Source organism: Oncorhynchus nerka, linkage group LG15, assembly GCF_034236695.1.
Source record: "Oncorhynchus nerka isolate Pitt River linkage group LG15, Oner_Uvic_2.0, whole genome shotgun sequence".
Classification (NCBI taxonomy): Eukaryota; Metazoa; Chordata; class Actinopteri; order Salmoniformes; family Salmonidae; genus Oncorhynchus; species Oncorhynchus nerka.
The window spans coordinates 73,522,456-73,594,544 of record NC_088410.1 but is presented as its reverse complement, the minus strand read 5'-3'; the positions used below and the strand labels follow the sequence as shown (position 1 = coordinate 73,594,544).

Here is a 72,089-nt window from a genome sequence, read left to right as displayed (position 1 = left end):
TGTTTGATGAATGTTCTACCAAATGTAAAGAGGAATGTAAATCAACTGCTAAATAAGTGAGGAGCCACTGTCTGGGCCTGGAGCCACTGGGGTGACTGGCTATCCTCTCACCTGAATAATATTATGGTTGGAGCACTTGGAGTCTGTACTGACAAACACAGTGAAGAAGGGGGAGCAATGGTAGTTGGCTGACACTGTGCGTAGAACCTCCTGGAAATTGTTCTTGTCCCAGGAGCCAGTTAGGGCCCATCCTCCTGTCTGTAAAATAAAATGTATGATCTCCTTCAGAGATCGGCTCACTTAAAACCCGAGAGTTCCTTAATATCAGGGCAATGGATACATTAAGGATCAATTTAAAAATAAAATTTAAAAAACACAATTTTCATTATATTTCATTATAGCTACATTGGGCCATGTCAGACGACTGGATGAGGATGCCTCGAGGAGTGAACTCACCTGATTGATAAGCTCCTGTAGAGGCTGAGCTCCTAATTCCTCGATCTTAGTCTCATTCATACATGCCTTGTAATACATCTGGGCATTCTCCTCAGCCTTGCTCAGCCCCTTCATGGTGGCATTCTCCTCAGCCTTGCTCAGCCCCTTCATGGTGGTGTTCTCTGCCATATACAACATTTTACAGTTAGGTTTTATCCAAACTTATCTTACAATGAAAGGATAACTGTTAAAGGCTTTCGTTTTTCCATTTATGTTTTGAGGTTGGACTTTCGACCGTAGAGCTCGTTATCACGTAGGGCACACCGATTGGCGTCACCTTGTTATAGTCAGTACAGTGCCTTGCGAAAGTATTTGGCCCCCTTGAACTTTGCGACCTTTTGCCACATTTCAGGCTTCAAACATAAAGATATAAAACTGTATTTGTTTGTGAAGAATCAACAACAAGTGGGACACAATCATGAAGTGGAACGACATTTATTGGATATTTCAAACTTTTTTAACAAATCAAAAACTGAAAAATTGGGCGTGCAAAATTATTCAGCCCCCTTAAGTTAATACTTTGTAGCGCCACCTTTTGCTGCGATTGCAGCTGTAAGTCGCTTGGGGTATGTCTCTATCAGTTTTGCACATCGAGAGACTGAATTTTTTTCCCATTCCTCCTTGCAAAACAGCTCGAGCTCAGTGAGGTTGGATGGAGAGCATTTGTGAACAGCAGTTTTCAGTTCTTTCCACAGATTCTCGATTGGATTCAGGTCTGGACTTTGACTTGGCCATTCTAACACCTCGATATGTTTATTTTTGAACCATTCCATTGTAGATTTTGCTTTATGTTTTGGATCATTGTCTTGTTGGAAGACAAATCTCCGTCCCAGTCTCAGGTCTTTTGCAGACTCCATCAGGTTTTCTTCCAGAATGGTCCTGTATTTGGCTCCATCCATCTTCCCATCAATTTTAACCATCTTCCCTGTCCCTGCTGAAGAAAAGCAGGCCCAAACCATGATGCTGCCACCACCATGTTTGACAGTGGGGATGCTGTGTTCAGGGTGATGAGCTGTGTTGCTTTTACGCCAAACATAACGTTTTGCATTGTTGCCAAAAAGTTCAATTTTGGTTTCATCTGACCAGAGCACCTTCTTCCACATGTTTGGTGTGTCTCCCAGGTGGCTTGTGGCAAACTTTATACGACACTTTTTATGGATATCTTTAAGAAATGGCTTTCTTCTTGCCACTCTTCCATAAAGGCCAGATTTGTGCAATATTGTTGACTGATTGTTGTCCTATGGACAGAGTCTCCCACCTCAGCTGTAGATCTCTGCAGTTCATCCAGACTGATCATGGGCTTCTTGGCTGCATCTCTGATCAGTCTTCTCCTGGTATGAGCTGAAAGTTTAGAGGGACGGCCAGGTCTTGGTAGATTTGCAGTGGTCTGATACTCCTTCCATTTCAATATTATCGCTTGCACAGTGCTCCTTGGGATGTTTAAAGCTTGGGAAATCTTTTTGTATCCAAATCCGGCTTTAAACTTCTTCACAACAGTATCTCGGACCTGCCTGGTGTGTTCCTTGTTCTTCATGATGCTCTCTGCGCTTTTAACGGACCTCTGAGACTATCACAGTGCAGGTGCATTTATACGGAGACTTGATTACACACAGGTGGATTGTATTTATCATCATTAGTCATTTAGGTCAACATTGGATCATTCAGAGATCCTCACTGAACATCTGGATAGATTTTGCTGCACTGAAAGTAAAGGGGCTGAATATGTTGCACGCCCAATTTTTCAGTTTTTGATTTGTTAAAAAAGTTTGAAATATCCAATAAATGTCGTTCCACTTCATGATTGTGTCCCACTTGTTGTTGATTCTTCACAAAAAAATACAGTTTTATATCTTTATGTTTGAAGCCTGAAATGTGGCAAAAGGTCGCAAAGTTCAAGGGGGCCGAATACTTTCGCAAGGCACTGTATATGTTACATCTGTGCTGGTTGCCATCTCGTTAGTGGTAAGGTGTTTCACCTGTGCAGGCCCAGGTGCTATTTCAGAGTGGCTGGCCCAGTGCTCCATTTGTCTAGAGAGATGTGGATGGTTAACAGCTTAAGTTGGAGCGCCCTATTTTGATTTCTAACCAATCCTTTATCGGATCTTCCCAGTTCGTTTTGCGCCACTGTTTGCTTTCGGTCTTTAAGTTTAGTATGTTTGTTAGCCTCTTCTTGGGCAAATGTAGTGGGCACTCATGGTGAGTGAATTTGAGGTTCCAGCTGTTGTTACTAGTCAACTTTCAGTAGACACCCCTGTAAGTGTCTTTCAGAACCCCACCGGTTTTGTTTTGGTTGTTGGTTAATGACTCTTTGTTAGTTCACCCTTCTGTTTGAGCAAAATGTTTGGTTTTCTTGCTGGGGAACGTAACTATAACACACATGTAGAAAGAACATTGAGGCAATAAGGACTAAACTCACCAGAAGCGGGTGAGTGGCGCAAGCAGAGCGAGGCAAGTGGAAAGGATGGGACAGGCAGAACAGTGACCATACTAGCAGGATAGTTCATATCTCCAGTCATCTTTGCTTGTAGTGAAGTTGTTTCCATAAGTGGATAAATTGGTGTAATTTAGCATGTATGGTAAAACCTTAAGCAATCTTGTCCCGTTCAAATTAGCTAGAAAAAGGTGAATGACAATTTGTTTTGTGTGACTACAGTGCCAACAGAAAAACCGAAGCGTTCTAATTGAGATCGATGTCAAAGTGGACAATCCGTCCACCTGGCTTCGGTTGGGTAATTATAATTCAAAACAATGCATTCTAAAATAAATCACACGCCTCGCATGGTGAGTTTAGGCCATAACTGTTTGAATGTATTTCTCTAGGTTGGTGAGGGGGTGGGACTCCCCATCCCCTAAGGAGGAATCTTACCTAGCAGGTGCTTCATGATGGCCATGTTGCGCTCCCATAGGTTGCTGAAGGGACCCCATCGGGACTTTCCCTCAGGGAGGGGGTTGTTCCGTACCCATCCCCCACAGGCAAAGCTGTAGAAGTCGTGGCAGGGGTCCACAGAACGGTCCAGGGCTCCAATCACAGCACTGGCCACAATAATGCATGGTTCTGTCCGACACACACCTGGGTGAGCTGCCAACGGAGTGGGACAAGCAGCTAAACATACTGTATCAAATATATTTGACAGACACTGCTACTTTAGCCTCAACAGTTAGACATCACTATCGCTTTGATTAAACAACTAGTAAACTCAGCAAAAAAAGAAACGTCCCTTTTTCAGGACCCGTTCTTTCAAAGATCATTTGTAAAAATCCACCAATCTTAATTGTAAACGGTTTAAACACTGTTTCCCATGCTTGTTCAATGAACCATAAACAATTAATGAACATGCAGCTGTGGAACGGTCATTAAGACACCAATGGCTTATAAAAAGTAGGCAATTAAGGTCACAGTTATGAAAACTTAGGACACTAAAGGAGGCCTTTCTACTGACTCTGAAAAACACAAAAAGAAAGATGCCCAGGGTCCCTGCTCATCTGCGTGAACGTGCCTTAGGCATGCTGCAAGGAGGCATGACGACTGCAGATGTGGCCAGGGCAATACATTGCAATTTCCGTACTGTGAGACGCCTAAGACAGAGCTACAGGGAGACGGGATGGACAGCTGATCGTCCTCATAGTGGCAGACCACGTGTAACAACACCTGCACAGGATAGGTACATCACACCTGCAGGACAGGTACAGGATGGCAACAACAATTGCCCGAGTTACACCAGGAACGCACAATCTCTCCATCAGTGCTCAGACTGTCCCCAATAGGCTGAGAGAGGCTGGACTGAGGGCTTAAAGGTCTGTTGTAACGCAGGTTCACACCAGACATCACCAGCAACAACTCGCCTATGGGCACAAACCCACCGTCGCTGGACCAGAAAGTACTGGCAAAAAGTGCTCTAAATTGACGAGTTGCGGTTTTGTCTTACCAGGGGGGATGGTTGGATTTGCTTTTATCGTCGAAGGAATGAGCGATACACCGAGGCCTGTACTCTGGAGTGGGATTGATTTGGAGGACAGGAATGCAAGACAGGAATGTCAGTGTTGTGCCATGGCCAGTGAAGAGCCAGGATCTCAATCCCATTTAGCACGTCTGGGACCTGTTGGATTGGAGGGTGAGGGCTAGGGCCATTCCCCCCAGAAATGTCTGGGAACTTGCATGTGCCTTGAGTTTGGTAACATCTCACAGCAAGAACTAGCAAATCTGGTGCAGTCCATGAGGAGGAGATGCACTGCAGTACTTAATGCAGCTGGTGGCCACACCAGATACTGACTGTTACTTTTGATTTTGACCCCCTTCCTTTGTTCAGGGACACATTATTCAATTTCTGTTTGTCACATGTCTGTGGAATCTTGTCACATGTCAGTTGTTGAATCTTGTTTATTTTCATACAAATATTTACACATGTTAAGTTTGCTGAAAATAAATGCAGTTGACGGTGAGAGGACGTTTCTTTTTTTGCTGAGTTTATATTTAAGGGCCCTTAAATAAATCCTCTAAAATATGAGATCAAAAAACGCACATGGGTGTTTTCAGACCATCTGGAAACCATTGTTTTCTACAGGTAACTGCCAAAACATATAATCTCAGAAAAAAATTACTTCTCTAAGCTCTAGAAATTAACAGTGAAAAATAGATAGATGGAGCTTCTATAGAGGAGAGAAGGGCTGCTCCTCGAGAGGTAGTGTCACAGACAAGGTCAGTCAGTCATTGTCCCAATTTATACAACGGGTAGGTCTAATGCTGATTGGTTAAAACCGAATTCCAGCCTGTATCTATTCCACTAATTACCACCTAAATCTATGACATAGAAATTCCCAGGGGCGCAACTTTGGCTTTAGAAGTGGGGGGACATACTGTGTATATACAGTTGAAGTCAGAAGTTTACATACACTTAGGTTGGAGTCATTAAAACTTGTTTTGCAAGCAATGTCTTGTTAACAAACTACAGTTTTGGCAAGTCGGTTAGGACATCTACTTTGGGCATGACACAAGTCATTTTTATAACAATTGTTTACAGACAGATTATTTCACTTATAATTCACTGTATCACAATTCCAGTGGGTCAGAAGTTTACATGCACTAAGTTGACTGTGCCTTTAAACAGCTTGGAACATTCCAGAAAATGATGTCATGGCTTTAGAAGCTTCTGTTAGGCAAATTCATATCATTTTAGTCAATTGGAGGTGTACCTGTGGATGTATTTCAAGGCCTACCTTCAAACTCAGTGCCTCTTTGCCTGACATCATGGGAAAATCAAAAGTATTTGCAATCTGAGCTGCAGTTAAATGCAAATTAATTACTTAAAAATCATACAATGTGATTTTCTGGATTTTTGTTTTAGATTCCGTCTCTCACAGTTGAAGTATACCTATGATAAAAATGACAGACCTCTACATGCTTTGTTAGTAGGAAAACCTGCAAAATCGGCAGTGTATCAAATACTTGTTCTCCCCACTGTATGTATGTGTATATATATATATATACACATACACCAGATAAGTTCATTAGAGTAAACTGCAGCTCAGATTGCAGCCCAAATAAATGCTTCACACAGTGCAAGTAACAGACACATCTCAACATCAACTGTTCAGCGGAGACTTCGTGAATCAGGCCTTCATGGTCGAATTGCTGCAAAGAAGCCACTACTAAAGGACACCAATAATAAGAAGAGACTTGCTTGTGCCAAGAAACATGAGCAATGGACATTAGACTGGTGGAAATCTGTCCTTTGGTCTGATGAGTCCAAATTAGAGATTTTTGGTTCTAACCGCTGTGTGAGATGCAGACTAGATGAACGGATGATCTCTGCATGTGTGGTTCCCACCGTGAAGCATGGAGGTGTGATGGTGTGGGGGTGCTTTGCTGTTGAAACTGTCTGATTTATTTAGAATTCAAGGCAAACTTAAACAGCATGGCTACCACAGCATTCTGCAGCGACACGCCATCCCATCTGATTTGCGCATAGTTGGACTATCATTTGTTTTTCAACAGGACAATGACCCAACACACCTCCAGGCTGTGTAAGGGCTATTTGACCAGGAAGGAGAGTGATGGAGTGCTGCATCAGATGACCTGGCCTCCACAAATCACCCAACCTCCACCCAATTGAGATGGTTTGGGATGAGTTGGACTGCAGAGTGAAGGAAAAGAAGCCAACATGTGCTCAGCATATGTGGGAACTCCTTCAAGACTGTTGGAAAAGAATTCCAGGTGAAGCTGGTTGAGAGAATGCCAAGAGTGTGCAAAGCTGTCATCAAGGCGAAGGGTGGCTACTTTGAAGACTCTCAAATATATTTTGATTTGTTTAACACTTTTTTGGTTACTACATGTGTGTTATTTTGTAGTTTTGATTTCGTCACTACTATTCTACAATGTAGAAAATAGTACAAATAAAGAGAAACACTTGAATGAGTAGGTCTGTCCAAACTTTTGACTTGTACTGTATACAAACAACTATCAATAGAAAACAGGTTAAATGAAACGAAGTGCAGCTAGTTTGCTGTCTTTCCAGCTTCAGTTTGTAGTGATTGTGTTAGCTGTGTTGTTGTCTAGCTCCTCTGAACAACAGTGTCCTGCCGAGAGAGCACATTTTCTACGCCAGGCAAAATCACGCATCATTAGCTCATTGTTATGGATGTATCCAAATAAATGTCACTAGTAAACATCTTAAACAAACACAAATGCAGCTACATTGTTGTTATTCTGGCTGCAATGTTTGAAGTTAGATGTAGTTGGCAAGCTACTAAGCAAGGGACAAGAACATTGCCAGCCAGTATTGCAGTGGAACATTTAGAACGAACGACTGGGTTGCATCCATAGATACAGAACAAAAAGACTGAACGATTGGGTCGCATCTCTCTAGCAACTGAACCGATAGAATGAATGATCCGCCGGCTAGGGAAGCAACCCTAGATTTTTGTCGGGACTATATCTTGTGGAACGATTAAATAGTATGAAAACATTTATCAAAATAACATTAATGAAAATATGTAAATCATTATTTGAATATGTTGGTAACTAGTTGTATAAAAGTGATACTGTCCTCGAAGCCAGTGTTTGCAGGATAAATTGGCACGTTTTGCCGGCCCTCGACATTTTTATTGATTTATTTCACCTTTATTTAACCAGGTAGGCAAGTTGAGAACAAGTTCTCATTTACAATTGCGACCTGGCCAAGATAAAGCAAAGCAGTTCGACACATACAACGACACAGAGTTACACATGGAGTAAAACAAACATACAGTCAATAATACAGTATAAACAAGTCTATATACGATGTGAGCAAATGAGGTGAGATAAGGGAGGTAAAGGCAAAAAAAGGCCATGGTGGCAAAGTAAATACAATATAGCAAGTAAAACACTGGAATGGTAGATTTGCAGTGGAAGAATGTGCAAAGTAGAAATAAAAAATAATGGGGTGCAAAGGAGCAAAATAAATAAAATAAAATAAATACAGTAGGGAAAGAGGTACCGTAATTGCTGGACTATTAAGCGCACCTGAATATAAACCGCACCCACTGAATTATTAAAAAATATGTATTTTGTACATAAATAAGCCGCACATGTCTATAAGCCGCAGGTGCCTACCGGTACATTGAAACAAATGAACTTGGTCACTATCTTCCTCCTCCTGTGCACTGAAACCACCGAAGTCATCTCCTTCGGTGTCGGAGATGAATGACAAAGCAAAAACATATATGTATATTTTTTGCAAATGTATAAAATAAACATTTAAACAAATCACATTTACATAATTATTCAGACCCTTTACTCAGTACTTTGTTGAAGCACCTTTGGCAGCGATTACAGCCTCGAGTCTTCTTGGGTATGACACTACAAGCTTGGCATACCTGTATTTGGGGAGTTTCTCCCATTTGTCTCTGCAGATCCTCTCAAGCTCTGTCAGGTTGGATGAGGAGAGTGGCTGCACAGCTATTTTCAGGTCTCTCCAGAGATGTTAAATTGGGTTCAAGTCCGGGCTCTGGCTGGGCCACTCAAGGACATTCAGAGACTTGTCCTGAAGCCACACCGGCGTTGTCTTGGTTGTATGCTTATTTTGTTGTCCTGTTGGAAGGTGAACCTTCGCCTCAGTCTGAGGTCCTGAGCTCTCTGGAGCAGGTTTTCATCAAGTATCTCTCTGTACTTTGCTCCGTTCATCTTTCCCTCAATCCTGACTAGTCTCCCAGTCCCTGCCGCAGAAAAACATCCCCACAGCATGATGCTGCCACCACCATGCTTCACCATAGGGTTGGTGCCAGGTCTCCTCCGGATGTGACGCTTGGCATTCAGGCCAAAGAGTTCAATCTTGGTTTCGTCAGACCAGAGAATCTTGTTTCTCATGGTCAGAGTCCTTTAGGTGCCTTTTGGCAAACTCCAAGCAGACTGTCATGTGCCTTTTACTGAGGAGTGGCTTCCGTCTGGCCACTACCATAAAGGCCTGATTGGTAGAGTGCTTCAGAGATGGTTGTCCTTCTGGAACTTTCTCCCATCTCCACAGAGGAGCTCTGTCAGAGTGACCATCGGGTTCTAGGTCACCTCCCTGACCAAGGCCCTTCCAAACTTCTTCCATTTGAGAATGATGGAGGCCACTGTGTTTTTGGGGACCTTCAATGCTGCAGACATTTTTTGGTACCCTTCCCCAGATCTGTGCCTTGACACAATCCTGTCTCGGAGCTCTATGGCCAATTCCTTTGACCTCATGGCTTGGTTTTTGCTCTGACATGCACTGTCAACTGTGGGACCTTATGTAGGCAGGTGTGTGCCTTTCCAAATCATGTCAATCAATTTAATTTACCACAGGTGGATTCCAATCAAGTTGTAGAAGCATCAAGGATGATCAATGGAAACAGGGTGCACCTGAGCTCAATTTCGAGTCTCATAGCAAAGGGTCTGAATACTTATGTAAATAAGGTATCTGGTTTTATTTCTAATACATTTGCAAACATTTCTACAAACGTGTTTTCGCTTTGTCATCATGGGATTGATGAGATTGATGAGGATGTTTTAAATTTAATATATTTTAGAATAAGGCTGCAACGTGGATAACAGTATTTTGTTAGAAAGTGCTCTGGAATTTGGGACTAGTTGCAAAAGCTGAGGGACAGCCCACGGCATTTGGCAACTCCCTATGTGTTCTTCGGGAAAGGATGTGGAAAACATGTTTATAGGCATAATAATTCATAACCCAAAGTCCAATTCATCCATTCTGTCTCATGTCTATGTTTAAGGCTGTTTATTTCGGACAATAAGTTTTATGATTTTTAATCAACGATTCAAATTATAGCTGAATAAAAGGATTGGAAAGGTGAATGGTCTAGTAAAAGCACATTATTGTGCCGGTTCTTATAACAGATGATGGTAATTTGTGATGTGGGCTGATTGGTGGTTGAATATGAGCAAGTGGCATTTGGTTCCCTTTTCAAAATACAAGGAAATTAATACTGAGCTGAGAAAATACAGACGGTACAGTAAAAATGTGTACCTACGAAAATGTTGGCAGATTATATGAACACAAAAGAGCAATCATAGGTTGTTTGATCAACTCTTCTCAGGATTATTTACCTGAACCAGGCTTAATAATCTTAGCCACTCACTCTCTTTGTAGAAGATCCCAACAGTGATGAGAGAGAAGAACAAGGCAACAGACAATGCACACACTAGGACCAACAGCCTCCGTTCAGTGTATATCTTCTCAGCCCAACACCTGGGACCAGGACCATGTCGCAGTGTCACCTGTACACACACACACACACACACACACACACACACACACACAGACACACACAGACACCAGACACACACACACACACTGCAATGAGCACAGGGCACCACAGTGTCCATAGATACACATACACTGGTTATGTGTGTAAAGGTTACAAAGATTGGTACACAAGTCACCCTTAACCACAGTACTCAGGCAAACAAACCACTATGTTCTATGATCCGATGATGAATGGGATCCGCTATCTGGTCAGAGATGATACACTCAATACCACAGAGGCACTAGTACTGTGTGAATGTTCTGGTTATGGTTGAAAAGGTTTTATTAACAGCACGGTTTTATTAACAGATTATATACCATATCACCTTTCAACACCCCTCTATATTGTCACGTTCTGACCTTTATTTCCTTTGTTTTGTATTTATTTTAGTATGGTCAGGGCGTGAGTTGGGTGGGCAGTCTATGTTTGTTTTTCTATGTTTTGGGGTATTTCTATGTTTCGGCCTAGTATGGTTCTCAATCAGGCAGGTGTCATTAGTTGTCTCTGATTCTCAATCATACTTAGGTAGCCTGGGTTTCACTGTGTGTTTGTGGGTGATTGTTCCTGTCTCTGTGTTTGCACCAGATAGGACTGTTTTTGGTTTTCCACATTTATTGTTTTGTTAGTTGTTTCATGTCTAGTTCCTTTATTAAAGAACATGAATAACCGCCACGTTGCATTTTGGTCCGCTTCTCCTTCACCACAGGAAAACCCTTACATATATAAAGGTAATGTATTCATCTTTTGTCCATAATTTTCTAGTTCTTCAGAAGGTATCATTAAAATAAATTGTGCCACTGCCCCAGATAAGGGGAAGGCAGAGCACTTTCCAAAATGGATGAACTAGGACATTGTCATGTTTTTTTAACTGAAAGAGCCAGCAGTTGGAAAAATAAAAACACAGGCCCCACAGAAAACATGTCATTATTATCCAGGGGAAATTGTGAAAACGATTTTTGCCTCGATTTTCAGCTTGGTCATTAAGAAATGCAGCAGCCATGATTGAATCCAAACAAGAGTGGTCTGGGGGGGATGGTTTAATGTGTGTCGTGTGTTTATGTGTCAAGCGTTTGTACGTTCACTCTGCCTAAACAGTAGAGTTATTCACTCACCCTTCTAGATAACTTAAAACAGTCTAACCAGGCCTTGTGTCTTGAAGTCGCCTTTTAGCTTCAGCCAGCTGGTACGCAACTGTGGTAATGTTGGTTTGACATTCGATAGTGTAATTTATTGACCCCCCCCCTCCCAGAGATAAGCTGAGGGACAATATTTTCATGTTTCACATTATTGACATTTTAAAATATTGCCCTATGTACATTGTGTAATTTACTGATGGTCCCTAACTAGCCCCACAGGGATATCCAATGTCAAACCAAATTGACCATGGCCATTACGATAGGTCATGTGCAGCTCCTCTCCAAATTGATGATTACTTGGGTGCTGCCAGCTGTGGGCAGGATGGAAATAATCTCAACCCATGTAAAACTGCTATGGTACCCTTCATTCTGTGACATACCATTTTTTTCCTTTAACCTAGCAAATCTCCATTATGGATAAGACTGACTTCATGACCAACATTCTCCTATTTACACTTTGTAGTACATTTTTGCACTAGAATAAATGTATCTGCCTCATAGAGATACTACATAGGCGTTTTCAAAACAAGACGTTTTACACACCCTGTGAAAACCAATTATCCCAGACCTGTTAAAAAATGTGATTATGTCTCAATGTTTAATTTTTTTTTTTTTTTTTACCTTTATTTAACTAGGCAAGAACAAATTCTTATTTTCAATGACGGCCTAGGAACAGTGGGTTAGCTGCCTGTTCAGGGGCAGAACGACAGATTTGTACCTTGTCAGCTCGGGGGTTTGAACTTGCAACCTTCTGATTACTAGTCCAACGCTCTAACCACTAGGCTACCCTGCCGCCCCTCATTAGCTAAGGCAAGAGTTCAAATGTCACACTGAATGTGAGCAGCTCTGGTGCCAAAGCCACAACAGGCTTCGTAATCCTCCAGACTTTGATTTTTACATTTACATTTTAGTCATTCAGCAGACAGAAGCAATTAGGTTTAAGTACCTTGCTCAAGGGAATGACGACAGATTTTTTTCCCCTGGTCGGGGATTTGAACCGGCGACCTTTCGGTTACTGGCCCAACGCTCTTAACTGCTAGGCTACCTACCACCCCCACTTTCAGAGGTTTGGGTGTTTAAAAAAAACCTTTAATCTGTATTTCTGTGTGCATTTGAGAAGCTACTTCTGCCAAGTCAGTGTGGTTGAGGTCTGTGCTTTATCACAGATTCTCACAGTAAAAACCACTGCACAATGTGATGGTAGAAAAATGTTTTGGAAATTAAACGTTCTGAAACATACTTTATTTCTTCTCTTAGCCATGGGAAAATATGTTAGGAATGATCTGATTTCAGAGGAAGCTCAGATTCTCAGCAGAAGGAAAAGAGCTGGCTGAAGTAAAATGGAAATATTGAAACTATGAAAACAGAAATTATTTAGTGTAACAGACTTCTAGCCAGACATGTGTGAAGCTACTGACTCAGACAGCGCAGGTCCATTGTATAACCTGTTATGATTCTCAGTTACATAGTAGTTGTTGTTGCAGCCTCTAAAAAGTGTCTTCAAAAGACCTTTATCTAGTGATACCTTTGTCAACAGTCCACAGTAGGTGCAGCGTGTTCTGCTTTCTCCTACTTAATCAGTGTAGGAGTGGATCAGTGGATAGTGGTTAGTAATCAGAGGAGAGTGGATATACACTATATACATAAGTATGTGGACACCCCTTCAAATTAGTGGATTCGCTATTTCAGCCACACCCGTTGCTGACGGGTATATAAAATCGAGCACACAGCCATGCAATCTCCATAGGAAAACATTATCAGTAGAATGACCTTACTGAAGAGCTGCCACACAAAAGCCTACGATCACCATGCGCAATGCCAAGCGATGGCTGGAGTGGTGTAAAGTGTGCCGCCATTGGACTCTGGAGCAGTGGAAACGTGTTCTCTGGAGTGATGAATCAAGCTTCACCATCGATTAGTCCGACGGACGAATCTGGGTTTGGCGGATGCCAGGAGAACGCTACATGGCACTATGCATTCGGGCAACTGTAAAGTTTCGTTTTTCATTGTTCAGGCTCATTAGGTCCAGTGAATGGAAAACTTAACACTACAGCATGCAATGACATTCTAGACGATTTTGTGCTTCCAACTTTGTGCAACAGTTCGGGGGAAGGCTGTTTCCTGTTTCAGCATGACAATGCGCCCGTGCACAAAGCGAGATCCATACAGAGATGGTTTGTCGAAATCGGTATGGAAGAACTTTGAGCCTTGATCTCAACCCCATCAAAAACCACTGGGATGAATTGGAACGCCGACTGTGAGCCAGGCCTAATCGCCCAACATCAGTCTGACCTCACTAATGCTCTTGTGGCTGAATGGAAGCTAGTCCCCACAGCAATGTTCCAACATCTGGTGGAGGTTGTTATAGCCGCAAAGAGGGACCAACTCCATGTTAATGCCCATGATTTTGGAATGAGCTGTTCAACAAGCAAGTGTCCACATAATTTTGGTCATGTAGTGTATCTCTGTTAAACATTTGTGATTATTAGTGACTTTATTAGTGCAGGGGAGAAAGAAGAATCCTGCACAGTGATTCAGAGTTGTAAGCATAGAATTAGAAATTAAAAATACATGAATCTCTATGGTTAGACTGTTGTATCCGCAAGGTAGAAAGTAAGAATACAAATGGAATGTGTTCATATACTTACATCTGTGGGCTGAAAATCCTATCATAACAGTGCAGTTATCCACTTACCAGTGCAGGTACAGTGAGCACATTGGTTTTAAATATGATTAACTACAGTATTAATCTGACAGACTTTGTATCAACAGAAAACCTAGGATACCACAAGCAGTGAGCTCCTCCTTGCCTGTCAAATATTATAGAAAAACATGCACCTTGAGACATCTGTTCTGTAGGATGGGCTCTGCAACTGATTATCCAAGCTTTTTGAAGCACCCAGAAATGCAGATACTGTATGGGCCTCTATAAAGGGTAGTTTGTTTAGTCTGCGCATCAGGAGATAATAGTCTTTCTCCTCAAGTAGCTCTCTGTGTTGAATGTAGCACAAGGCTGACAGAGAATAGCAGGCTCTCAGGAAATACCATGACGCTCAAAGTCCTCACAAAGATAATAGAAGAACTGGAATTTGATTAGCTCAATGCTAATGCATTTATTTGGAATGGAATTTGTCATACAATGCAAGCAGATCATAACATAACAACAGAAGCAGCAGAATGAGTGCATCTAGACAGACTTGTCATGTGTCAGAGCTCATCCATTATTTTTATACAAAGGAATAGTTGTCCTACCTGCATGGCAGGGGGGTAGAACTCATCCCCGTTGGAATCTACCAGGTCATCTTCGTTCAGAGTGGCCCTCTTGTACGTGGACATCTGAAAGGTCAAATGCAGAAAAGACTCCCTCAGTGCTTCCATGCTCCTTAAGGCCCTTTCCTTTCCTACAGTCAGGATGTGTGTGATGTAGATCAGGGGAAGGAATATTAAATTCAGCGCCCCAGTATTTCCTACCCTCTTCTCACTACCCCCTACTCAACAACCCCCCCATTGCGTCATTCGGATACTCCTGGGGTCTAATCTCGTGGGCGCCGTCAAGACTCTCCACTTAAAGTCCTGTAAAGGTTTTCAAAGAAACAGCCCTTCCTCTCTAGCAACTATGTTCTGCTCAGCCCTCCTTCAGTACATGCTCTCCTGGAGCTCCAACTTAGCCCAACCTCGTCAAACAAGAAACAAAACAGAGAGGGAACTCGCGAAAAACAGGAAGGAGCATTGACTTAATCGACTTATGTGACTGAGAGGGAGTGTGTGCATTCCACAGAGTGGTTTCATATAGATTTAGGGAGGAAACTCTTGTACGTTAGTTCCCTCCCACTCTCCTATCCATAGGACTTTCAAGACCAGAGGGTGGAGTCTGGATGGAAATGCCCTCCCATGCATGCTTTCAGTTGTTGCCCGGGTTACCGTCATCCGATAGGCATGACAGTTGATTGTTTCAAACCTTACCCTCTCTAACCCTACACCCAGAAGGACATTGAGAAATCATAATTTCTTAAAATAATATGTTTTTACTGCTTGGGGGAAGGTTTGATATTGGAACTGACCTTTGTAATTAGGTAAATTGCTATAATTTAAAAGTGTAGTACTAGTTCTTCTCCTGTATTCAATCTAATCCATGACACTTCCCCTAAATCAAGCTTAGTTACCTACACCTATAACTCATGTCAACAGCTATGCATCTTCAGACGCCAAATAGGCAGCTGTAACTGCTACACCAGCCTACGGCAAAACTGCAGACTCCACTCCACTCCTACCAAACCAAACCCAGCTTTCTATTACACGGACAGGGCCAGTCAAATCTACCGGCAGTATCACAAGGCCTGAATAGCACAGAGGACAAACACTAGTGTTCTTTTAACTTCCACAAGGCCATTCATAAAACATGCCCACCAACGCCCACACTAATATACTTGGCTCTCCTTAACAAGGTCTTGCTCAGTCCTATCATCACCCTGTGGAGGGACCATTCTGATGAGAGAGAGAGATGGTGGGAGACACACAGAGAAAAAGACTGTGAGACGATTTCTGTGACAACCACTTATTTTTAGTGGTTTTCAAGTACATTTTCAGACTAAAGTGAGCTTCAGTTCTCAGCATCATAATGCCTACTAGTGTATGTGGAGGTAGATGGCGCTGCAGTGGATAACTGCCGTTTTACAGGCTCCTGACCAATTCTACGGGCTCCTATTTTGTGTGTTTTTACCCTGCTCTTAACTTTTTTATTTTTGTATATTTCCACCATTTCTTATGACCGAAAATAACTTTGGACATCAGAACAGCGATCACTAACCTCTATTTGGATTAAGATTTCTACTTCAACAAGTCGGCAATATACTGCTCATTCCGGACCAGGCCCCTAATCCCCAGGCCTTGAAAGAGGAAGAGACGGCGCAAGAGTTAAACAAGCGGGCTCCCCGAAAAACTGTAATATCCTATGTTTCTTGGAGTCTTGGCTGAACAAGGACATGGATAACATACATCCAGCTGTTTTTTTCTATGCATCGTCATGACCAAACAGCAGCTTCGGGTAAGGCTAAGGGGAGGTGTGTCTCTCTTTAACAACAGTTGGTGCTGATCTTTAATGTTAAGGAAGTCTCAAGGTTTTATTCGCCTGAGTTAGAATACCTCATGATAAGCTGCAGACCATACCATTTACCAAGAGTTTTCATCTATATTTTTTGTAGCTGTCTATTTACCACCACAAACCAATGCTGGTACTAAGACCGCACTTAACGAGCTGTATAGGGCCATAAGCAAACAAGAAAATGTACACCCAGTGGCGGTGCTCCTTGTGGCCTGTTTTACCTCATTTTTACTAGCATGTCACATGGGCAGCTAGAAGCGAAAATACTCTAGATCACCTTTACTCCACACACAGAAACAAAACGCAAATCTGATCACAACTCTATCCTCCTGATTTCTGCTTACAAGAAAAAAGCTCAAACAAGTGGTCTGATGACGCGGATGCTAAGCTACAGGACTGTTTCACAAGCACCGACCGGAATATGTTCCGGGATTCATCCGATAACATTAAGGAATGTACCACATCAGTCACCAGCTTCATTAATAAGTACATTGATGACGTCATCCCCACAGTGACCTTATGGACATATCCCAACCAGAAGCCATGGATTACAGGCAACATCCGCACTGAGCTAAAGCCTAGAGCTGCCGCTTTCAAGGAGCGGGACACTAATCCGGATGCTTATAAGAAATCGTGCTACAATCTCAGACGAGCCATCAAACTGTCAAAACAGGACTAAGATCGAATCCTACTATGCCTTTCGGATGTGGCAAGGCTTGCAAACTATCATGGATTACAAAGGGAAACCCAGCCGAGAACTGCCCAGTGACACGAGCCTACCAGATGAGCTCATTTCTTTCTATGCTCGCTTCGAGACAAGCAGCACTGAACCATGCATAAGAGCACCACCTGTTCCAGATGACTGTGTAATCTCGCTCTCTGTAGCCAATGTAAGACTTTTAAACAGGTTTTTATTCACAAGGCTGTGTGGCCAGACCGCTTACCAGAACACATACTAAGAGCATCTTCCCTGAAATGTTCAACCTCTCCCTGACCCAGTCTGTAATACCTACATGTTTCAAGCAGACCACCATAGTCCCTGTGCCCGAAAACGCCAAGGTACCCTGTCTAAATTACTATCACCCCGTAGCACTCACATCGGTAGCCATGACATTCTTTGAAAGGCTGGTCATGGCTCATATCAACACCATCCCAGACACCCTGGACCCACTCCAATTTGCATACTGCCCCAACAGATCGACAGATGACGCAATCTCTATTGCACTCCACACTGCCCTCTCCCACCTGGAAAAGAGGAACAACTACGTCAGAATGCTGCACCAAAGTGCCCTCCAAGCTCATTCCTAAGCTTAGGACCCTGGGACTGAATACCTCCTTCTGCAACTGGATCTTGGACTTCCTGTTGGGCCACCCCGAGGTGGTGAGGGTAGGCAACAACATATCCGCCATGCTGAACCTCAACACGGGGGCCCCTCAGGGGTGCGTGCTTAGTCCCCTCCTGTACTCCCTGTTCACCCACGACTGCATGGCCGCACACGACTCAAACACATTTTAAGTTTGCTGACAATACAAAGGTGGTTGACTTGATCACCGACAATGATGAGACAGCCTATAGGGAGGTCAGTGACCTGGCAGTGTGGTACCAGGACAACAACCTCTCTCAATGTCAGAAATACAAAGGAGCTACAGGAAACGGAGGGCAGAGCACGCCCCCATCCACATCAGCAGGGCTGTAGTAGAGCGGGTCGAGAGCTTCAAGTTCCTCGGTGTCCACATCACTAAGGAATTATCATGGTCCACACAACAACACAGTTGTGAAGAAGGCACAACACCTCTTCCCCCTCAGGAGGCTGAAAATATTTTGCATGGGCCCTCAGATCCTCAAAAAGTTCTACAGCTGCACCATTGAGACCGTCTTGACTGGCTGCATCACCGCTTGGTATGGCAACTGCTTGATATCCGACCGCAAGGCGCTACATAGGGGAGTGCATATGGCCCAGTACATCACTACCATCCAGGACCTCTATAACAGGCGGTGTCAGAAGAAAGCCCGAAAAAGTGTCAAAGACTCTAGGTCATAGACTGTTCTCTCTAGTACCGCACGGCAAGCGGTACCAATGCAGAAAGTCTGGGACCAACTGAACCCTGAACACCTTCTACCCCAAAGCCATAAGACTGCTAAATAGTTTGTTTGGGTAGCTATTGGTTACTTTTTAACTATCTGCAATGACCCTTTTTGCACTAACTCTTTTGATTCATCACATACGCTGCTGCTACTGTTCATTATCTATACTGTTGCCCAGTCACTTTATCCCTACCTATATTTACCTCAATGACCTCGTACACCCTGCACATCGACTCGGTACTGGTACCCCATGTATGTAGCCAACTGTGTATTTATTCTTATTTTTCAATAATTTCTCGTTCCTTCTCTCGGTTTTGTTAGGAAGGGCCAGTAAGTAATCATTTCAGTGTTAGTCTACACCTGTTTACGAAGCAGGTGACAAATACAATGGGATTTGATTTGCATAGCTGATGACTGAGATCCCAATGACAGACATTTTCTTATCCTTTTCGGTTTTATATATGGCTGTCCATAAGCCTCCTTGTATGGAGAGAATTTATTTTACACAAAAAAAACATCAGTCACAATCTACAATAAATACATGTTGTCAATGAGTTGAGGCATCACGTTACGGTACTAAGCCTAAATAAGTTGATGTTAACTGGCACAAACCCACCTAACGTACAGTCATTCCCAAGAGCACACACACATATTTAGACACTATCCTGACACTGTGTTTGCAGATGTGCCCGCATCCCCCCCCCCCATATTGCCTCAGTTAGCAACACTGCATCAAAGGACCAATGGTGATGGGGTCTTCCGTTTCCTGCTGTTGAGAGTTGAAGGAGTGACTAATGTAAGGCTAGTCAGGGTTAAGGGGTTATTTTGTGAATCACCAGAAGCACTGGTGATAGGAGATAGGAGTTCCATGCAATCATGGCTCTGTATAAAACTGTGCATTGCCATGAATTCATTTTGGACTTGGGGACTGTGAATGGGCCCCTGGTGGCATGTCTTGTGGGGTATGTATGGGTGTCTGAGCTGAATTTTATTTGATTGTGCAGACAATATGGAATTTTCATCACAGTAATATTTCTCATAAAAACTAGGAGAAGCAGGTAATCTCTCATCAAACCTCAACCAGGAAAGACTGGGATGCATGCTGTTGATGTTAGTTTTGTATGTGCAGTTAAGGGCAAGGCGTGCTGCTCTGTTTTGAGCCAGCTGCAGCTTTACTAGGTCTTTCTTTGTTGCACTTGATGTATTACTGAACAGTAAGACCAGAGACTGAACAACTAGCACAGTTGATTTGTGTCAAAGCAGAACATCTTTTTATAATAGACCACTCCCCATCTTCATAACAATTCTGTCAATATGACATGACCATGATAATTGACATTCCAATGTTATACCTAGGAGTTTAGCTTGCTCAATGGTCACACCATTTATGTACAACTCCAGTTGAGGTTTAGGTCTTAGAGAATGTTTTGAAACAAATACAATGCTTTTAGTTTTAGTTGTATTTAAGACTCATTTATTAATAATTGCCCATTCTGATACTGACTAACTCCTTATTTAGAATTTCAGAGAGCCCACTGGCTTTGGGTGCTGAAATTTAGAATCACCCACATACATAGTCATTCTAGCTTTGTGTAATACCAGTGGCAAATCTTTTGTAAAAATGGAGAATATTAACGGCCCCACTGCCCTGAGAAACACAACACTGTACATATCTGATGTTAGAGAAGTTTCCATTGAAGAACACTCTCTGGGTTCTATTGGATAAATAACTCCAACCATGTGATTGCAGGTGATGTAAAGCCATTGCAAGGGAGTTTTTTCAATAACAATGTATTATCAATAACGTCAAAGGATGCACTGAAATCTAACAATACAGCTCCAACTATCATCTTATTAACCATGGCCTATTATTTCTCATTGTCTCATTGACTAGGTCTGGGACATGACTTTACATATTGTCTTTGCTTGTGTTCCTCCACAGCATGTGTGGATGTGTCTCAGAGCAGCAGATGGCTATGAGAGGTCAATATTCCAGGATTCTTGGAACATAGTGAAGCCATGGCTTCTGAGCATGGCTGTAAACCACAAGCATGTGTCAGTAATTCAACACTGATCCTGCAAACCAGACAATTATGTGTGGCACAGGAGCATTCGCCAGGAATAACTACATTACAAATCAAATCTTATTTATCACATGCGCCAAATACAACAGGTGTGGTAGACCTTACCATGAAATGCTTAGTTCTAAGCCCTACAATGTAGTTCAATAATGTCATGATGTGGCCCTCTTTGGGTATAGCGAGTGCCTTCCCCCTCTCTCCCCTCCTACATCCAGGTTCTGTTATCTCAAGTCGTAAATTCCCGGAGGAGACTCTCTCCCCCTGCCCATGCAGAAAGAGACACGCAGAGAGAACAAATGAACTTATTCTACATCACAGAACTTGAGAACTGAACAATATCCATGTTTTGAAGAATGTGTAAACGGTCGGTGGAGAAGCCAGCTACGACCCGATCCGTTTGGTTTCATGTTTGTGACCTCATGAAAGACAATACAGCCACATTACCATAACTCTGTTTATACAGGAGCCTCCGTTGAGGTTTACATCTAATTATTGTATAAAATAAATTAGTAAAGATTCAACTATTTGTGAAATGATGTGATGCCATGTTAAACCGTTAATGTGAGAGAACTGTATTCCCTTTAAATTTTAACTAAGTCATTGTCCTTCCCCCAGGAGCACAGACATGATCTGGCTCATGGGACAGCCCCTTTCTACTGTTATGAATAAAACCCCCACCTGAAGAAATCCTCTTCAGACCAAGCGTACATCGGTCAGCTGAGGGGGCGACGGTTGAGTAGAGACTACAAAAACCTCGGTATAAGCTAAGGTTGTAATGGTTGCTGAATTCCTAACCATCCCACGTGGAGCGTTGGCTACACTGGTGGAAATTGTTCAACTCTGAGACTATCGATCCCGACAGAATAAGAGCAAATATTTGATACTAATTACTATTCTGCAGCTAGAAATTGTGAACATGAGATGTGAAGACCAACAACCGCCGAAACAGCTATTCTATAAGAACATTTCTGAATGGTACTCTGAAGTATTTATTCCAACCATGAAAGACTCCAGGGAAGCAGAGAGATGCTTGGTTGAACTTTGCATTTCAATTAATATAACTATCAACTGTGTAGTGTCTCTTTTGTCTTTCCCGCCCTTCTCAGTCCACACCCACTTCCCTTTGTCCCCCGAGCCGTCATATCGGCTTAACCCACTAGGGAACCTACCCTTTCATTTCCTTGTAACCATCTCTACTGTTTGTTTGTTTATGCGTTTCTGTGATTATTTAGTTAGTTAGTAAATAAATGATTAACACAATTGGTGTATGGATGATTCATAGTAAAGGCTGGGTTTGTGCAGATAACCAACAATTTATGACGTTTGGAATGAGACTGAGGTAAATAATAATTAATTAATTAGAAGACTAATTGATCAGATATTAAAATATCTGAAGAGTTATATTAGGAAAATTATAACTTTGTAATCTGAAGATTTTCCTTGGTGCCCCGACGTCCTTGTTAATTACATTTACATGATTAGTTTAATCACACAATAATAACTACAGAGAATTGATAACAGTCTTCAATTTAATGATGCCAAAGACATGACAATAAATAGAGTTAAGAAAATGTTTACTAAATAAACTAAAGTAAAAATTATTATAATAAATAAAAAAGTAACAAAAAATAACATTAACGAGGCTATATACAGGGGGTACCGGTACCAAGTCAATGTGCGGGGGCACATTTTAGTCAAGGTAATTTGTACATGTAGGTAGGGGTAACATGACTATGCATAGATAATAAACAGTGAGTAGCAGCAGTGTAAAAACAAAGGTGGCCATTTTGATTAAATGTTCAGCAGTCTTACGGCTTGGGGGTAGAAGCTGTTAAGGAGCCTTTTGGTCCTAGACTTGGCGCTCCGGTTCCACTTGCCATGCGGTAGCAGAGAGAACAGTCTTATGACTTGGGTGACTTGAGTCTGACAATTGTTTGGGCCTTCCTCTGACACCGCCTAGTCATATACAGTGGCAAGAAAAAGTATGTGAACCCGTTGGAATTATCTGTATTTCTGCATAAATTGGTCATCAAATTTGATCTGATCTTCATCTAGGTCACAACAACAGACAAACACGGTCTGCTTAAACTAATAACACACAAACAATTATACGTTTTCATGTCTTTATTGAACACACTGTGTTAACATTCACAGTGCAGGGTGGGAAAAGTATGTGAACCCTTGGATTTAATAACTGGTTGACCCTCCTTTGGCAGCAATAACCTCAACCAAACTTTTTCTTGCCACTGTAGGTCCTGGATGGAAGGAAGCTTGGTCCCACTGATGCCGAGCAGTTGCCATACCAGGCGGTGATGCAACTGGTCAGGATGCTCTCGATGGTACAGCTGTAGAACTGTTTGAGGATCTGGGAACCCATGCAAAATATTTTCAGTCTCCTGAGGGGGAAAAGGTGTTGTGCCCTTTTCACAGCTGTATTGGTGTGTTTGGACCATTATAGTTTGTTGGTGCTGTGGAGACCAAGGAACTTGAAACTCTCGACCTGCTCCGCGTCATATGACGACTTCCATATTTAGCGAGTCATTGCTACTTCCTGCTTTAATATTAGCTTGTAAGCAGGAATCATGTGTAAGGGGAGTGTGTGTTTGTGCATGTGTTTCTGGGATGTGGGCATGCATGGTTAGGACCACAATTTGCTAAGAATTTTCAGTTTCACAAGGCAAAATGTCTATGGATTATAACAGAGGATTATGCGGTTTTGTTCCCCGGCTGACATTGGCATCTTGTTCATTTGGCGTAAACATAGCTATCCCTGGATTGCAAGAAATGAAGATTATTCTCTCTATCTATTAAATTAATTTCATGACTGACAAGTGAGTAACAGATCTCCTTCAATCTCCTTAACCTTTTACACTCGTACCTGGGTTGGAAATGGCAAATTTGGGTACTGATAAGTGCCTTAATTGTATGGATTTTGACTGACAGTTGTTCTGAACTTGAGCACAGTACGCAACAAAAAGTTGCACCCATCCCTCCCACTAATTGAGCAACATTTGAAAATGCTTTGTTGTCTGGAGTGAAGGAAATGCTGTAAATTAAGAGGACTCTATGTATTTTGAAAGATGAGAAGTTGAGGATTATATTAAATACTACTTTGATGTCATACAAGCAAGCCAAATAAATGGCAAATCCAAATATGTGCTTCACATTTCCCAGTTAATCTGCTCACTCAAACCCGTGTCATTTTTCTGTCTTGTGTTGCACCTACCACACATTTTCCAGGAATATTCTTAAGCTACTGAATATATCCAGAGTACTTTCAGATTTCGTTATCAACAAATGCAGCGAAAGTACAGTAAATGTAAAATGCGCATACAATCTGCATGCGTGCGGATTTGGTTTCCATATGCACATTTTTGTGGAATAGTTTAATTTAATTTATTATCAAAATACTATTCAAATCTAAATAAAAATGATACAAACCTAAAACGTAACTTCTATTGCCATTGCCCACCCACTATGTAAAAATAACCTACATATAGTCAACAAATAAAAACATTGCAGTCTGCAAATAGAAAATATCCCGACAAAAATAAATATCCTATAAATCACATTGTCTACGCCTGGACTGTATGCTACAGTTTCCCATGCCAGTGAGCTCGGGACGGTAGGCTATTTTCGCAAGGGATAAGAAGCAGTGCTTGATTTGGGCAGGAGCTCACCAGAGCTGAGTAAAAGCACCTCAAATGTTCTACTGCTTGAGCTACTCCTTCATCTTCTAGAATATTAGCTCAAAAGTATTGTGACGCTCCTGCACCTAAATATAAACACTACCAGCACCCAAAATGAGTACCGGAACCTATTTCAGTCCAAGTCAAGCACTGATAAGTAATCAGTTAGGCCTATTTACCACTGGATCAGAGCATGACTTTTTTTTTAAATACATTGAGGAACTATTGTCATTCTCAATGGATATAAAACATTTTTTTGTTTGCTTGCTGTTTGGGGTGAAGAAAATATTACTTTGAAAAGCTCCAGAGCTCATTCTTGCTGGTGCCCTAATCCAATCAGAAAAACTATCAGATCTCCAAATGGGTACATTTATATGCCAACATTTGCGCGCAGGCCAGGTAACCTATAAACCTAATTCTACACTATGTGGGGCCACAGTGTCTCCTGACCCCTCCTGGCTCAGCCTCCAGTATTTATGCTGCAGTAGTTTGTGTCGGGAGGCTAGGGTCAGTTTGTTATATCTGGAGTACTTCTGTCCTATCCGGTGTCCTGTGTGAATTTAAGTATGCTCTCTCTAATTCTCTCTTTCTGTCTCTCGGAGGACCTGAGCCCTAGGACCATGATGCCTCAGGACTACCGGGCATGATGACTCCTTGCTGTCCCCAGTCCACCTGGCCGTGCTGCTGCTCCAGTTTCAACTGTTCTGCCTTTGATTATTATTATTTGACCATGCTTGTCATTTATGAACATTTGAACATCTTGGCCATGTTCTGTCATCTCCAACCAGCACAGCCAGAAGAGGACTGGTCACCCCACATAGCCTAGTTCCTCTCTAGGTTTCTTCCTAGGTTTTGGCCTTTCAAGGGAGTTTTTCCTAGCCACCGTGCTTCTACACCTGCATTGCTTGCTGTTTGGGGTTTTAGGCTGGGTTTCTGTACAGCACTTTGAGATCTCAGCTGATGTACGAAGGGCTATATAAATACATTTGATTTGATGTGTAATCAGGTGCGCGTCCTTACTCAAAATTGTCAGGAGCACTCCAAACAAAAGACAAAGACTAAATTTACAAAAAAAACTCCTAAAAGAATTAAAATAAAACAATACTTATTTCTCGCAAGTGTAGCATAGGTTATGCACTTTGCAAACATTGTGTCCACTCTGACAAGAATGGTAAAAGACTGGAATGGTAATATATTGAATGCATTACCAGAAATGACCGTAACCAATCGAACATTGTAGATTAGAAATTATAGTAATTAACGGTAAATGTACTACCGATCCACAACGACCAGGATCGTGGTGTTGCCCTGTGACGGAGGAAGATCAGTCAGGAAGTCCACCCGACAGGTGTGACCAAGGCCACTGTGGAACGGGAAGGGGTTGTTATTGCCCTCGGGGCAGGTGCCTAGGAGCCTTGCACTGAGCGCACACCGAGCAGGAGGAAACATAAACCCTCACGTCCTCAGCCAATGTGGACAACCAGTACTTCCCACTAAGACTTCGCACCGTCCTACCGATGCCCGGATGACCAGAGGAGGGTGACGTATGAGCCCACCAGATCAATCTGTCACAAACATCGAACGGAACGTACACCCGTCCAGCTGGACACTGAGGTGAAGTAGGCTCTGAACGTAACACCCGCTCGATGTCGTGTCCACCTCCCATACCACCGGTGGCACCAGACAAGAGGCCGGAAGTATGGGAGTGGGATCGATGGACCGCTCCTCTGTATCATAGAGTCGTGACAGTGCGTTCTCCTTAAGAGTTCTGAGAACCTGGTCTATATGATATCGTAAACCTAAACCGGGTGAAAAACACAGCCCACCTTGCCTGGCGAGGGTTCAGTCTCCTCGCCGCCCGGATGTACTCTAGATTACGGTGTTCAGTCCAGATGAGAAAAGGGTGTTTAGCCCCCTCAAGCCAATGTCTCCACATCTTCAGAGACCTGACGACAGCCAACAACTCCCGGTCCCCCACGTCATAGTTTCGCTCAGCCGGTGCAGAGCTTCGGTGGCATACCCGAGCGCTGTGAGAGCACTGCTCCAATCCCAGCCTCGGACGCGTCCACCTCCACTATGAATGCCAAAGAGGGATCCGGATGGTCCAGCACGGGAGCATAGGTAAACAGAGCCTTCAGGCGACCAAAAGCTCTGTCCGCCTTAGCCGACCACCGCAGACGCACCAGTCCCCCCTTCAGCAGTGAGGTAATGGGAGCAGCCACTTGCTCAAAACCCCGGATAAACCTTCAGTAGTAGTTGGCAAACCCTAAAAACCACTGCACTTCCTTTACCGTGTTGGGAGTAGGCCAAATACGCACGGCTGCAATGCAGTCACACTCCATCACCAACCCCAATGTGGAAATGCGATATCCTAGGAAGGAGACGGCCTGTTGGAAGAACAAGCATTTCTCAACCTTAACGTACAGGTCATGCTCCAACAGTCACCCAAGTACTCTGCGCTCCAGAGCCACATGCGCGGCACGGCACGTGTAGCGGAATATGTCAGAATGTCATCGATATAAACCACCACACCCTGCCTGTGCAGGTCCCTGAGAATCTCATCTACAAAGGATTGGAAGACTGCTGGAGCATTCTTCAACCCGTACGGCATGACGAGGTACTCATAATGGCCTGATGTGGTACTAAACGCTGTCTTCCACTCATTTCCCTCCTGGATACGCACCAAGTTATACGCGCTCCTGAGATCCAGTTCTGTGAAGAAGCGTGCCCCGTGAAATGACTCAATCGCCATGGCGATGAGGGGTAGCGGGTAACTGTACCCCACTGTAATGGAATTTAGACCTCGATAGTCAATGCATGGACGCAGACCTCCCTCCTTCACAAAAAATAAACTTGAGGCAGGTGACGTGGAGGGTCAAATGTACCCCTGCCCCAGAGATATGTCTCCATAGCCACCGTCTCCTCCTGTGACTCCTGGGAAGTGCGGCATCTACCAGGAGATTTATCGCACAATCCCCTCATTGATGAGGTGGTAATTGAGTAGCCTTCTTTTTATAGAAGGCTATACTCAAATCTGCATATTCTGAGGGAATGTGCATGGTGGAGACTTGGTCTGGACTCTCCACCGTTGTTGCACCGATGGAAACTCCTACACACCTGCCTGGGCACTCCTCTGACCACCCCTTCAGAGCCCTCTGTTGCCACAAAATCTTGGAGTTGTGACGGACCAACCAGGGGTATCCCCAGCATCACGGGAAACGCAGGAGAATCAATAAGGAAGAGACTAATTATCTCCCCATGACCCCCCTGCGAAACCATGTCCAGTGGAGCCGTGGCCTCCCTGATTAGCCCTGAACCTAATGGTCGACTATCTAAAAAGTGCACTGAGAAGGGCTTATCAACCTGAACAAGGGGGATCCCTAGACTATAAGCAAAACCACGGTCAATAAAATTCCTCACTGTGCCTGAATCTACTAGCGCCTTATGCTGGGAATGTGGAGCAAAGTCAGGAAAATAAATCAACACATACATGTGAGCAACAGGGGACTCTGGGTGAGTCTGGTGCCTACTCACCTGGGGTGCCCGAACAGTGCCCTCCCTGCCTGTCGCCTCGACTCCCAGAAGAGCTCCTCCAGCACCAGTCAGCAGTGTGCCCTCTACGACCACATCTGGTGCAGGAAAGTGCTCCTCCTCCGGTCGCCCTCGCTGCAGCACCTCCGAGCTCCATGGGCGTTGGAGCAGAGGTGCTGGGGGATGAAACAGACAGATCCTGATCTGGACGTCCGGCGGGTAGCCAGCAAGTTGTCCAGCCGAATGGACATATCCACCAGCTGGTCCAAGGTGAGGGTGGTATCTCTTCAGGCTAGCTCCCTACGGACGTCCTCACGCAAACTACACCTATAGTGATCGATCAAGGCCCTGTCGTTCCATCCCGCGCCGGCGGCCAAGGTCCGGAACTCCAGTGCGAAGTCCTGCGCGCTCCTTGTCTCGTGCCTGAGATGGAACAGACGTTCACCCGCCGTGAACTCCGGGTAGTGGTCCCTCGCCGAGTCTCCATCATTTCAGTCCTTGCGAAAGTATTCGGCCCCCTTGAACGTTGCGACCTTTTGCCACATTTCAGGCTTCAAACATAAAGATATAAAACTGTATTTTTTTGTGAAGAATCAACAACAAGTGGGACACAATCATGAAGTGGAACGACATTTATTGGATATTTCAAACTTTTTTAAAAACTGAAAAATTGGGCGTGCAAAATTATTCAGCCCCTTTACTTTCAGTGCAGCAAACTCTCTCCAGAAGTTCAGTGAGGATCTCTGAATGATCCAATGTTGACCTAAATGACTAATGATGATAAATACAATCCACCTGTGTGTAATCAAGTCTCCGTATAAATGCACCTGCACTGTGATAGTCTCAGAGGTCCGTTAAAAGCGCAGACAGCATCATGAAGAACAAGGAACACACCAGGCAGGTCCGAGATACTGTTGTGAAGAAGTTTCTAGCCGGATTTGGATACAAAAGATTTCCCAAGCTTTAAACATCCCAAGGAGCACTGTGCAAGCGATAATATTGAAATGGAAGGAGTATCAGACCACTGCATATCTACCAAGACCTGGCCGTCCCTCTAAACTTTCAGCTCATACAAGGTGAAGACTGATCAGAGATGCAGCCAAGAGGCCCATGATCACTCTGGATGAACTGCAGAGATCTACAGCTGAGGTGGGAGACTCTGTCCATAGGACAACAATCAGTCGTATATTGCACAAATCTGGCCTTTATGGAAGAGTGGCAAGAAGAAAGCCATTTCTTAAAGATATCCATAAAAAGTGTTGTTTAAAGTTTGCCACAAGCCACCTGGGAGACACACCAAACATGTGGAAGAAGGTGCTCTGGTCAGATGAAACCAAAATTGAACTTTTTGGCAACAATGCAAAACGTTATGTTTGGCGTAAAAGCAACACAGCTCATCACCCTGAACACAGCATCCCCACTGTCAAACATGGTGGTGGCAGCATCATGGTTTGGGCCTGCTTATCTTCAGCAGGGACAGGGAAGATGGTTCAAATTGATGGGAAGATGGATGGAGCCAAATACAGGACCATTCTGGAAGAAAACCTGATGGAGTCTGCAAAAGACCTGAGACTGGGACGGAGATTTGTCTTCCAACAAGACAATGATCCAAAACATAAAGCAAAATCTACAATGGAATGGTTCAAAAATAAACATATTGAGGTGTTAGAATGGCCAAGTCAAAGTCCAGACCTGAATCCAATCGAGAATCTGTGGAAAGAACTGAAAACTGCTGTTCACAAATGCTCTCCATCCAACCTCACTGAGCTCGAGCTGTTTTGCAAGGAGGAATGGGAAAAAAATTCAGTCTCTCGATGTGCAAAACTGATAGAGACATACCCCAAGCGACTTACAGCTGTAATCGCAGCAAAAGGTATTAACTTAAGGGGGCTGAATAATTTTGCACGCCCAATTTTTCAGTTTTTGATTTGTTAAAAAAGTTTGAAATATCCAATAAATGTCGTTCCACTTCATGATTGTGTCCCACTTGTTGTTGATTCTTCACAAAAAACTACAGTTTTATATCTTTATGTTTGAAGCCTGAAATGTGGCAAAAGGTCGCAAAGTTCAAGGGGGCCGAATACTTTCGCAAGGCACTGTATACACACAGAAATTAAAGCAAATGAAAACCAGGTGTGAATGAACCAGAGACAAAACAAACGGAAAAGGAAACATGGATCAGTGATGGTTAGTATGCTGGTGACGCCGACCGCCGAGCACCTCCTGAACAGGGAGAGGAACCACCTTCGATGGAAGTCGTGACAGGAGGAATGGGCCAAAATTCATAAACTTATTGTGGAAGGCTACCCGAAACGTTTGACCCAAGTTAACCTCTTGCGTCCCCCCGACACGCATGCGTCCCATCTAGACATCTGGAAATGCAAATGCGCTATGCTAAATGCTAATAGCACTCGTTAAAACTCAAACGTTCATTAAATCACACATGCAGGGTACTGAATTAAAGCTACACTCGTTGTGAATCCAGCCAACAAGTCAGATTTTTAAAATGCTTTTCGGCGAAAGCATGAGAAGCTATTATCTGATAGCATGCAACACACCAAAAGACCCGCAGGGGACGTAAACAAAATAATTAGCATAGTCGGCGCTACACAAAACGCACAAATAAAATATAAAACATTCATTACCTTTGACAATCTTCTTTGTTGGCACTCCTAGATGTCCCATAAACATCACTATTGGGTATTTTTTTTTCGATTAAATCGGTCCATATATAGCCTAGATATCGATCTATGAAGACTGTGTGATCAAGGAAAAAAACAGCGTTTTATAACGCAACGTCATTTTTTTAAATTAAAAAAGTAGACGATAAACTTTCACAAAACACTTCGAAATACTTTTGTAATGCAACTTTCGGTATTAGTAAACGTTAATAATCGATCAAATTGATCACGAGGCGATGTATATTCTATAGCTGTACGTCTTGAAATAATGTCCGGGTAAATCTCAACCAAAATATCCGGTCGGAGACCGGAAGAAATGGGCTGTCTCTTGTTCGTTTGACCAAGAAACAAAGCCCAGGCAAATGACAAGACTGTTGACATCGTGTGGAAGCTGTAGGTATTGCAACCTCGGCCCCATTTAATGTGGTTTCTATTCAACAATATATTCAAGTGGCGCATGGATATATTTTCCTATTTTCAGTGATCAGATTTTCCTGAGCTTTTCGATGAAACGCACGTTCTGTTATAGTCACAGCCGTGATTTAACCAGTTTTAGAAACGTCTGAGTTTTCTATCCACACATACTAATCATATGCATATACTATATTCCTGGCATGAGTAGCAGGGCGCTGAAATGTTGCGTGATTTTTAACAGAATGTTCGAAAAAGTAGGGGGTAGGATCAACAGGTTAAATAATTTAAAGGCAATGCTACCAAATACTAATTGAGTGCATATAATCTTCTGACCCACTGGGAATGTGTAAATAAAAGCTTTAATAAATCATTCTCTCTACTATAATTCTGACATTTCACATTCTTAAAATAAAGTGGTGATCCTAACTGACCTAAATCAGGGAAGTTTTACTTGGATTAAATGTCAGAAATTGTGAAAAACTGAGTTTAAATGTATTTGCCTAAGGTGTATGTAAACTTCCGACTTCAACTGTAAATATAATAAAAATGTGTTCCCTCCTTCTGTGAACCGTGACCCAAAAACCGAGGTACAGTATGTACCAAGCTGTGGATTTAGTTAACCGTTACACCCCTAGAATGTAGGCTAATTAAAACGGGGACTGGTGAACTTCACTGCATATGTGCCCTACATTGCATGTAGACTTACTAGGAGTCTAATGAATGTGTTCTTAATATTTTTCTAGAATTGTCTTAAACTGCTTTAGTTTTAAACTCACAGAACCACTCCAAGGGATCATGGGCCATAGCCTGTCCCTGCCACCTGTAGGTTGTCCAGAGTCAGTGAGCCACACTACAGTACAGATACTGCCCCCCAGCAGTCAAACACATGTTAACCCTTACGTGTACCCTAGGGGGAACCACTGTAGCCAGGAACATATTTAAAATATTCCAACATTACACCCACAAACACAGCCATGTAAATTGCTCCATTGGAATTTGACACAGTTGTCACAGCCAACCCACAACACAAACCAGTCCAACACATCACATAGGCCCAACATTAGACCTTATTGTTTTCGGTAAATAGGTGTAAATAGGTTAATTTTGGTCATAATGTCAGTTGCATCCAAAACAGAGACTTGTGCTCGTGACTGCATCACAAAGTATACTGTATGAAGGTTGGGTTTGTATCAATCCTGCCCACATGTACCACAGCTGGCAGCACATAAGTAATCATCCATTCTGAGTGCAGCTGCACACGACCTAATCGTAATGCCTGTGGTAAATTTGGGTTAACTTTGGATATCCCTATGGGGCTAGTTAGGGACCATCGGTAAATTACACAATGTACATGGGACAATGTAAAAATTCCAATAGCTCCAAATTTCAATTACTTAAAAAACCTCAAGCCAACTAGAAATTGTGGAAATGCATTTAGAAATATTGAAAGCATTTAATAAGAAAACAAAAAAGTGTGCAACATGAAAAAATTGTCTCATTTACAGTACATTGGGCAATTTATTGACGGTCTGTAGCTAGTCCCGGAGATAGGCTATCCAAAGTCAAATACATTTTTCCACGTTTCCACACCAGCTGGCTGAAGCTAATTGGCAAAATAATTTGTCTAATTCTTCCCACCTGCGAACACATACAAGAGACACCCACATCAAACCACACCCTGAAACCAACTCGTGTTTGAATTCAACCATGGCTGTTAGCATTTCTTTATTAACCAAATCTAAAATGAGTCCAAATCAGGAAGTGCAGTTTGTCGACGTGTGATTAGTGAAGATGCTGTGATGGAGGGTATGGAGAGAAAGTTGGAGAAGTAACAGCTGCGCTTGAATGCGATCATTATGGTTGATAGTTCTGATGATATGGGTCGGGAGAATGAGTGTCAAGGACAGTAACAGGAAAAAGAGAAACCATGCTACTGAAAGCAGTGATGCTTCTAGTGCAGAGAGCGTGAGGGTGACGATGGGAAACAAGAGTAATGATGTGTCGGAGTGTAAAGTTGTGATGGTGTTTGATGTGACCACAGGGCCGCATCTACACCCAATCCTACTAACGTAAAGAAAGAAAGAAACTCAGCAAAAAAAGAAAAGACCCTTTTTCAGGACCCTGTCTTTCAAAGATAATTCGTAAAAATCCAAATAACTTCACAGATGTTCATTGTAAAGGGTTTAAACTCTGTATCCCATGCTTGTTCAATGAATGAATATGCACCTGTGGAACGGTCGTTAAGACACTAACCGCTTACAGACGGTAGGCAATTAAGGTCACAGTTACGAAAACTTCGGATACTAAAAAGAGGCCTTTCTACTGACTCTGAAAAACACAAAAAGAAAGATGCCCAGGGTCCCTGCTCATCTGCATGAACGTGCCTTTGGCATGCTGCAAGGAGGCATGAGGACTCCAGATGTGGCCAGGGAAATAAATGGCAATGTCTGTACTTTGAGACACCTAAGACAGTGCTACAGGGAGACAGGACGGACAGCTGATCGTCCTCGTAGTGGCAGACTACGTGTAACAACACCTGCACAGGATCGGTACATCCGAACATCACACCTTCAGGACAGGTACAGGATGGCAACAACAATTGCCTGAGTTACACCAGGAACACACAATCCCTCCATCAGTGCTCAGACTGTCCCCAATAGGCTGAGAGAGGCTGGACTGAGGGCTTGTAGGCATGTTGTAAGGCAGGTCCACACCAGACATCACCGGCAACAACGTCGCCTATGGGCACAAACCCACCGTCGCTGGACCAGACAGGACTGGCAAAACGTGCTTTTCACTGACGAGTCGCGGTTTTGTCTCACCAGGGGTGATGGTTGGATTCGCGATTATCATTGAAGAAATTATCATTACACCGAGGTCTGTACTCTGCAGCGGGATCGATTTGGAGGGTCCGTCATGGTCTGGGGCGGTGTGTCACAGCATCATCGGACTGAGCTTGTTGTCATTGCAGACAATCTCAACGCTGTGCATTACAGGGAAGACATCCTCCTCCCTCATGTGGTACCCTTCCTGCAGGCTCATCCTGACATGACCCTCCAGCATGACAATGCCACCGGCCATACTGTTTGTTCTGTGCATGCTTTCCTGCAAGACAGGAATGTCAGTGTTCTGCCATGGCCAGCGAAGAGCCCGGATGTCAAGCCCATTGAGCACATCTGGGACATGTTGGATTAGAGGGTGAGGGCTAGAAATGTCCGGGAACTTGCAGGTGCCTTGATTGAAGAGTGGGGTAACATCTCACAGCAAGAACTGGCAAATCTGGTGCAGTCCATGAGGAGGAGATACACTGCAGTACTTAATGCAGCTGGTGGCCACACCAGATATTGACTGTTACTTTTGATTCTGACCCCCCTTTGTTCAGGGACACATTATCCCATCTCTGTTAGTCACATGTCTGTGGAACTTGTTCAGTTTATGTCTCAGTTGTTGAATCTTGCTATGCATATTTACACATGTTACATTTGCTGAAAATAAACACAGTTGACAGTGAGAAGACGTTTATTTTTTTGCTGAGTTTAGGTGAAGTAAAACTAGTCTGGTTCATTGGAAATGGTAGACTGATAATACTCTGTGGTCAGCAGCAGAAGATTCTTCAAATGGAATATCTCAATCGGAAGAAGATCAAAGCCATGTCCATGGAGTGTATGCTATGTTGACGAAAATCATTTCTGGGGTCCCACTATCTATGTCCAATAGACGATATTAAATAAAATTTGAAGGGAGGCATAGTGTTTGAGAGCAAAAGTTTGATTTGTAGGAAAGAGCGTCAAAGTTTGAATATCCAAGAATTTGTTCCATCCCCATTGTGGTGTTTTAAATGCCAAAGAAAGAAGAATGGGACATGTAGCTGCTCACTGTAAAGAAAATAAAAGTGTGGACTGGGGGAATAATCTGAAGGCTGAAAGTGTTGTAATTGTGGGGTGGAACACAATGCAACATTTGGTGGATGCCAGGTGCAGAGAGGGGCAGGAGAGACCCAGAGATATAGAATCATGATTTCTCATATGCAGAGGCTGTAAAACAGATTGGTAGAACTATATGCGGACTGATGGAGCTACCATGGTTTCTCCCGTAGTAGGTGGACCTAGTGTCAGAACTGGTGCTTCTACTAGTCCTGACATGGTTTTGAGACCAGTTCAGAAATCTTATTTACACAAATGTGCTGTGTCAAAGCACACTTTTGCTAGTAAATAAAATTGACTTCATAGCTTTCATTGGAAAGGTTATCAACACTGCTCGGATTATGGAAAGCTGAAATGCCAGGTTGAAGATTATTGTGGATATGGCAACAGTTATTAGGAGTAACAGGTGTTACTGTTGACATGAAGTTAGTAGGGATTTATTTGTTTATTTATATTAAACGTTTGTTTGTGGACCGCCATTATACCGTAGAAGTGCAGTCAAAGATTTTTACAACTAACCGAAGATAGACCAGGGCCTCGTTTCCAATGGGAGCAAATTATTCATAGTAGGTAGAACCAAGCACGAGATGGTGAGATCCTATTGGCACGTCTAGCATGTATTGGCATATTTATGTCTGGGAACGGCTACTCTGGGAAGTGCGCATGTGCAATAACTTAATCTGCCCTTGCACTTCTTCTAAACAACACAGCTTTTTGTCAAACTTTGTCAATGGGTAAAGTCTACAAAATGAAATCCACTCTGTTTGTTGCAGATTCTACTTTTGAAAACAGAAAACTGTATGCAGATCAAGTGATTCATCTAAGAGAACATTTGCAGAATGTTGGCCAAAATCCATCTCGCTGGGCTTCTTATCACCATATCTGGTAGTGAGTGGAAACGCCAACCGGCTGCTTCACATTTATACATCCATCTGTGGTGCAGTCGCTCTTTAAGGAGTGGCATATGGAAGCTTGTTTACACCTGGACATTACAGCTCAGGTAGATTACCTGTCTCTGCTGCTGCATGTAGGCCTATGTTTACTGCCAAGAAACTCTCATGCTTACCCCTGGGCTCTAGGTAATGAATAACCACTATACAAACAAGGATGATGACAAGTACAAACTAGCCGAATAAACTCAACTCCACGATTTACCATGGTGTTGGGCGGTGACCAGTGTGGGTGGACTGCACAGGAGGTTGGTGGCACCTTAATTGATGAGGACAACAACCACCCGAGCCACTGATTGTTCCCCCCACTATCATCCAGAAGGCGAGGTCAGTACAGGTGCATCAAAGCAGGGACCGAGAGACTGAAAAACAGCTTCTATCTCAAGGCCATCAGACTGTTAAACAGCCACCACTAACATTGAGTGGCTGCTGCCAACATACTGACTCAACTCCAGCTCACTTTAATAATGGAAATTGATGGAAAAAATGTATCACTAGCCACTTTAAACAATTCCACTTAATATAATGTTTACATACCCTTCATTACTCATCTCATATGTATATGTATATACTGTACTCTATATCATATACTGCATCTTTATGTAATACATATGCAGAGGCTGTAATCAAATCTAGAGTTGGCTTTCTATTCCGCAACAAAGCCTCCTTCACTCACGCTGCCAAGCTTACCCTAGTAAAACTGACTATCCTACCGATCCTCGACTTCGGCGATGTCATCTACAAAATTGCTTCCAACACTCTACTCAGCAAACTGGATGCAGTTTATCACAGTGCCATCCGTTTTGTCACTAAAGCACCTTATACTACCCACCACTGCGACTTGTATGCTCTAGTCGGCTGGCCCTCGCTACATATTCGTCGCCAGACCCACTGGCTCCAGGTCATCTACAAGGCCATGCTAGGTAAAGCTCCGCCTTATCTCAGTTCACTGGTCACGATGGCAACACCCATCCGTAGCACGCGCTCCAGCAGGTGTATCTCACTGATCATCCCTAAAGCCAACACCTCATTCGGCCGCCTTTCGTTCCAGTACTCTGCTGCCTGTGACTGGAATGAATTGCAAAAATTGCTGAAGTTGGAGACTTATCTCCCTCACCAACTTCAAACAGCTGCTATCTAAGCAGCTAACCGATCGCTGCAGCTGTACATAATCTATTGGTAAACAGCCCACCCATTTTCACCTACCTCATACCCACAGTTTTTATTTATCTACTTTTCTGCTCTTTTGCACACCAATATCTCTACCTGTACATGATCATCTGATCATTTATCACTCCAGTGTTAATCTGCAATATTGTAATTATTCGCCTACCTCATGCCTTTTGCACACATTGTATATAGACTCCCCTTTTTTTCTACTGTGTTATTGACTTGTTAATTGTTTACTCCATGTGTAACTCTGTGTTGTCTGTTCACACTGCTATGCTTTATCTTGGCCAGGTCGCAGTTGCAAACTTGTTCTCAACTAGCCTACCTGGTTAAATAAAGGTGAAATAAAATAAATAAATAACTGTATCACTAGCCACTTTAAACTCTGCCACTTTGTTTACATACCCTACTGTCATGACGTTGGCCTGGGGGGTAGGTTTATGACAGTCATAAATACCTCTTCCCCCCCTTTTCCTCTCTCTACCCTACTGAGGTTACATTTGCAAAACCCTTGGTTAACATAGCGATTCTGGGAACATCAGTAGGTGGGGGGAAATGAACTATATTCCTGTAATCCGAACAATTGAACATATGCGGTGGTACTTAATGAATATGATGGTTGTCATCTGAGACATTCTCATCAATGATAAGATGACATAAACTCTACAGGGGAAAGTCTACACATCAGAGTTATCGGATTCACATGTAATTGTTGTTCAACTTAAATGTTTGAATATGAAATTATTCATGATGGGATGAAATGTGATTTTAGCTTCTAAAATGTGAGATTTGGGTTTTCATAAGATATGGCTCTGCTCAATCAGTGTCCCGCCCCTGTGAAGGGACATGGGCTATAACACTTTTCAAACACGCCCTCCTCTCACTTCCTATATAAGCCCTTGACGACAATATAACCTCCTGTTCCGAGGATGTAGGATGACGGTCCTATGTCAGAATGGTTCAGATAATAACTACAGAACGAAGCCAACATCAGCGTGAGCTTTGGTTGCGAATGGTATGAACTTTGAACTCTTATTCACTACAGAAGTGATACCTCCTAGCCGTTGAGTTAGCAACAGCAGACACAACGAGGGTTAGGAAGGAACAGACAGAGTATCCCGTCTATCACCCAACGACGTTACTACAACGTATCCATTTGACAACCAGAGACATTCTTCAAAGGACTCGGTTTGGCAACACGGCCTTCCATCTACCACCAACCTACCGAAGTAAAGAGTAAATATTTATTGCATTTTCCTTTTCCAAATGGGCGGTAATTTAGAATGCATCAGATACTGTATTTTTGATAGCACAGCTTCTCCCTGTGTCCCTCAGTCGTCCCGCTCTTTCACTCAAACCCAGCCCTTTTCCTTTGTGTAACAAGCTGTCATATCTGTTCCGCCCGCTAGGGACGTTTTCCTTTATGACGTAATTTGTAATCAAGTTATGATTTAATTATGTGTATGTGTAATTCTGTGTGATTAGTTAGGTATTTAGTAAATAAATAATGAAACCCAATTTTGTATTGCTGATTCAAATTGTTAGCCAGGGTTCGTGCAGATAACCAAGAATTTACAACTTTCAGATGAGACTGAATTAAGATGACAATTGATATTGACTGCTATTGATGTAAAATATTACTAGGTCTTTAAGAGTTTATTCGGAAGATAACAGCTCTATAAATATTATTTTGTGGTGCTCGACTCTCTAGTTAATTACATTTACATGATTAGCTTAATCAGGTGATATTACAGATAAATTATTTTATAGAATAGCATGTCATAACACTTAATCCAGCATAGCCAAAGACACGACACTACATTACTCATCTCATATGTATATACTGTACTCGATACTATCTACTGCATCTTGCCTATACCGTTCTTTACCATCACTCATTCATATATCTTTATGTACATATTATTTATCCCTTTACACTTGTGTGTATAAGGTAGTAGTTGTGGAATTGTTAGGTTAGATTACTCGTTGGTTATTACTGCATTGTCGGAACTAGAAGCACAAGCATTTCACTACACTTGCATTAACATCTGCTAACCATGTGTATGTGACAAATCAAATTTGATTTGATTTAATTGATGAGGATGGGCTTGTGGTAATGGCTTGAGTGGAATAAGTGGAATTGTATCAAATACAAACACATGGTTTGATGCCATTCCATTTGATCTGTTCCAGCCATTATTATGAGCAGTCCTCCCCTCAGCAGATTCCAATGGTGGATTGGAGCTCAGAATTCACATAAATTGTAATCAAAATGATGGATTTCAGCAGCAAAAGAATAGCCCGCATTAACACATGACATTGCATTGTGTAAATGCGGGGTTTCTTTGGGTGCTGAAATCTGTTGTTTTATTTAATTTTAAAAACGACATTTTATGTGACTTCAGAACTCCAGTCCACCTATACTAGTCACTCCTCAACTCCATCATTAATGGTAGAGTTGAGTTCAGTCAGCTAGTAACAAACCAAATATGAATTTAACATTAGCCTATGTATTTTTTCTTACAATGAAAGAGTGTGTTCAAGACATAAAAGGCTTATCTGCCCACATGATCATAATAAGGCAACAATTATTAAGTCAGGGAGTAGGCCTAAAATGCAGAGAATGACTAGTTTTGATCATGCAGGAACCAGTTGCCCCGGGAATTATGCTAAAGATATTACCTCATGTCATGGTCGCAAACGTTAATAAAAACCGTAATTGCACATCATACATTTTTTGGCGCACCACGTCATCACACGTAGATGCTCTAAATGTAGATTTACAGCAACAACAGCCAATAAATTCAGTTCATAAACATAAGGTTTGTAATTAAGAGACATTTGATATGGAACAGGTTCTTACCACTATTATTTCAGTTCACTCCGTCTACTCTATACGTTCCTCTCAAGTGCCTTCAGCGGACAGCTGTTGGTGTGCCAGACGCAACAAATGAGTGACGAACTGTATTTTCGGTCATATAGTGCGAACATATAACGCGAAAGTACCACGTAAATATTGAGTTTCCATGCTGACCCTGAAATTACATGTCCAACCAACAGCAAAATGAGAAAGGATTCACTATTATTCTAACCAATAGGATTTGAGAAATGGGTGGGTCTTAATAAAACTTAATACCCTTTCTTAGAAAATTCCACACTGTGGTGCAATTAATTTACAAAAAGTTCTGAGGAAAAAATGGTTACACTTTACTAAGTATCCACAACACTAGGCCTATGTATTTACAGTACATGCTTGCCTAGACTTTGTAGGTACAGCCAGGTACACATAGTTATATATATATTTTTTTTTTACTTAGGTTCTAACTGCTACCTGTTTTGGTTTATGCAATTTTCATGGATTTGCAAATAAACTATTCATAAAGAAGATATATAATTCATCGGCAGGGTAGCCTAGTGGTTAGAGTGTTGGACTAGTAAACTGGAAGGTTTCAAGTTCAGAGTTGACAAGGTACAAATCTGTCGTTCTGCCCCTGAACAGGCAGTTAAACCACTGTTCCTAGGCCGTCATTGAAAATAAGATGTTGTTCTTAACTGACTTGCCTAGTTAAATAAAGCTAAAATAAAATAACAATTCCTGGGTGAGGGGTGGTTTACCTGAAAATAATTGCAATGTGTTAATACATAAACCATTTTGTCAAGGGTTACAGCATTTAAGGATTAAGGAACATGTATTGTTGACTGGGCGTTTTTTTACAGTCTTAACATGCAGAGCAATCACTTAAAGTGTGGAGATGAAAGAAAAGAAAACTGCAAAAAGCTTCTAAAGTAATCGAGTGCCTAATAGGATCAGAGGGATTATAATGTCCTCATTTTCACAAATCCACGGGAAATTTGTGAAAATTGGCCTCGTGCCATGCTACTAGTCCTAATGCTAATGTAGAAAGTAACACATTCTTGGCTCTGGCTGGTCCAGTCTTTTTAATTATCCATTGCTATAATAGTATTGTCTTTTTGCTTTAAAAAAAAAAGTCGGAACTAGTCGGAACTAGGAAACTTCTGAATTGTTAACTGGTTGTAGGAATTGTACACTGTGCTGCATTCAATCAGTTAGCAAGTCGGTTTCCGAGTTTCCTAGTTCCGACTAACACATGAACGCGGCATTATGCAATCGAGGTTAATAAATAGCAATATACTAATAGTAAAGGTCAAAATTGTGCATTAAATTTGGCAAGCAACTGTATTCTTACACATTTTAAACGAGGCTATAAAGTAATGACAATGATGAGCTACTTATAAATGTATATATTAAGTATGTAGGCCAATAATATGTTTCAGTTTAGTATTTCACATGCTGACAATGAACTCGACTGATTTAAAGTTTGAATTAAATATTTTGAGTTGTCTAAATGCAACAGTGAAACTGGTCGACAGGCGGCACTCACGAGCCAGCTCTTCATGTTATGATGCCATTATTTATAGGGTGGTTTCTCGCCATCGTGGTGGGATATCAACCGCTATTCTCAGCCCTCATAACAGAGCTAGTGCATAGGCGTATAAAAGAGCGACAGGATGACACAGACATAAGTGTTTTGCTACAGAAGCTTAAATAGAACCCGAAGTAAGTGTATTCCTTTAACTCTTTGTATTAATTGTCTATGTTTGGAATATCAATGGTTTATCGTGTGCAGGCTATTTAGAAAATATCAACATAAAATCTCCTTGCAATTGGCTGCATTGTCAGGAAAATCGGTGCAATTAAACATGCCACTAGCGCCACATGCGTATTGCTTATCGCTTTTCATCTCTTTAAAGCAATATTACCCTATAAATGTAGCTGTGGTAGACGTTTTTGTGATTGCAGATTCTTGTAGGTAGAACTCGCAATCTTCCCAACTTTCCAACACGTGATTGAGCATCAATACAACAATAGCAGTACCCTCCATAAGGGTGAAGTTTTGTATTAAACCAATACTACACTAAATCACATATCTAGGCCTATAGCCAGTTTCATTCATTTTGGTTGATATCCTATGCTGTTGGGTGTTCATTTTGATTATAAAAAGGTCAACTAGCAGTGAGTGCTCAGCTATAGTAATATTAATGTCAGAATTCACAACACAATAGTTCTCCAGAAAATAATTGAAAGAAGGTACCAATTAAGCTGAAAAGGTGGAGAATACACTGACAGACAGACCGAATGATTGAAATATTTGTTTTATCCATACATTTGGATAGAGCAGTGTGCAATTTACTCAATCTGGCTGACAATGAATGTATACACTGTGATGCACAATACCTAAATTGGTTGGACACGCTCACCTTTTACAGGTAAACAGAAAAAATAAATAAAACCTTTGTTCTTTTCAGGTGTTCTTCTTGTCAGTCATTGTTCCCTAGAGATGGCCATTGTTCCAGTGATGTAAAGCACTTTTCTTTTTTTTTTTACCTTTATTTTACTAGGCAAGTCAGTTAAGAACAAATTCTTATTTTCAATGACAGTCTAGGAACAGTGGGTTAACTGCCTGTTCAGGGGCAGAACGACAGATTTGTACCTTGTCAGCTCGGGGATTCGAACTTGCAACCTTTCAGTTACTAGTCCAACACTCTAACCACTAGGCTACCCTGGGGTACATCTCAAGTTGATTTTTGATTGAGTTGGCATTAATAGGGTGGAATGTTTAGCCTTTGCTAAGGAGAGGATGATATCTCATCTACAATTGAGCACTTCAAATTTTTCCTGTAGGGGCAGCAGGTAGCCTAGTGGTTAGAGCACATATGTCAGAGTCAAGGCCCGCGGGCCACATCCGGCCCGCAAGAAGGTTTTTTACGGCCCCTGGGATGATCTTGATTTATTATTAGAACCGGCCCGCAGCAAGCCGGCAGCCCGCAGATCTTTTACACGCACCAATACTACATTTCCCACAATGCAAAGGTGACGCACCGAGCAGTAGGCTGCTTCATTTCAATATTTATTGGCACAGCAGTCGTCAGCATCACAGTAAAATTAACTTTCAGATACCCATCAAAAATGGCAAAACGGAAGGTGGATACTGAGAACCGGGGGTTTCAAACAAGGTGGGAGTCGGAGTATATGTTCACGAAGGTAGCTGGAAAACCTGTGTGTCTTCTGTGTGGAGAAAGTGTGGCGGTACTGAAAGAGTATAATCTGAGACGACATTATGAAACGAAACACGCGGACAAAAACAAGAATATGGACATGGAACAAAGGCTACAAAGGCAGAGGAATTAAAACGAGGCCTCAAATCTCGACAGGCTCTGTTCAAAAAAGCCAAATCACAAGGCCAGGCTGCTGTCAAGGCCAGTTTTATTTTGGCAGAAGAGATCGCTAAATCAGCCCGGCCATTTACGGAGGGGGATTTCATCAAAAACTGCATGATTAAAGTTTGTGACGAAGTTTGCCCAGAAAAAAGGCAACTCTTTTTAAATGTGAGTCTGAGCAGAAACACCATTGCCGAGAGAGTAGACCAGTTGTCCATCAATCTAAAAGAGCAGCTTGTGAAAAAGGGAAAAGATTTTATTGCATATTCCTTGGCTGTGGATGAGAGCACCGACATTTCTGACATTGCCCAGTTGTCAATTTTCATCCGCGGAGTGGACTCCAACCTAAGCGTGACAGAGGAGTTTTGGCTTTACGTCCTATGCATGGCACAACTACGGGGCATGATTTGTATGAAGAGGTGTCAAGATGTGTAAATGAGATGGAGCTGCCTTGGGAAAAACTCGTGGGTTTGACAACCGACGGAGCACCTGCGATGTGTGGACACAGGAGCGGACTGGTGGCGAAGATACGGGAAAAGATGCAAGAGGAAAACGCGACAGGTGAGCTGACAGCTTATCATTGTATCATACACCAGGAAGCGTTGTGCGGTAAAGCCTTGAAAATGGAGCATGTAATGAGCATCATCACGCGCACAGTTAACTTTATCAGAGCCAAAGGTTTGAATCACCGCCAGTTCAAGGCATTTCTGACGGAGTTAGAAACGGAGCATGGTGATTTGCCTTATCACACAGAGGTGCGATGGCTAAGCCAGGGAAAGGTGCTTCAAAGATGTTTCGAGCTTCGTGAGGAGATTTGTCTGTTCTTGGACAGCAAAGGGAAAGACACAACACAACTCCGAGACGAAATGTTTCTGTGTGAAATGGCTTTTCTGTGTGACATTACGAGTCATCTGAATGCAATAAACTTGCAGCTGCAGGGTCGGGATCGTGTCATCTCTGATATGTACAGTACAGTGAAGGCATTTAAAACCAAACTGACTCTGTGGGAGACGCAGATGCGGAAAGAAAATTTGAGCCACTTTCCCAGCTGCCAGACCATGAAAGAGAAGCTCTCTACCAGTGCGTTCCCGAGCACACAGTTGGCTGATAAAATAGGTATGCTTGCCGCTGACTTTCGACGCCGATTTGCTGACTTTGAAGCACAAAAAGCAGGTTGGAACTGCTCGGTAACCCATTTGCTGTTGACGTGGAAAGCTCACCACCAAACCTCCAAATGGAGTTGATTGACCTCCAATGCAATGATGCACTGAGGGCAAAATATGCGGCAGTGGGTGCTGCGGAGTTCGCCCGTTTCCTCCCCGGCACAATGCCCCAGCTGCGCATCCAGGCTGCTCAAACGTTGTCTATGTTTGGCAGCACATACCTGTGTGAACAACTGTTTTCTTTGATGAACCTGAACAAAACATCACACAGAAGTCGACTTACTGCTGAACACCTCCACTCAATTCTGAGGATTTCTTCAGCTCAGAGCCTTACCCCGAACATTGATGAACTTGTGGAAAAGATGGGACACCACCAAGTATCACCCTCAACCTCAAACAAGTGAACATTACTGTGCAATCACATATTTAGAGTTTTTACTCAGTTCAAGTTTAAAAGTTAAAATTTAATATTTGTTTTCACTGCATGTTACTTCTCCTTAAACAAAGTGTTGTTTTTGATTAATAGATTTTTGCACTTTATTTTTTGTATTTCAATCCAATTATATTTTAAAAATATTTCAGTTGAGTGGATGATAGAAAATTGCTATTATTGTTTTTTCTTTGAAGTAAATTTAGCCCACTTTTGCTAAAATAGAAAATATAGTCTACTGATGGTGCCTTGAATACCGGTTTCTTTCATTTAATGTTCATGTTATGGGGATATTTATATAAAGGAAATTTGTCTTTTGTGTCTGTTGAAAATTAAAGATTACTGACAGAGCCATAAGAAAATATTGCTTTATTTATCTGATCATATTGTAATATATTTGTTAGGTTTTCAGTAGGTTCAATTAGGTTCACTAGACTATATGCGTCATTTAAAAATTTTTCAATGAACATTCGAACAGTCCGGCCCTCGTCTTGTAGCTGATTTTTTTATTTGGCCCTCCGTCCATTTGACTTTGACACCCCTGGGTTAGAGCGTTTGTCCAGTAACCGAAAGGTTGCTAGATTGAATCCCCAAGCTGATAAGGTAAACATCTGTCTTTCTACCCCTGAACAAGGCAGTTAACCCACTGTTTCTGGGCTGTCATTGTAAATAAGAATTTGTTCTTAACTGAATTGCCTAGTTAAATAGAAAAATGTGCCTTATGTCATGACAGAATTAAATACTCTTAGTAGTATGGTCTTATGGCGCCTTTATAAGCGCAACAGGCATTCAATCTTATCAACTCCTCAACAAGGCAATGGTTGTTTGGAGGGGAAAGAATGCCAGTGCTAGAAACATTTAAACATAAAAAATATCACCATAGATGTCATGTGTAGAGCATACACTAGGATAAAGCCAAAACCCAGAGTTCTTGAAAGTACCACAACATTGATTGACCTGGATTTATTCCTTCTCCTCCCATTACATTTTGGATGGGCCAAGGTAATCTGTTTGGGGGAATGTGTCTGAGGTCAAGTGTTTTCCCAGAATGGAAGGGCCTGTGTCACTGAGCCCAGAGCAACAAAAAAAAAGAAGGAAAGCAAAGAAATGAAGTCGCACACTCTAATTATGATCCCAAACCCTGACCTCACAAACATTATTAAACCTAATCCCAGCTTCATTCAAACAGATTGAACCCTGTACAGGGACCCAGTTTTCATCTCTTAGTGGTCAGCTACAGAGCTGGCAGGTGAAACAGGAAACATCTGCTTCTGATTTGATACAGATTGGTATTCCAACCGGGATGCTTTTCTCCTTGACACCCCTCCTTTTCTCTGGCATTCTCCTGGGACTGCTCTGCTTCTTCACCTGCAGGCTGGCTAGTCTGCTGCTGATTGGTGGGCCCGGCCACTTCTGAACTTTACTTAGAGGATAGGCCTGCATCTGTGGGACGGTAAAACCTCTCTCCTCCTCAGAGACCAGCCTAGCAGCTTTATGTGAGCTCAACTACAGCATATTGTATACTAATGCTGTAGGACTTGCGTTGTCTGTTTTAATAGCATAAAGTAACAAGGCTCATATGCACACAGTTTCAAGACTTTATGAAATACCATTTTATTTCAAGCACGTGTAACAATACATTTGCCAAACTCTCTTTTTTATGAAACTGTAAACCTTGTTTAAACATTTATATTGGCTTTGTTATGGCTGTTAGATCGCTGTACTACAGCCCACAATCCCATTAATGCTCCCATTAAAGCTACCTTGACCACAGCACAGGGGAGGGACAGAGGTGGGACAGAGGTGGGACAGGGGTGGGTCAGGGGAGCGACAGGGGTGGGACTGCGGAGGAAAAAGGGAGGGGTGGGGGTGTAATAATAGATGAAGGCTGGCTGCTCAGGGCCCATGGGGCCGTGTTAGGACAACACTACAACAAAACCACTACTTCTGTTCACTGTGAATGTCTAAGTTGAAACCTACCTACTTTCCACATCATTTGCTGCACTTTAAATCAAACTCATCGTCAACTTTCATAAACACTGATTTCTCCGTCTTTTACAGACTCCCTCTAGTTTGGGACGTGGTATGTGATAACACTACAGCGATAGAGAGAAAGCATCATGAAGGTGACAATCCTGTTCATCTGCTCCTGCCTGGCCTGGGAAGGCCTGGGGAAGCCACAGTTTCCTGGTAATACACACACCTGTCAATAAATGTAATGTCTCTTAACAGCATCTAGTTGTTTGACTGAAATCCACCAGGAAGAGCTTAGAGGGGACACATACTAACACAGATCTTTTTCATTCCTTCTTCTTGCTGACATGTGCACTTCTTCACTCCCGTTCATATATTTGAAAGGAAAGGGACCGGTTTAGGAAATGTAGTGGAAAGATCCTTTAGCACATGCTGAAACCAATCCAATGCTCCAATAGTCCTTGAGGAGGAGTGAATGAGTGCACACTTCAGGAAGAAGGGTAGAAACTAATTTGGGCTTTGATTTATTGGAGATGTGACACATCCATTTAATTGGGTCATATTCCGTCCCACTTGTCCCAGTACTTTCGCAGGTGTTACAGATCAGTTCTGCTGGCCTCTTTCCCTCCTCATTTAAAACTAAAAGTCTACCTCCGTGTTGCAGACCAAGAGAAAGATCCCCTGTTCTGGAACACATGGGCTCAGCGTACTTTGAAGAATGCCCTGACACTTCAGAAGCTCAATAAAAACACTGCAAAGAACCTCATCCTCTTCCTTGGTGATGGTAAGCCATGATTACAGGGGCCTTTTTCATTGCATGAGTATGTGCCATACTGTATGATGAAGTGTCTTGAAGTCTTAACTCTATGAGCTTATGTGCAGCATACAGATGTAATCGTTTTTATACATTTCCAGAATATCGTTCCTAGTGGTTGTAGAAAACGAGTATTTTGATGATAAGTATGTCCTCCTCATCAAACACAGTCGTTTCCATCTAAACATTCTGGAGGATTGATGTAATCCAGTCAGAAGTAAATAGTATGTTTCAGACTTTCTAAATCGAATGTTGAATATGGGAGCCATCGAGCATTAAACAAACATGCTTACAGTGCCAATGGATAACTTTGCTTCTGCTTAATATTATGTTATGTAGTGACCCATTAAACTGTCCCCCCCAAAGGATCTTAACTGTCTATGTTTTACATGCAGCAGCATACAATGTATCTTACTCTATCATGTATGACAACCATGCTTAAAACAATCATACTGGATAAAGTGGAAGTTCACATCCTCTACAAAAGCATCCATTTTGATACCCATATAAAAACAAAGGGAAAATAGATAGCATCTCTAAAATGCAAATTCTGTTGACTTGTGAAAAGGCAGATCTCAAGTAAAAGCTCTTTTGACGGGGTTCTTTACCACCAAATGTAGAGTTGTCTGTTCAGTGGATGGAGCAGCTGCTGTGAAAAGTGACCACAGAGCCTTGTTAATCAGATAGAAAACCAAAAGGTGTTAATGCATGAGATGGAAAGGCTTTCTATCCCTTAAATAGAATCACACCATAACAGACCGAGCACTGCTTTGCTTTTGTTGTGTAGGAATGGGCATTCCCACAGTGACGGCAGCACGAATACTGAAGGGGCAGCTGAGCAGACAGAGTGGGGAAGAGACCCAGCTGGAGATGGACAAGTTCCCCTTTGTTGCGCTTTCCAAGGTCTGACCTGGTCTGTTATCATATAGAAAAGCTATAGAATAGCATGCATTATTGATCTGGAAGTAATGAATGGTTCACCAAGATCAAGACCAATATACCTGGTCACATACTGTCTATGTCATACGATAATAATGTGTTATTATGTTACATACTTGGCAAGAAGCCACACATCATAGAACTGTCTTTATAGTTAAGGGAGCAGCACATTCCACACATGATTGATCATGTAGTAGTCTGTGTCAATAACTGTGTAAGAATGAAGAATGTAAAAGAAATTACACAATCTGAGCATTTCAAGGTGATGCTTGGAGGTGCGGATAACACCAACACGGCATGCAGAACAATGTCTCCTACTACAATTCTATATAATTCACACGTTACTTTCCTGTCTCTGCAGACATATAACACCAATGCCCAGGTTGCAGACAGTGCGGGTACAGCCACAGCATACCTCTGTGGGGTGAAGGCCAACGAGGGCACGGTGGGTGTGAGTGCAGCTGCCGTACGTTCCCAGTGCAACACCACACAGGGCAATGAGGTCACCTCCATCCTCAGATGGGCCAAGGAAGCCGGTAATGTCTCATTATAAGCCTTATTTGGCCAACCTGAGATAAGCAGTAGAGACACCATGATAACATTGTAATCCTAGGCATGCATGGATCTCAATGGAGAGTTTATAGCTGCAGATGTATTTTCTTAAAGGCAGAGACTCCCTCGCAGGCCCCAATGACTTAGAGACATGGCAGGAATGAAAACAAGTCTTCTGGAGTAGAGGTCAGGGGTCAGAGAGGATCAGGGATCCAACAAACAAGAAAATAAAGAAATTGTTTTCTCATATTTCATATGACTGAAAAATGAATTAACACTCTGTTCAAGTTCAACTAGAATTAGCAGATTCTTTGGAGCTAATCGTTGTCTTTAGATCTGGCAGACTATTGCACAGAATCCTAGTAGCAGGTTCAAAACTGTTTGTGTGTTTGTTACCCAGGCAAGTCAGTAGGAATAGTCACGACAACGCGTGTGAACCATGCCACCCCCAGTGCAGCCTATGCCCACTGTGTGGACAGGGACTGGTACTCCGATGGAGAGATGCCTGCTGAGGCAGTACAGGCGGGCTGCAAGGACATCGCCAGGCAGCTCTTTGAGAACATTCCTAACATTGATGTGAGTCACAGCAATTACACGTTTTATACAAAAGTATGTGGACACTCCTTCAAATTAGTGGATTCGGCTATTTCAGCCACACCCGTTGCTTACAGGTGTATAAAATTGAGCACACAGGCATGCAATCTCCATAGACAAACATTGGTAGTAGAATGGCCTTACTTAAGAGCTCAGTGACTTTCATCGTGGCACCGTCATAGGAAGCAACCTTTCCAGTCAGTTCATCAAATTTCTGTCCTGCTTAAGCTGCCACGGTCAACTGTAAGGGCTGTTACTGTGAAGTGGAAATGTCTCGGAGCAACAACAGCTCAGCCGCAAAGTGGTAGGCCCCACAAGCTCACAGAACGCGAGTGCTGAAGCACGTAGCGCGTAAAAATCATCTGTCCTCTGTTGCAAAACTCACTACTGTGTCCCAAAATGTCTCTGGAAGCAACATCAGCACGATAACTGTTCGTCGCAATGCCGAGCGCTGGATGGGTGTAAAGATTGCCACCATTGGAAACTGGAGCAGTGGAAACACCTTACCTGGAATGATAAATCACGCTTCTGGCAGTCAGACGGACGACTCTGGGTTTGGTAGATGCCAGGAGAACGCTACCTGCCCCAATGCACAGTGGCAACTGTAAAGTTTGGTGGAGGAGGAATTATTGTCTGGAGCTGTTTTTCTTAGTTCCAATGAAGGGAAATCTTAACGCTACAGCATATAATGACATTATAGACAATTCTGTGCTTCCAACGTTGTGGCAACAACTTGGGGAAGGTACTTTCCTGTTTCAGCATGACAATGCCCCATGCACAAAGCGAGGGCCATACAGAAATGGTTTGTCGAGATCGGTGTAGAAGAACTTGACTGGCCTGCACAGAGCCCTGACCTCAACTCCATCGAACACCTTTGGGATGAATTGGAACGCAGACTGCGAGCCAGGCCTAATCGCCCAACATCAGTGCCGACCTCACTAATGATCTTGTGGCTGAATGGAAGCAGGTCCCACCAGCAATGTTCCAACATCTTCCCAGAAGAGTGGAGGCTGTTATAACAGCAAAGGGTGACCAACTCCATATTAATGCTATGATTCTGGAATTATATGTTCAATGAGCAGGTGTCCACATACTCTTGGTCATGTAGTGTATATAATATGGATCCTGATATTACAGAAAATATCCAGTAATCATGCTAAAAACAGAGCATTTTTATAAGCAACAGCTATTGTTGAAAACAATGATTGCTCTTTATTCTGTATACATTTTTCAGACAGTAATGGTGAGCAACTTGCACCTACAATGTAATGACTCACAGATAATTCCTCTCCTCATTATTCTTGCCATGGATTAAGGTTGCATGGCGGGACCCTGTTACTGAGATTTATTGTGGATTTATTGCCCAAAACCACTCCCTTTTCCCAGGATAAATAACCTGTAAATTACAATAAATTATTTATATGAACAGCATGGCGTGAAATGGAACTATTAAATTATATGCAATGTCTATATCTGGTTTCTCTACGGCCTGAATACTTACAGTGGGGCAAAAAAGTATTTAGTCAGCCACCAATTGTGCAAGTTCTCCCACTTAAAAAGATGAGAGATGCCTGTAATTTTCATCATAGGTACACTTCAACTATGACAGACAAAATGAGACAAAAATCCAGAAAATCACACTAGGATTTTTAATGAATTTATTTGCACATTTTGGTGGAAAATAAGTATTTGGTCAATAACAAAAGTTTATCTCAATACTTTGTTATATACCCTTTGTTGGCAATGACAGAGGTCAAATGTTTTCTGTAAGTCTTCACAAGGTTTTCACACACTGTTGCTGGTATTTTGGCCCATTGCTCCATGCAGATCTCCTCTAGAGCAGTGATGTTTTGGGGCTGTTGCTGGGCAACACGGACTTTCAACTCCCTCCAAAGATTTTCTATGGGGTTGAGATCTGGAGACTGGCTAGGCCACTCCAGGACCTTGAAATGCTTCTTACGAAGCCACTCCTTTGTTGCCCGGCGGGGTGTTTGGGATCATTGTCATGCTGAAAGACTGGCTTAAGCAGGGGGACATGTCTGGCACTGCAGGATTTGAGTCCCTGGCGGTGTAGTGTGTTACTGATGGTAGGCTTTGTTACTTTGGTCCCAGCTCTCTGCAGGTCATTCACTAGGTCCCCCTGTGTGGTTCTGGGATTTTTGCTCACCGTTCTTGTGATCATTTTGACCCCACGGGGTGAGATCTTGTGTGGAGCCCCAGATCGAGGGAGATTATCAGTGGTCTTGTATGTCTTCCATTTCCTAATAATTGCTCCCACAGTTGATTTCTTCAAACCAAGCTGCTTACCTATTGCAGATTCAGTCTTCCCAGCTTGGTGCAGGTCTACAATTTTATTTCTGGTGTCCTTTGACAGCTCTTTGGTCTCGGCCATAGTGGAGTTTGGAGTGTGACTGTTTGAGGTTGTGGACAGGTGTCTTTTATACTGATTACAAGTTCAAACAGGTGCCATTAATACAGGTAACGAGTGGAGGACAGAGGAGCCTTTTAAAGAAGTTACAGGTCTGTGAGAGCCAGAAATCTTGCTTGTTTGTAGGTGACCAAATACTTATTTTCCACCATAATTTGCAAATAAATTCATAAAAAATCCTACAATATGATTTTCTGGATTTTTTCCCCCTCATTTTGTCTGTCATAGTTGAAGTTTACCTATGATGAAAATTACAGGCCTCTCTCATCTTTTTAAGTGGGAGAACTTGCACAATTGGTGGCTGACTAAATACATTTTTGCCCCACTGTATGTAAATGTGATATTTCAGTTTTAAATATGTTATTCATTTGCACAAAAAAACTGCTTTTGCTTGGTTGTTTTGGGATATTGTGTGTAGATTGATTAGGGGATTAACTATTTAATCCATTTTAGAATAAGGCTGTAAAAGTGAAGGGGTCGGAATACTTTCCGAATGCACTGTATATACAAGTCCCAGCCTACTTGTTTCATGTAATACTTTCAATGCAATATTAGACTTATATTTAGCTAATTAATGATGGGTAATGCATAAGCTTCTAATTTATAGCCTCTGTCTCTTGCACAATACGCACGCACCAGTGCTCCGCTCTTGGAGTCCCATGCAGGAAAAGCTAGACTAGAATAGCTTGCTGGACATTCTTTTTTTCCCTTAATTTCTTATACCAATAGACTATTCGAAGAGGGATGCAAGCTTTTGTCAGCTGAATGTTAAATACAGCAGCCAGAATGCATGGGTAGTTTGAAAGAAGAGTGAACGCGGTAGGCTACAGCAGTTATTTATTCAGAACCATAAGCATTCAATCTTCGTGATGAGAAGTGAAAGCCTTCTGCATCTAATTTTAGTCCTATATTATTCAAAGTTGTAATTAGAATGATGAAGTTAAGGACAACAACATGTATTTAATTCAGCCTACCTGTTGAAAGCGAGGAAGGAATGAAGCAGTCAAGAGAGAAAGAGGAGGTAGGCTAATAACATTAGGGGAAATACTATGAAAGATACTGTATGCATCAGTCTACTAATTATGTACAACAAACATATAAACGCAACATGCAGCAATTTCAAAGATTTGACTGAGTAACAGTTCATAATAAGGAAATCAGTCAATTCAAATTAAGTCATTAGGCCCAAATCTGTGGATTTCACATGATTGGCAGGGGTGCAGCCATGGGTGGGCCTTGGAGGGCGGATTGTAGGCCCACCCACTTGATAGCCAGGCCTAGCCAATCAGAATGGGTTTTTACCCACAAAAGGGCTTTATTACAGACCCCCCCCCCCCCCCCCCCTCCACAGGTGAAGAAACCGGATGTGGAGGTCCCGGGCTGGTGTGGTTACACATCATGGTCTGCGGTTTTGAAGCCGGTTGGACGTACTGCCAAATTCTCTAAAGCGACGTTGGAGCCAGCTTATGGTGGAAAAATTAACATTAAATTCTCAGGCAACAGGTCTGCAGTCAGCATGCCAATTGCACGCTCCCTCAAAACTTGAGACATCTGTGGCATTGGGTTGTGTGACAAAACTGCTCACTTTAAAATGGCCTTTTATTGTCCCCAGCACAAGGTGCACTTGTGTAATGATCATGCTCTTTAATCAGCTTCTTGATATACCACCTCATGTGGATGGATTATCTTGGCAAAGGAGAAATGCTCACTAACATGGATATAAACAAATTTGTGCACAAACAGAGGAATAAGCTTTTGGTGTGTACAGAGAATTTCTGGGATTTTTTATTTCAGCTCATGAAACATGGGACCAACACTTTACATGTTGTGTTTATATTTTTGTTCAGTGTACAAATAGGCCCTAAGAATATTTCAAAATGAATATTGAATTCGCTAGCCTGAACGATGGGTAATTACAGTCCATATAATGCAGTATAATACAATACAGTACAGTTCACACTCAAAAAGATTAGCCTACTGGAGCTACTTTAATGTATTTACCAAAGAGAGCATATAGCTAGCTACATCTATGGGCTTTTATGTTTTTCTGTCGTGCGTAATGTACAGTAGACTATATTGTACAATATGTAGGCAATTGGAAGACGGGACAATCATTTGGGCTTTTTTGTCTTTAATGTCTGGCAGGCTCAGGTAGCATCAGGCTTGAATTTTCGATCAAAGCTCTAATCAAATCCAGACAGGCCTATTTATATGCTTTTGAGTGACACTTCTGGTTTTGGCGGGAAATACCGGGTTACCCGGTAGAAAAGGGATTTGTTCTGGGGATTGAACATTTGTAAAATACCTGGAAAATATTTAACCCTACCGGGGATGTCCATAGAGAGGAATCAAATGTTTTACCTCTGTGGTGGATGTCTAGGTGATTATGGGAGGAGGGAGGAAGTACATGTTCCCCAAAAACCAGTCAGATGTGGAGTATCCTGGAGAGAAGAAACACTTTGGTACCCGCATCGATAGAAGGAACTTGGTGGAGGAGTGGAATAACCGAATGAAAAACAAGGTCAGCTGCTCTGTCTTAGTTCTTCTCTCACTCCTCTTCTATCATGTCCTGTTGTTTCTTCCTTGTTCTTCTCTGTCTTCCTTTCTCTATTTTTCTTATTAACATTTGAATCGCTTTAGGTTGTCACAGGGTTGGATCAATGCCATATGATGTATTGTTTTATCTATTAAATAAACAGAACGCCAACTATGTATGGAACAAGAAGGAACTTTTATCGCTAAATCCTAATAGTGTGGATTACCTTTTGGGTGAGTTATTTAAAAAAAATAGTTTGCTCTTTATTGATTTCACGACCTTCCTGATTCATATTTTGTATTCATGTTAACCACTGATCATCTTCTCTATCTATTTTGCAATATATTAAACCCTGCTTCCTGTGTCAACACAGGTCTGTTTGAGCCTGGAGATCTTCCCTATGACCTGGAGAGAAACAATGAGACAGATCCTTCACTGACAGAGATGGTGGAGGTGGCCATTAAGATCCTGAAGAAAAACCCCAGCGGATTCTACCTGCTGGTGGAGGGTGATTGTTGTGTTACATTTACTCTGGCACCAGTAAATACTGTATCAGCTGCACAAGTTTAATAATGTATATCATGTTGAATGTGAAGTTTTACAGCTTAGGCTGCTTTGCCAGTCCTGATGCTAGATTTTCTCATCTGCTTGAGAGAGAGGTTAACCAAGCTGTGCGTTGGCAGGGGGGCGCATCGACCACGGACATCACGAGGGTAAAGCCAAGCAGGCCCTGCATGAGGCAGTGGAGATGGACCGGGCCATTGGCCACGCCGGCCTCATGACCAGCATATATGACACAATGACTGTCGTCACTGCTGACCACTCTCACATGTTCAACTTTGGAGGCTACACTCCAAGGGGGAACACCATTTTTGGTGAGCAGTGGATGATTTTGCAACAATGTATTGTATATTGTATGTGGCTACACTCAGTCATCAGTCACTTGGATGTCGTGGATGTTGTAAATAATGGTTTGTGATGGAGGTGGTTCATTATTTTCCTCTCTGTCTACAGGACTGGCTCCTATGTTGAGTGATGTGGACCAGAAGCCCTTTACAGCCATCTTATATGGGAATGGACCAGGGTTTAAAGTAGTCAATGGTCTGAGAGAGAACGTCTCCACCCTTGACTATGGTAAGTGAAATCTTATCATCAATGGAGTATTGCCATTTTGACAGTCCTCTGTCATAGAGAACATCACTTGGTCTTTGCCAGAAAATCATCCATCTGATCTCTTTCTCCATCCCTTTCCCCACCTCCCCCCCTTCCCTTCCTTCCCTCTCTTCAGAGGAAAATAACTACAAGGCCCAGTCTGCAGTGCCGCTGAGTATGGAGACTCATGGAGGAGAGGATGTGGCTGTGTTTGCTAAGGGCCCTATGGCTCACCTGCTGCACGGTGTCCACGAGCAGAACTACATTCCCCATGTCATGGCTTATGCTGCCTGCATTGGCCAGAACAGAGACCACTGCATGTCATCCAGTGGAGCCTCTAGTCTCGGCGTTGCTCTGCCCAGCCTGACAGCTCTCCTCACACTCATCTGTCTCCTCTGCTGACCTTTCACACCAACCCCCTCCTGCACTACCCCCACCCCTCCTCTCTGTATATATGTATTACTCCCACACCTTTTTTATAGTGTGGATATTATGTGGATTGGATTCTTTCTCTATTGCTGTTTTTTTTTAATCATTCTGTACAGTTTAATGACTTTGGGACCAATGTAAGGGCATTTAAAAAAACAACTTTATAAGAGGTTTTAAAAATAGGTTCTATTTGACTCAACATTCCATGACGTACATTAAGGCATTGTTGGCAGAATAGATGGATGCAGTTCAATGCATGATTAATATAAATCACCAATACATTTGGTGTAAATACATTATGTTGTAAATCACAACTGGCCTCCATTCCGGATGCACTGTTTCATTTTCAATGACTAAATATTTTGGACAAAAACTGACGATTGTAACTAAGGCTGGGAATGTCAATACAATCAAACTAGCAAGGGCAATGATCACAAGTCAGACATAATGTGGCTAATATTCTAGGGTATCTATTTATGTAGCTAGCTAAAAACACAGAGCCTAGCGTTAGCTAGCTAGCTAGCTGCTAGGAAGATGTGAGTGAGGACATTCACCGACTTTTTCCCCTCATATCATTTTTTGATGGCTACACTGCTAGAGATGCACGTGTCATTTGGTTAGCTAGAAATACATGTGAATCGTTTTGATTGGTAGCTATGCTGAATGACTGTTATCCAGTTAGCATTTCTCTTGCGTTCGCAAATTCACTATGGCTAGCCATCTACTCCAATTTCAGAGTGCACTAAGTGTGCCAGAGCGCTGAATAACTGATGAATGTACGAACACGCAAGACCTGCCGAATAAGACCGGTGTCAGTAACCGTAGGGCAAAAAAGTTATAGTTATTCATGAATGCTCTATATAACATGTAAACAGCCTAATCAGCTCTGCTCGGCGAGTAAAATTGTCAAGGAGTTGTTCTCTCATTTGTGTCTGGTAGTAGCTAGCTAGCAAGCTTATTAACTTTGGCCAGTTACCTTGGGTGCTTGGTTGGGTCAACGCATGCATTGGTAGGAAAGCTGCAGAAGGACAAGTAGGCTATTCCCCATCGTTTATCAGTGCAATTTTGATGGCCAACAAGCTCAAATATTTTAGAGGTTTGTTGTTGCTGTGCATAGACGTTAGGGAAAATAAGAGGATATCACTTTATTTCTACTGTAACATATAGGGTAGGTTGTGTTATTTTACTTTGGTATTGATCACTATCCAGTTAACACCAAAACTATGTGAAGAATTCTGTCATATCAGTTGGTTTAAGAGAAGGGTATATCTCTGAATTTATATCAATCATTGTATGGGGTAAATAACCTCCCAGTATTAATGACAAAACAATGTTGCTGCCCACCTTGTTGTCTGTCAATTCCATGACTATGGATCAGGCAACTTTTCAAAGAAGCCAGTTCTTTTCCTAAATTAGAAACCTAATGTAACATTCCCCTAGTTTTGAATATGAATATATTAAAACAGTATATACAAACAGTAAAAATAATTGACATAGATTCCCAAAACAATCGTGTAAAGGTTACAATAAGGAAAGTAGATGCTATTTTGTATGTATGGTTTAAACAAACAAACCAAAACAATTAATTCCATGTTCTTTGTACATACTTCTCGAAAGCACTGAATGAAACGTCATCCCCTGTCAGAATTTCATAGAAATAAGTTAGCCAATAAAGGAAGTCCTGTTGGTTTTTCTGAAAATGTTGTGTTTACATTATTGATGTGTTGACTGTAAATGGTAGATAATGTGTCAGTTTGCCAGGAACTGATTTTGGTTGCACTTTCAATAAGCATTATGTCACGGTTTTCATATGGTGAAGGAGAGTCGGACCAAACTGCAGCGTGTCGATTGCGATTCATCTTTATTAAACAAACGTAAAACACGACAAAACACTAACACTACAAAACAATAAACGAAACGAAAACCTAAAACAGCCTATACATGTGTCTACTAACCTCTAACAAGTACATCAAGACACTCAGGACAATCACCCACAATACAACCAAAGAATATGGCTGCCTAAATATGGTTCCCAATCAGAGACAACGATAAACACCTGCCTCTGATTGAGAACCACTTCAGACAGCCATAGACTTTCCTAGAACACCCTACTAAGCTACAATCCCACTAACATACACACCAAAACCCTCAGACAAAACACACCACAATACAAAAACTCCATGCCACACCCTGGCCTGACCCAATACATGAAGAAAAACACAAAATACTTAGACCAGGGCGTGACACATTATGTGTACCATTTGGGATGGAATATATATTAGAACAGATGTGTCACCTTATTGAGGAATGTTTAATGCTACACAAATTAATTGGTTCCATTTTTCATATTGGAATTATTCAAATACCTTGTCCAAAGGAATATTTGAACTATAAAAAAATAGTGCAGTTGGTAGTGGGTTTAAAGAAGAAACAGAAAATCAAACAAACCCATACTCAGCATTTGATATATGTGGTTTGTGTGGAATGTGAATAGCCCTTGAGAACTCATGGCTGGAGCATGAACATGAAGGATAAGCTAAGATGGTTATGAAATATAGTCCACACACTCTGGGGCATTCTTGATATGGCTGCTGCACATTTTGCCTATTCGGAAATGTGAAATCAAATTGTATTGGTCACATACACATGGTTAGCAGATGTTAATGCGAGTGTGGCGAAATGCTTGTGCTTCTAGTTCCCGACAGTGCAGTAATATCTAACAAGTAATCACAACGACTACCTTATACACACAAATGTAAAGGGATGAATATGTACGTATAATATATGTACATATAAATATATGGATGAGTGATGGCATAGGCAAGATACAGTAGATGGTATAAAATACAGTATATACATATGAGATGAGTAATGTAGCATATGTAGACATTATTAAAGTGGTGTTATTTAAAGTGACTAGTAATACCTTTATTACATATATTTATGAGATTTGAGTCTGTATGTAGACAGCAGCCACTCTATGTTAGTGATGGCTGTTTAACAGTCTGATGGCCTTGAGATAGAAGCTGTCTCTCTGTCCCAGCTTTGATGCACCTGTACTGACCTCTCCTTCTGGATGATAGCGGGGTGAACAGCAGTGGCTCAGGTGGATGTTGTCCTTGATTATCTTTTTGGACTTCCTGTGACATCGGATGCTGTAGGTGTCCTGGAGGGCAGGTAGTTTTCCCCCGGTGATGCGTTGTGCAGACCGCACTACCCTCTGGAGAGCCTTGCAGTTGTGGGCGGAGCAGTTGCCATACCAGGCGGTGATACAGACCGACAGGATGCTCTCGATTGTGCATCTGTAAAAGTGTGTGAGTGTTTTAGGTGACTAGCCACATTTCTTCACACTCATGAGGTTGAAGAGGCGCTGTTGCACCTTCCTCACCACGCTGTCTGTGTGGGTGGACCATTTCAGTTGGTCTGTGATGTGTACGCCGAGGAACATAAAACGTTCCACCTTCACTACTGTCCCGTCGATGTGGATGGGGGGGATGCTCCCTCTGCTGTTTCCTGAAGTCCACGATCATCTCCTTTGTTTTGTTGACATTGAGTGAGATGTTATTTACCTGACACCACACTCTGAGGGCCCTAACTTCCTCCCTTGTAGGCTTTCTCATAGTTGTTGGTAATCAAGCCTTCTCACTGCAGGAGAGGCTGTACTCTGATCATCTCATCTTCCACCAGCCAAGATAAGACAGCAATCTATCTGATGATCCTTTTGTAATATTATCTTAACTTTTGTTTGAATATTTGGGGGAATTTAACAGTTTTAAGATTTAAAAACACACTTTTAACTGCCTCCCCTACTTATTAATTAGCTTTTTTAAAGTAGAGTAATTTTTAAAAAGTCTAGAATATATGGTTTCTTCTGTAATGCACATACGTAAGTACTTTGCCTTGAGGCCAGTTTCACCAACTGTTTAATTTCCTGCTCCATCTCAAACAAGGTTAATCATAAACCAACTAGGCTGATAGTAGAGTTGTTGGTTTTCTTTACATTGTTATTTATACTGTACCTCCCTACCCATCACAGCACCAGTACTGTCTTCCCAACAGGAGAGAATCACTTTTCTCAGTTAGCACCAAAGGAGACCACAGCAATCCTGCAGTCACAGTCCTTGGATTAATCCGGAATGTGAAATGTGGGTTTTGGATTCTCGAGAATGCATTCCAGAATTGTGATTGGATTCCTATTGTTTCCCTGACCACAACTATATCTGGTAATAAGCAAGTGATCCATCATCCAATCAGAAAGTTCTCCTCCCTGCTACTCCCTCTAATATATCTGTTTCAACACCACTTCTGGAAATCACTATTGTATTTGCTTTTTGTAAAGTCATTGGCATTGTACAAATATTATATTAGTTGTCGATTGTTCACCAGATGTTACATTTGATATTTTTGTCATTTATCAGACACTCTTATGCAGAGCGACTTGCAATAGTGAGTTCATACATTTTCATACTTGTACTGGTCCCCGATGGGAATCGAACACACATCCCTGGCGTTGCAAGCGCCATGGTCTACCAACTGAAGATGTGAAATGTGGGTTTTTGGATTCTCAAGAATACTTAGTGAGTCACTTTTGAGTTGTGGATTGTTTAAGCTCAGCCCTAATTTATGTGCTCTGTCACCTAGAGCTGAATGGCAAATGGTCCAGGGACACAAGGAAAGCACAAAGGACAATTCCCAAGGACTAGTCAGCCCTCCCACCTCTGAGGCGCAAAAATATCTCTGTTACAGTATCCAGAGGACTGACTGTTGAATACAGATACAATAACACTATAGTGTCCATGTTTGGTATCTATCTGAAACTTGTTCACTGAAGATAACTCTGATGCTATCTATATGGAGGTATTATTTCTTTGCTAACTTGTATCTGTACAGGGTGAACTCTGAATTGCTCTATGCAAAGGGTTTTATTGTCTTCTCAGGAATTCTGTCTTTTTTTATGTTGGCCTTATCCCCCACACAAACCTTTTGATGCTGTGACACCCAGTGGAGATTGGGCCTTGGGTGGTTAGGTTACACTGTAAACTGGGTATCGTTTGATTGGTCAATGGTCGTTGGTTTTGGTTGTGAAGGTTACACTTTCAGATGTTATAAATGGAATTACATGTCTTTGTTCTCACTCTCATCCTGTATCCAGCCCATGGAGGAAGGTTGTATGATAAATTCTCATTTTCTAGGCCTCTCTTTATTCATGCTTTGTCTTGTCTTGTAGGTTAACCTTAGGATCTATATGCCTAGGATAATGCTTTAATGTCAGTATTGCCCTGTAACTTAAGTGTTATGCCTTGTCTGGGAATTCATTAATTTTACAATGTAATTAAATATCTGCCTTTGATATAGACAATTCTCCAGAACAATTCTTGCTAGTCAACGTCAACTCATTGCCCAATGTTTGCTTGTATATTGTTATTTATCCTATGGAGTCAGATTATTCATTGAATGGGCTAACTGTTAAGTCTTATTACGAGTCACCTGTGAGTTGTACAGTATATAATATACAGTACCAGTCAAAAGTTTGGACACACCTACTCATTCCAGGGTTTGTCTTTATTTTTTAAACTATTTTCTACATTGTAGAATAATAGTCAATACATCAACACTATAAAATAACACATATGGAATCATGTAGTAAACAAATCAAAATGTTATATTTGAGACTCTTCAAAGTAGCCACCCTTTGCCTTGATGACAGCTTTGTGCACTCTTGGCATTCTCTTAACCAGCTTCACGAGGTAGTCAAATGGAATGCATTTCAATTAACAGGTGTGCCTTGTTAAAAGTTAATTTGTGGAATTTCTTTCCTTCTTAATGCGTTTGAGCCAATCAGTTGTGTTGTGACAAGGTAGGGGTGGTATACAGAAGATAGCCCTATTTGGTAAAAGACAAAGTCAAGTAAGCAAAGAGAAATGACAGTCCATCAATACTTTAAGACATGAAGGTCAGTCAATCCGGAAAATGTCCAGAACTTTGAACTTTTCTTCAAGTACAGTTGCAAAAACCATCAAGCGTTATGATGAAACTGGCTCTCATGAGGACCGCCACAGGAAAGGAAGACCCAGAATTACCTCTTCTGCAGAGGATAGGTTCATTAGAGTTAACTGCACCTCAGAAATTGCAGCCCAAATAAATGCTTCACAGAGTTCAAGTAACAGACACATCTCAACATCAACTGTTCAGAGGAGACTGCGTGAATCTGGCCTTCATGGTCAAATTGCTGCAAAGAACCCACCACTAAATGACACCAATAAGAATAAGAGACTTGCTTGGGCCAAGAAACACAAGCAATGGACATTAGACCGTGGAAATCTGTCTTTTGTTATAATGAGTCCAAATTTGAGATTTTTGCTTCCAATCGCCATGTCTTTGTGAAATGCAGAGTAGGTGAACAGATGATCTGCGCATGTGTAGTTCCCACTGTGAAACATGGGAGTAGGAGGTGTGATGGTGTGGGGGTGCTTTTCTGGTGACACTGTCTGTGATTAATTTATAATTCAAGGCACACTCACAGCCTTCTGCAGTGATACTCCATCCCATCTGATTTGTGCTATTATTTGCTTTTCACAGGACAATGACCAAAACACACTTCCAGTCGGTATAAGGGCTATTTGACTAAGAAGGGGAGTGATGCATCAGATGACCTGGCCTCCACAATCACCCGACATCAACCAAATTGAGATGGTTTGGGATGAGTTGGACCGCAGAGTGAAGGAAAAGCAGCCAACAAGTGTTCAGTATATGTGAGAACTCCTTCAAGATGGTTGGAAAAGCATTCCAGGTGAAGCTGGTTGAGAGAATGCCAAGAGTGTGCAAAGCTGTCATCAAGGCAAAGGATGGCTAATATATTTTGATTTGTTTAGCACTTTTTTGGTTACCACATGATTCCATATGTGTTATTTCATAGTTTTGATGTCTTCACTATTATTTTACAATGTAGAAAATAGTACAAATGAATTAAAACCCTTGAATGAGTAGGTGTGTCCACACTTTTGACTGGTACTGTACATATGAAATATCACCCCACTACAATTGTTCCCAAGATGTTCTCATGTCCTGCATGTAAAATGTGGATTTTGGATTCTCAATAAATCTTTTTTAAACACCTCTCCTGGAAATCACAATTGTATTTGCTCTTTGGAAAGTCGTTGATGGTTAACATCTTATATAAGTTATCACTATTGAGTTGTGGATTGTTCACCAGATGTCTCCCAATCGTAAAGACAAGTAATTGTCAAATGTAACAGTCCCTGACCCTGCTTCACATCTCCAAGTCTGCCTTCTAGACATAAGCATGCCACAGCCGATCAACTCCCTCTCACCCAGTTCAGTGTTAGTATGGTCTTTGAGAGTCCAGTTTTTGTACGATCTTTGAGAGTTCAATTTTAGCATGTTTGAGATTTCAGTTTTAGTAAGGTGTTTGAGAGATGGAATAGTACACAGAGATACACCGGGTGAATAAGTGAAAGCCAGCCATTCACTAGGCAGCTACAGTAATCTAATATTTGCTGTGTATTATATCACAAAGCCATATTACTAAAGAGAATTGAACAAGTTCACATTGTTTATTTGAATTTGTGCCCTTTCGACCTCTGTCGGGATTGACAACTCATTTTTCTTATGAATATGAAAGCTAATCCCTCTCCAGCCGTCTCTCTGTGTTGGTTTTTAATGAGTGTGGAAATACTGGAAAGCCCTACCCTCCCTCCTGTGCATAATTATTTCCATTTGGCTTCCTTTAATCAGGGCATTCTCTTCAATAGCATTGTAATCCACTGTCATTAATGTTTATTACATCTCAGCAAGATTATTATAGTAAAAGAAAACTGAAACAAAAAATTCAAAATAAAATCAGAAAAACTTTCATAAACAAAAATAACACAACTTTACTGAAAACTATTCTCTAAATATAGAGACCTGTTCCATATGCCCCCGAGGAAAACTAGACCCATTCCGTATAGACCTGGGCAGATCCAGACCCGGTCCGAGTGAGGGAAGTAGCAGAAAAGTACCTTTCTAAGCTAGTTTATTAACCGGAGCTAATAAAGCGTCTGAGGCGGGAGAGAGGTACCGCTCTAGCAGGTGGGGGAAGGGCCGTATTGTGAGCTGGTGACATGGGGTGCAAGGAGGAGAGAGGGAGAGAGAGCAACCAACCAAGTCGACTCACGCTATAGTAGACTAATAGCTGCCATGGCTAGGTTATTTATCATCAAATATGATTACGTAGTACCTGTCTTGGACTGCATCAAACCAGGAGAAGCTAGTTAATTAAACTAGTTAGCTAGCTAGGCTAATTGAGGCTGCAGTGCATTAGTACTTGTATAATTTTGCATTTTGGTTTCCATTGGGCTGTCGATTATTGTTACAATGTCCGTTGATGCGTGTGAGTACCTGCGCTGTGTGTTTTGGGCTTTCGTGCCCTTGTGGATTGAGCAGATGATTACGGGTCTCGTCCCATGTGATAATCATTGTGCACTTGTGTTATTTATTCGAGGTACTCCTCGCTCTTTTGTTTGGGTTTCAACCTTGTGTTTTTGTTACGTGTTTGTTTGGTCTTCGTTCCCTTTGCCTTTACACGGCACGCCGTAATTTTGGCTAAATAAAAAACCCTATTACGCATTCCTGCCGTCTGTTCTCCCGATGCCAATCTGACAGCTCCTACATTTTTCAGCATGTTTTAAAAAAATAGATAGATTTATAGTTAAACAAAATTTGATTTTTTTGGGCAGAGACATATGCAGGATGCTACCCTAAACAACATAACCTTCACTCCAAATCAAAGCTCCAAACCTTCAACCTGATTTTGGACAGAATTACCTGGAATGCTTCCTACACCCAATGATTATTATTCCCAAACTATACAGCAAATGCTCTGGGAAACAAACAGAAACCTGAAAACACCATCCAACCTGGAGCTGAGTGAGTCTGAAGCAATTGTTCTACTTTCAAAAGCCAAGAAGAAAAATACATTACAATGATATTTTACTTAATAAGGACTGAATGCTAAGGCTACCAAGCTTGCTAGGACAAAGAGATACAACTTCAGTTTGCACTGACGTGTGAAGCGAGAGGTGTCGAAGCCTTTGAGTCCAACAAATGGCAGACTACCCCACCCAAATCCAGAGGCCTTGAAGCCCCCTCCTGCTGTTGTTCAAAGACTGGCATTTTCTACAAGAAATCTGCCTCCAGAAATAAAAGCTTCTCCCAAGTGGGTGTAACACCTATTCCCGTTGCCTGCTGCACTGCTGCTTGGATTCCACCTGGAGATCTGTTCACCGTCTGTTCCACAGGCACTGTTGGGGCGAGTGACTCTGAATTTATAATGGCTAGCCCTAAATCAAGGTTAAATAAAACAAAATAAATGTATGTGCCACGCTCCACTCTCGTGAATAGCAAGTGTGGCAGCATAAATGATAACATTTCTCTCTCTCTCTTTCTCTACTGCAGCAGTCGCATTAGGATCTGTACGGGTCCTTCCGGACAAGTCAGTTAAAATGACACATACCCGAGAACAATCATATCAGATCCGACCCAGACCAGTGACATTATTTACAATTCTGGATCTTGGGGATTCGGGTACAGGTGGATCCGTGAAGACCTCTAGTTGCAGCTGTTTTTATTAACCCCTATTTGAAGGGGTTAGTCAGTGATACATGTTTAATATTGCATAAACATAACATGACAAATGTGCCATGACTTTGCTTGTTGTTTTTTCCTCTTTCTTTCTGTCAGACAAAGGAAAGGGTAGACTACTTGATTCTTCTTACATCTACCACTAAAGTTGAAAAAGCATTGGATTACATGAGATTTTTTTCACCTTTATTTAACCAGTTGAGAACAAGTTGAGAACAAGTTCTCATTTACAACTGCGACCTGGCCAAGATATAGCAAAGCAGTGTGATACAAACAACACAGAGTTACACTGTCACGCCCTGAACATAGAGATCCTTTTAATTCTCTATTTTGGTTAGGTCGGGGTGTGACTAGGGTGGGTAATCTAGGGTGTTTATTTCTATGTTGGCCTGGCATGGTTCCCAATCAGAGGCAGCTGTTTATCGTTGTCTCTGATTGGGGATCATATTTAGGCAGCCATTTCCCCACTGTGTTTTGTGGGATCTTGTTTTTGTGTAGTTGCCTGTGAGCACTTCATAGACATCACGTTTAGTTTGTTCTTTATTGTTTTATTCATTTCACTTCAATAAATATGTGGAACCCATATCAAGCTGTGCTTTGGTCCGAATGTTCTTACGACGAACGTGGTAAAAGATCCCACCAAACCAGGACCAAGCAGCGTGCCCAGGAGGAGAAGGTATCCTGGGCTGGGGAGGAGATCAAGGAGGAGAAGATATTCTGGACTTGGGAGGAAATCTTGGGAGGACACGAAAGCCTTCCTTGGAAGCAGACGCAAGGTGATAAGGAAGGTCAGCGACGACGCCGGGGTTCGCGGCCACAACAAAAGCCCAAAAAACAGCCCCAAATTGTTTTAGAGAAGATGGAGAAATTGGAGGAGAGTGAGTGGAGAGAGTTAGAGACCGTCAGTGAGTTGGTGGAGAAATTGGAGGAGAGTGAAATTAAGAGAGTTGTTGTGTTGGTGTATGATGCATGACATTCGCCCTAAAGAGCGTGTAATCAGTTTGATGCCACCTGAGTCAGCTCTCCATACTCATCCTGAGGAGCGTGCTATCAGTCTGGTAAAATATGTGCCGGCTCCACGCACCAGGTCTCCAGTACGCCTCCCAGCCCTGTACGTCCTGTGCTACCTCTCCGCACTTGCCTTGTAGAGCGTGACACCAGTCCGGTACCACCTGTGCCGGCTCCAAACACTAGGCCTCCAGTGCGCCTCCCCAGTCCGGTACATCCTGTGCCTGCTCCCCGCACTCGCCCTGAGGTGTGTGTCACCAGTCCAGAGCTTCTGGCGACGGTTCACAGTCCAGAGCTTCCAGCGACGGTCCCTAATCCAGAGCTTCCGGCGATGGTCCCTAGTCCAGAGCTTCCGGTGACGTTTCACAGTCCGGAACCTCCTGTGATGGTCCACAGTCTGGAACCTCCTGTGACGGTCCAAAGTCCGGAACCTCCTGCGCCGGTCCACAGTATGGAACCTCCTGTGACGGTCCAAAGTCCGGAACCTCCTGCGACGGTCCACAGTCCGGGACATCCTGCAACGGTCCACAGTCCGGAACCTCCTGTGACGGTCCAAAGTCCGGAACCTCCTGCGCCGGTCTACAGTATGGAACCTCCTGTGACGGTCCAAAGTCCGGAACCTCCTGCGACGGTCCACAGTATGGAACCTCCTGTGACGGTCCAAAGTCCGGAACCTCCTGCGACGGTCCACAGTCCGGGACATCCTGCAACGGTCCACAGTCTGGAACCCCCTGTGACGGTCCAAAGTCCGGAACCTCCTGCGCCGGTCCACAGTATGGAACCTCCTGTGACGGTCCAAAGTCCGGAACCTCCTGCGACGGTCCACAGTCCGGGACATCCTGCAACGGTCCACAGTCCGGAACCTCCTGCGATGGTCCACAGTCCGGGACATGCTGCAACGGTCCACAGTCCGGAACCTCCTGCGACGGTCCACGGTCTGGAACCTCCAGAGACGGTCAACGGTCCGGAACCTTCAGCTCCATGGCCGGAGCCTTCCCCTGCACCGATGCCCAGTCCATGCACGGAGTCCAGTCCAGCTCCATGGCCGGGGCCTTCCTCTGCACCGATGTCCAGTCTTGACCTGGTGTCCAGTCCAGCTCCATGGCCGGAGCCTTCCTCAGCACCGGTATTCAGTCCAGGTACGGCGACCAGCCCTGCTCCAAGGCGGGAGCCTTCCTCTGCGCCGGTGCCCAGTCCAGGCATGGCGGCCAGCCCAGCTCCATGACCGGGGCCTTCTTCTGCACCGGTCATGAGCGGGTTCTTCGTCCCGCACCAGAGCCGCCACCGACGCTAGATGCCCACCCGGACACTCCCCTATAGAATAAGGTTTTGCGGCCTTTGGGGGGGGGGGGGGGGGGGGGTACTGTCATGCCCTGACCATAGAGATCCTTTTTATTCTCTACTTTGGTTAGGTCGGGGTGTGACTAGGGTTGGTAATCTAGGGTGTTTATTTCTATGTTGGCCTGGTATGGTTCCCAATCAGAGGCAGCTGTTTATCATTGTCTCTTATTGTGGATCATATTTAGGCAGCCATTTCCCCACTGTGTTTTGCGGGATCTTGTTTTTGTGTAGTTGCATCTGAGCACTTCATTGCCATCACATTTCGTTTGTTCTTTATTGTTTTGTGCGTTTCACTTCAATAAATATGTGGAACCCATATCACGCTTCGCTTTGGTCCGAATAATCTTACGACGAACGTGACATACACGTGGGATAAACAAAAGTACAGTCAATTACACAATATAAAAATCTATATACAGTGTGTGCAAATGGAGTAAGGAGGTAAGGCAATAAATAGGCCATAGTAGCGAAGTAATTACAATGTAGCAAATGAACACTGGAGTGATAGATGTGCAGATGATGATGTGCAAGTAGAAATACTGGTGTGCAAAAGAGCAAAAAAGTAAATAAAAACAATATGGGGATGAGGTAGGTAGTTGGATGGGCTATTTACTGTGTACAGCTGCAGTGATCGGCTGTGTACAGCTGCAGTGATCGGTAAGCTGCTCAGATAGCTGATGCTTAAAGTTAGTGAGGGAGATATAAGTCTCCAACTTCAGTGATTTGCAATTTGTTCTAGTCATTGGCAGCAGAGAACTGGAAGGAAAGGCGGCCAAAGGAGGTGTTGGCTTTGGGAATGACCAGTGAGATATACCTTCTGGAGCGCGTGCTACGGGTGGGTGTTGTTATGGTGACCAGTGAGCTGAGATAAGAATATGGTGCTTTGATGACAAAATGGATGGCACTGTGATAGACTGCATCCAGTTTGCTAAGTAGAGTGTTGGAGGCTATTTTTTGTAAATGACATCGTCAAAGTTGAGGATCGGTAGGATAGTCTTTTTTACGAGGGTATGTTTGGCATAGTGAGTGAAGGACGTTTTGTTGCGAAATAGGAAGCCGATTCTAGATTTAATTTTGGATTGGAGATGCTTAATCTGAGTCTGGAAAGAGAGTTTACAGTCTAGCCAGAACCTATGTATTTGTAGTTGTCCACATATTCTAAGTCAGAACCATCCAGAGTAGTGATGCAAGTCGGGCGGGCGGGTGCCGACAGCGATTGGTTGAAGAGCATGCATTTAGTTATACTAACATGTAAGAGCAGTTGGAGGCCACGGAAGGAGTGTTGTATGGCACTGAAGCTCGTTTGGAGGTTTGTTAACACAGTATCCAAAGAAGGGCCAGATGTATACAGAATGGTGTTGTCTGCGTAGAGGTGGATCAAGGAATCACCAGCAGCAAGAGCGACATCGTTGATATATACAGAGAAAAGAGTCGGCCCGAGAATTGAACTCTGTGGTACCCTCATAGAGACTCCCAGAGGTCCGGACAACAGGCCCTCCGATTTGACATTGAACTCTATCTGAGATGTAGTTGGTGAACCAGGCAAGGCAGTCATTTGAGAAACCAAGGCTATTGAGTCAGCCGATAAGAATACGGTGATTGACAGAGTTGAAATCCTTGGCCAGGTCGATGAAGACGACTGCACAGTACTGTCTTTTATCGATGGCGGTTATGATATCGTTTAGTACCTTGAGCGTGGCTGAGGTGCATCCGTGACCAGCTCGGAAATCGGAGTGCACATTGGAGAAGGTACGGTGGGATTCGAAATGGTCAGTGATCTGTTTGTTAACTTGGCTTTCGAAGACTTTAGAAAGGCAGGGCAGGATGGATATAGGTCTGTAACAGTTTGGGTCTAGAGTGTCACCCCCTTTGAAGAGGGCGATGACCGCGGCAGCTTTCCAATCTTTAGGAATCTCAGATGATACGAAAGAGAGGTTGAACAGACTGGTAATAGGGGTTGCAACAATGGCGGTGGATAATTTTAGAAAGTGAGGGTCCAGATTGTCTAGCCCAGCTGATTTGTACGCGTCCAGATTTTGCAGCTCTTTCAGAACATCTGCTATCTGGAGGCTTGGGCAAGTAGCTGCGGGGGGTGCAGAGCTGTTGGCCAGGGTTGGGTTGGTGTAAATATGAACATGAGAGTAAACCTAACCAAACCTACATCCTGGTCATGGAGTTGTATTGTGTCCTCTAGTGACCAAAAGCCTGTGTTAACATGGGCAGCGCCATTGAGGACTTTCACAATTTTTATTTAGTCAACTGGGCAGGGCTTCCAACTTCCTTAGCTGATCCCTCCTGATGTCCGGTTGGAATGACCTGGTGACTCTTGGAGTCGTGACAGCCGGGTCATCAGGAGGGTTCAGCCAATTAATTTACCTTGTGAAGAAGAAAATTGACAATTTCAAGATAGCGCTGTCCATGCTCTCGCAGATGCCATCATGACACAGATACAGCCCACAGTAGATGGCAGCATGCACCTTAAAGGTTTGTTTGTCGAACTGCCATTATACCATAGAAGAAGAAGACGAGCGCAGTCGCCCAAGAGGTGGCATATGGAAGCTTGTTTACACCTCGACATTACAACTCAGCTAGATAACATTAGATTACCTGTGTCTGCTGCTGTATGTAGGCTTATGTTTACTGCCAAGAAACTCTCATCCCTCGAACCTAGGTAATGAATAACCACTATATAAGCAAGGATGGTGACAAGTGGAATTGAGTTTAGTCGGCTAGTAACAAACCAACTATGGATTTAACATTAGCTTATAATTGTTTTTCTACAATGAAAGAGTGTGTTCAAGCCATATTTGGTATAGTAGTTGGCTTTATCTGCCCACATGATCATAATAATAAGGCAAAAAGGAGGCCTAGGCTAGACTAAAGTCCAGGGAATTACTAGTTTTGGTAATGCAAAAACAGGTTGAGTAATTATGCTAAACACACTACCTCATGTCATGGTCACAAACGTTACTGAAAATCACAATTGCGCACCATGCATTTATTCTGCACAGAGATGGTCCAATGGTCCAAATGTAGATGACTTCTTTACAGCAACAGCAGCCAACAAATGAAGTTAACAAAACACAGGCTAAGATACGTTTATGAAGTCCTCTCATGTACCTTCTGGGACAGCTGTTGGTGTGCCGGACACAACAAATGAGTGACATTAACTTGATTTTTCGGTTATATAGTGCGACCATAGACGGGTTGGTTGCAACAAAACCGACTCGTGCACAACTATGGGGCAAAACAGACAGGGTTGGCTTAGATTGTTGACAACATGCAAGCTATATTTCTTCACCAATGTTTATTGAAAACAAACACATTTGCACAATGAGCACTTGTCTCTCAAATAAGTTGTTACAGTTGTTGGTTAGCTAGCTAGCAAGTTTTATCATTTACATGAAATCAGTCAAAATACCTGAAAACAAGACATGGTATCAAGAACAAGATCAAACGAGCTACTTACGCTCCCTCACATGGCAGTTTCTTAGAATTTCTGCTAGCAATCTCGCCATCCATAATCACAACAACACGCTGACTTCTGCTCCATGGAAGCTCGCACATAATTTTTGCGACGTTGTCAGCTAACCCATCCATCCATACAATACGAAAGTATCACTGTAAATATTGAGTTTCCAAAATGAGCCTTGAAATAACATTTCCTTCCAATAGCAGAATGAGAAGGGCCAGTTCTCTACCATTCTAACCAATAGAGTTTGAGGGTCTTAATATGACATTAATATGACATTCTGATGACCTTTTCTTAGAAAGTTCCACACTTTGTGGTGCAATTAATGTTAAAAAAGTTATCCTGAGAAGAAAAGG

General features: G+C 42.5%; 2 protein-coding genes and 1 long non-coding RNA gene across 5 annotated transcripts in view; 2 read left to right on the top strand and 1 right to left on the bottom strand.

Moving 5' to 3' along the window:
- LOC115143277 (uncharacterized) overlaps positions 1-4,935 on the top strand; it is a 16,160-nt gene extending 11,225 nt beyond the window's left edge. For all 3 annotated transcript variants that reach the window (XR_010458836.1, XR_003865610.2, XR_010458835.1), the window contains 2 exons: positions 3,149-3,224; positions 3,316-4,935. This is a non-coding gene — a long non-coding RNA (uncharacterized LOC115143277). The remainder of the gene's footprint in view (positions 1-3,148; positions 3,225-3,315) is intronic.
- Positions 1-15,165, bottom strand: part of LOC115143276 (endothelin-converting enzyme 1-like) — a 24,723-nt gene extending 9,558 nt beyond the window's left edge. The window contains 5 exon segments of the mRNA XM_029683509.2: positions 112-258; positions 457-617; positions 3,362-3,574; positions 10,090-10,228; positions 14,646-15,165. Of these exon segments, the coding sequence (XP_029539369.2) occupies positions 112-258; positions 457-617; positions 3,362-3,574; positions 10,090-10,228; positions 14,646-14,771 (786 nt within the window). The 5' untranslated portion in view covers positions 14,772-15,165.
- A 26,308-nt stretch (positions 15,166-41,473) lies between these two features.
- LOC115143274 (alkaline phosphatase-like) lies at positions 41,474-57,970 on the top strand. Its single transcript, XM_029683496.2, has 12 exons — positions 41,474-41,598; positions 46,914-47,042; positions 47,491-47,610; positions 48,428-48,543; positions 48,941-49,115; positions 49,532-49,707; positions 54,534-54,674; positions 54,853-54,922; positions 55,063-55,197; positions 55,373-55,564; positions 55,704-55,823; positions 55,978-57,970. Exons 2-12 carry the CDS (start codon positions 46,973-46,975, stop codon positions 56,241-56,243), a joined length of 1,581 nt encoding a protein of 526 aa, XP_029539356.1. The 5' UTR covers positions 41,474-41,598; positions 46,914-46,972; the 3' UTR covers positions 56,244-57,970.
- The last annotated feature ends 14,119 nt before the right edge of the window (positions 57,971-72,089 follow it).

Coding starts and splice junctions, on each gene's coding strand:
- LOC115143274 (XM_029683496.2), top strand. CDS start 46,973: ATGAAGGTGACAATCCTGTTCATCTGCTCCTGCCTGGCCTGGGAAGGC. Junction 47,611..48,427: donor CATCCTCTTCCTTGGTGATG/GTAAGCCATGAT, acceptor TTTGTTGTGTAG/GAATGGGCATTCCCACAGTG. Junction 48,544..48,940: donor CCTTTGTTGCGCTTTCCAAG/GTCTGACCTGGT, acceptor CTGTCTCTGCAG/ACATATAACACCAATGCCCA.